Source organism: Ruditapes philippinarum, unplaced genomic scaffold, assembly GCF_026571515.1.
Source record: "Ruditapes philippinarum isolate M1 unplaced genomic scaffold, ASM2657151v2 ctg869_1_1_1_1, whole genome shotgun sequence".
Classification (NCBI taxonomy): domain Eukaryota; kingdom Metazoa; phylum Mollusca; class Bivalvia; order Venerida; family Veneridae; genus Ruditapes; species Ruditapes philippinarum.
In genome coordinates this window covers 197,840-269,928 of record NW_026853920.1, presented here as the reverse complement: position 1 = coordinate 269,928, position 72,089 = coordinate 197,840, and the positions used below count along the sequence as shown (strand labels likewise).

The 72,089-nt window shown below is 32.3% G+C and overlaps 4 protein-coding genes across 5 annotated transcripts; all 4 read left to right on the top strand.

Annotated features, from left to right (window-relative positions):
* The first annotated feature begins 4,289 nt into the window (after positions 1-4,289).
* LOC132738374 (uncharacterized) lies at positions 4,290-18,996 on the top strand. Its single transcript, XM_060725864.1, has 17 exons — positions 4,290-4,843; positions 5,592-5,662; positions 6,291-6,408; positions 7,251-7,319; positions 8,028-8,116; positions 8,547-8,709; positions 9,122-9,205; positions 9,664-9,728; positions 10,893-10,970; positions 11,558-11,618; positions 15,276-15,420; positions 15,822-15,934; positions 16,470-16,577; positions 16,852-16,945; positions 17,564-17,682; positions 18,033-18,167; positions 18,495-18,996. Exons 1-17 carry the CDS (start codon positions 4,484-4,486, stop codon positions 18,609-18,611), a joined length of 1,989 nt encoding a protein of 662 aa, XP_060581847.1. The 5' UTR covers positions 4,290-4,483; the 3' UTR covers positions 18,612-18,996.
* A 3,898-nt stretch (positions 18,997-22,894) lies between these two features.
* Positions 22,895-35,609, top strand: LOC132738363 (sodium/glucose cotransporter 4-like). The gene is made up of 12 exons (XM_060725850.1): positions 22,895-22,906; positions 23,675-23,779; positions 25,683-25,742; positions 26,389-26,530; positions 27,865-27,963; positions 28,235-28,449; positions 29,263-29,398; positions 29,648-29,755; positions 32,119-32,438; positions 33,041-33,262; positions 33,559-33,736; positions 34,269-35,609. Exons 1-12 carry the CDS (start codon positions 22,895-22,897, stop codon positions 34,472-34,474), a joined length of 1,803 nt encoding a protein of 600 aa, XP_060581833.1. The 3' UTR covers positions 34,475-35,609.
* Positions 35,610-37,730: 2,121 nt separating this feature from the next.
* On the top strand, positions 37,731-47,500 carry LOC132738373 (sodium/glucose cotransporter 4-like). Its single transcript, XM_060725863.1, has 16 exons — positions 37,731-37,994; positions 39,221-39,272; positions 40,160-40,301; positions 40,523-40,594; positions 41,015-41,119; positions 41,405-41,464; positions 42,009-42,113; positions 43,034-43,139; positions 43,505-43,585; positions 43,812-44,026; positions 44,231-44,366; positions 44,669-44,776; positions 45,205-45,524; positions 45,730-45,951; positions 46,278-46,407; positions 47,062-47,500. Exons 3-16 carry the CDS (start codon positions 40,224-40,226, stop codon positions 47,265-47,267), a joined length of 1,944 nt encoding a protein of 647 aa, XP_060581846.1. The 5' UTR covers positions 37,731-37,994; positions 39,221-39,272; positions 40,160-40,223; the 3' UTR covers positions 47,268-47,500.
* A 1,416-nt stretch (positions 47,501-48,916) lies between these two features.
* LOC132738372 (alpha-galactosidase A-like) lies at positions 48,917-60,580 on the top strand. Of its 2 annotated transcripts, none has more exons than XM_060725861.1 (8): positions 48,917-48,959; positions 51,024-51,179; positions 52,727-52,901; positions 53,345-53,519; positions 55,521-55,615; positions 57,583-57,750; positions 58,525-58,722; positions 59,848-60,580. In XM_060725861.1, the coding sequence occupies exons 2-8, from the start codon at positions 51,025-51,027 to the stop codon at positions 60,106-60,108; spliced, it is 1,227 nt and encodes a 408-aa protein (XP_060581844.1). In that variant the 5' UTR covers positions 48,917-48,959; position 51,024; the 3' UTR covers positions 60,109-60,580. The 2 variants fall into 2 exon arrangements, with proteins under 2 accessions (XP_060581844.1, XP_060581845.1); XM_060725862.1 differs by lacking the exon at positions 48,917-48,959 and adding an exon at positions 48,978-49,040.
* Positions 60,581-72,089: the final 11,509 nt, after the last annotated feature.

Here is a 72,089-nt window from a genome sequence, read left to right as displayed (position 1 = left end):
TGATATAAACATTTATGCTAAGTAAACTTTCAGTCCGCTGGTTTATGTAGTGGTACTTAAAATCGTTACAGTTCTAAACTAGTATTTATAATAAGCATTATTCTGACAAGTTTGGAGAATAAGAACACTACATTGCATAAACCAGTACAAAATATACTACTTCCGTCTTACAAAAATTCTATTTCGATAGTAAATGTTTCACAGGATCGAAAATACCAGTCCTAGTTTTTTTTACTTAAATTACTTGATTAATTGATTCCATTAGCATTTAACTTTGAAAAAGGGCAAACATTTAACTGAAGAAACATAACTGATATCTATATATAACTTCAACTACGTCTCATTATTTTATACCACGGTGCCTGTCAGTAAATTACAGTAAGGCTCATGTGGAGACGAAATTAGCGGAAACTTTATTTGACAGTTAAATCCAACACATGGACATAAAATTGGTTTTCCGGATGCAACTGTCCTTTGCACTTAATGAAGATCGATAAACATGTCATTATGTTTATATCCTTTGAATCCTAAATAGTCTCAAAGTAAGCTTATTACCCCGCGGTAAAATCATGTGGAATTGTCACAAGCAAAGCGTGCAGTGTTTTTGACTTTTACAGGAAACCAATGACTGTTTTTTCTCCGAGTTACATACATGTATATATAAATTTCTAGCTCTAAAGCAGTTTGTTTTTGTGTTTTGTTTCATAAGTGTTTATAGTTCTTTTGCACCTTTCTCGCAAATATATCCTAGTATTTAGACAAGAAAAGCATTGATGCAAAGCATCAAAGGGCGTCCAAGCAAGAAATGCAGCAAGTGAAGATGAACTAGTACACATATGATGACAAGATATTCTTATAAACTACCAGAAATGTATATCACTTATGAATGAGCGGACGAAAGACATTGTTCATTATGAACTTTGATTGGCATGCTAGAGATTAGAATATTACTTGTTATTTCTTTAAGATCGTGGTTATTATTAGCAACGGATATACATGTATGCAATCATTTATAATCCATATGTGTAACGCATGTTCAACATGTACAACACCTTTGTAATTGTCCCTTGTTATGTTTTCGCTATTAGCGAAGACCCCTCTTAAGGTATCTGTTCACACGTTAAGTTAGTAAAGATATGACACTGGTTAAGTTACCATGTTGATCATGTTGAGCATAATTGTTTATTATACAATAATTGTAATTTTTTATTAATTTTAATAAAAAAAAATACAAATTTTATGAATATTGTTTTCTTTTCTTTTTTGTGTTTTATGTGCTATTTTAATACTGAGTTTTTACTACTCTTTTTTTATTAAAATTGTAAAATAAATTTTAAGAATTCAATTGTCATATTGACCGACGATTATAAGTCAAAGCTTAACTGGAAAAAGTCAGTAAATTATGGTTTATCTTTTAATTTATAATATTGTTTATTTTTAATCCATGGCATGTACATGTACATTTGTATTTTTCTTTATCATTTTTTAAATTATCAATCAATTGAATAATTCATAAAATCTAATTTGTAACTTTGAATAATTCCTCGGCATCTTTACTAAACACGGATAGCAAATTAAATAAAATGTTTCAAAGTTGATAATGTCATTTATATACCATAAAAATGTACCTTTTTCTCAATTATTGTACATATCACGGATTTATATGTGTACATATTTATTGTTTTTATCACATATAGATAAAATGAAACATGCTATTGTTGTTGTTTTTTTTCTAATTGTAACGATATCAAACATCTACTCCAAAACCGGGAGAGACCGGACAATAAACGTGTGGTACTATTCGCCGGTCACTAGTAAATCCCGGTCAAAATGGACCGGGCGAGACCGGCAATTACCGATAGGAGTGATAAATAGATATATCTATAAATAGATTTTTGGAATATTTAGGTCATCAACTGATCTTTCTAGGATACATGTACAACAATAACATACCATGATAACCCACTGTGTACTACAAAATGATAAATAAAAAACCCCGAAGAGCGCGATTTATTGACGGAAAAGGTTATTTCATTTGAAAATGTTTGCATTGCGAAATTCTCCAGTTCGCTATTCATTGTAACACACCGCGACATTTCAATCTTAATTAATAATCAAGCACCCTCATACCGATCGGAATGATCGGCTTTTATTATGACCGACTAAAAGGCTCGAGAAGTTGCTGTCGCCCTTTCACAAAATCTGATTTCATTCCATAAGAGCGCCGCGCTTCGGCGCGGACGCCAATAAGTTCTAAATAAGAGCACAGTTTGATATTTCAACATTCTTACTGTAAGTGCCATTTGTACAAAATGATGTACGACAGATAAACAAAAAAGAACAGCATTTTCGTTTAAGGCTTTATTGTAATCATAAAAAAATTACGGAAAAAGAAATGTTTGCATTTTTTTACATTGGTAATTATCAGGTGACTACAAATCAATTTCCCGAAATCCAAAGGCTAATAATAGCTCTGTCAATAATAAGAAGTACATACAGATTACTGTCCCTTTCATGATTAACCGTTAGAAAAACGAAATAATTATCTTAAACCTCTTACACAAATCACACTTTCCTAACTCCCAAACAAATAATTACTTAATGTTAGTTGCACTGTCGGAAGAGGATAGTTTTAGCTTTTTCTGAAAAGTTGTTTTTTGCTTTTTAAGTTTATCATTTGTAAGTCAATGATCAAATCCGAAACTCAAATTTCGAGACAACACACTTTGTTTCACACTTAATGAAACTAATAAATAGAACACATATCAATTAATTTATTTTTTTCGGGGAGGGAGGGGGTTAAGAACATGAAGCTCGAAATTGCAAGGGCAGACTATATTGTCAGTCATTTTAAAAAGAGAAATTCATTGTCAACAAAAGTCAAAAACAATTTTAAATGAATGTTTTAAACTTCTTAGATAATGCATGAAAGAAACCCGTAATCGTTTCGTAAAGTCGTTTGAAAGTTTTGATATGAAAGAAAATACGACAATGATAGATGTTTATATCTTCTTAACCTAAGGGAGGTAAAACATACAAAGTAATAAAATGCACATGTAATATTTACTTCTCTTTAATCGGACATATAACCGTTTGGTTAATTTCTTATAGCACCGGCTCGCCACGACGAGACGGTATTACGTTTTGATTATACTATACTGGGGAAGCAATAGAAAATAACCTAAAACTCCAAATATATATTCTGTATGAAATATATTCCGATCATCTTACATTCAAAACAACAACAAAAATTCAAATATCCTCTATCACTCCGGTTAAATAGCGCCTCCTTATATTTTACCTAGTATGACACTCACAGGATTCTAATAGCAGTTTATGAATTAAGCTGACAATAATTAAAATTCATTTGTATGGTTTCAAACATATAATATTTAATTATGATCGACAACTTATCAATATAGTCTCGATTGCCTTCCCCAACACTTCTTTTCGACATAGTGTGTAATTTGTTAATATATAGAAAGACCAAGCCTTTGTCATTTTAACAGAATTTTTTTTTAAATTTTGCTATTAGTCATTTTTTATCATGAAAAGACATCTAGAAGTAATCCAGTATTCGCCACTCTTCCACAACCGTTGAGTGCCACACTCATTTTCAGTTACGATTTATTTTGATATTTTGTTAAATGTTTTCGTTTAAAATCAGAATTGAAATAAAAACGAAATATGATGATGTTGTCTTTTTTTCAAATGAAATATGCAATGTTATATTCCTTCTGACATTCATTAATTGGTCACCAATAAAATCAAAGCCCGAAGAAAACATTTCTATCAACATATATTTGATAATAGTATGCCAAAGCATTTGCTTTGAAGTTGTTTTTCTACCAATTGTATGTTGTAACAGTTACTCATAAATACTGCAAAAATATATACGAATATCAAACAAACAAATTCATCGTAACATTTAGGCTGTCACACTTAAATAGTTAAACAACTTGCTAAAACGGAGAAACATTTAAAAGAAACTAAGAGTATCTAGATAATTTAATGTTATACTATTGACACTAAATTTATGTAATCGCTTTAATTTCAATACACTAACCGGTAAATCCAAAAACAGTTTTATCAAAATTAAGATAAAGGCATTGATCTTAAAGAAGAAAGAGAGAAACCGCCGGTATAAATTAAATGGCTTATCGCATGGTATTCAAATACAGAATTAAATAAAAAATTATCAATACCACCCACTTATCAACATACCATTTACTTCATACGCAAATACAAATAAATCTTTATTTCAAGAGCCGAAAATTTCATTATCCATTTCACAATTTATTCATGCTTTGCAACAGCTAGATTTGCTTTTTTTGTTTATGCATCAGGTGTTACTTTTATTGAAACTCACGATTATTGGAATTGAATATAGGCTTTTCGAATACCATTAAAAGTTGTAATATATGTGCTTACGGTGAATTCTAATCTTATATCCGGATTGAATAAATTCACGTGTAAGTTCATAATGAATATGATTCGTTCGGTATCAGCGTTTGAGCAGAACTCGAACCGGCGACATGCGCTTCAAATGCCACATCTCCCGGACCCCGGCAAGATTGACAGTCAATTTGCAAATGATGACAAGCTAGATTTCTCAATACGACTTGGATCAACACTCTCTCGTGGATTTGAGATTGGAAATGACAGGTCAAGGAGGGGCATGTTGTCAACCCTAGACGAAAGGTCCATAACTCATCCTACCAGTATGTATCCATCAGAGATAGAGCCAATTAAAACACATTCGAAAAGTAATTTGAGCAGACGAAACTCAAGGCGGGGAAGCCTTGCTATTAAACCGCCAAAAGTTTTCATGGACAGGGAAACGGTTGGTACATTTCATTTGTCAAATATTTTATTTTTTAATGTACGACTCTGGCAAATGTTCACTTTTGCTATACTATAGAATATTAAGGGACAAAGATGCAACTCCAGTTTATATAGACCAGTTTAAAACAAGTCATTGAAAGTAGTACGTTTGTGGCAAGCTGTTTAAGGTAAACCTATACACACATATTTAGTAACAACGAACGTAATATTATGTAACATTATCTTATACTCACCAGCACAAGGGTTGTTAAATAGTAAGCAAATGCGTAAAACTACCTAGAAAACAAAAACATTATGTGCAAAAGAAAACAGCGTTAACAATTTTTTTAATATATTTATATACAATCAGCTTAAACTTCAGCTCAATTCAATGAAAACGTGTACAGTTCTTTTTGAAATAAAGTCTCCCCGTGCTTCACTGCAGTATTGTTATATTTTTTGGCCCTCCGGAATCATTCTAGCATATTAGTGTTGAAAATTGAATACCGCTTTTGAACACCGCTTAAGTCGGTGCTAGGGGCGTGGGAGATGTTGCACATTTACATTATCTCTCGTCTGCACGTTTCATATAATTATGTTGTTGGCGTTGCTTCCGAAGGATCTCCCCTTTTCCAGATTATTTTGGCAATATTTTAGTACCGTAGAAATATAACCATTTATACGAGACAACCATATGTTCTTTTTTTTTAATTTAAAAACAAAAACAAATGATTTAATTATTGATATATGTATAATTTTATTTAAAGGCATTGGCGAAAATGAAAAGGGTGTTTAAAATGGTACGGATTATTTCTGGAGTTTGTCTTGCACTGAAAAGGTAAGACAATCTATATATGAGCCGCGTCACGACAAAACCAACATAATGGGTTTGCGACCAGCATCCGCGCAGTCTGATCAGGATCCATGCTGTTCGCTATCAGTTTCTCTACTTGTAATAGGGTTGGTATGCGAACAGCATGGATCCTGATCAGACTGCGCAGGCTGGTCTGGATCCATGCTGGTCGCAAAGGCACTATGTTGATTTTGTCATGACGCGGCTCATATAATATATATAAAAAGGTACGATACGATAACAACACCATACAGTACATATTTTCAGTTGTACAAATTTATTTAACTTTTCATATTTTTATATTTATTCTTAGATATCTTTGATCATAGAAATTAAACATGAAATAATTATATCAATTAAAAGTGATTCTTCATCATAGTTTACAACATTTGTTGTTTAATAGAGTACTATACTCATCACTAACGAGCATTGCTCTACAATTTGATATAGGGGTAAATGATGTTGGCAAAAGAAAATAGTTTAACTGTATATTCTGAAGCCTGGTTGCCTTCTCAATAAAAAAAATCGTAAGAGTAATTCTACGATGAACTTCGAACTATGATTTTGTTAAAATGAAACATATTTGTATAAAAATTGATTGAACCTTTATTAGGTATGTGAAGCAATACGAGACAAAGACATGGTCATTTATGGAGATGTACCTACATGTGAAGGAAGACCTAAATCAACTTGTTGCTTTCAATCCACACAGTTATGCTAGAGTTGAACCGGTATAATATTACACCAAAACTGTGTGTAACATTTGCTCACGTAATGTGATCAATATTTAAATACCAGTTGACTGAATTTACATTTAGAATTAAATAACTGTATTAAGATAAAAACCATAAAACACAAACAAGAGTGTAATCGTTACAAAACACCCTTGAAATCATCAAAATTCTGTTTATATTTTCCAATTATTTGTACTATATTAACCTACCGAACTCTAAGTAATAGAAAGAGCATCGAAACACGAGGCTATCTGATTTGTACGAGGGGGCGTAGCCCCCGAGTATAAATCAGATTGCCGAGTGTTTTGATGTTCTTTCTCTTTTGTATCAAACACGTTCCCTGTTTCAACATATGAAACCCCAGAAAAAAGGAACCAATGAACGAGCATCTGAATATGATATTTCTGTCGCTTTCCCTTTCTCTGCCGTCACAATAAGTAAACCCCAGCAAAAATGAGCCAGTCAATGGGCATGCTCTGGAGTGTGGGTAACTAATACCTGCACTCCAGTTAACGCGCTGTGCATGTATATGTATACGATTTAACTCTGACACATTTTCAACAGAAAGGTCCCCAAACATGATACAACAACTGATATGCTTCAAATAAGACAAGTTGTAAAGAGACAATACTTATCCATGAGAGTTTGCTAGCTAAAAATACATAATTTCTTCTACCATATTTATTTGAAAGACCACTTGACTTCATAACAGTCATCACTATAATTGTATGTCTAAATGCCCGGTGGATTGTTTCCATATACATTTATATTTTCGAAAGAACAATATAGAAGCTTTTTCTATTTTATAATATTTACTTTTTCAAACTCTTATCTTATAGGAAAGATTAAAGCTAAAGAAATTGTTACTGATAGATCCTACACGAAGAACAGCGCATGATGTTAAAGTAGTAAGTTTGTGTTCAGTTCGAAAAGGTTATGAATTAGAAATGGAATCTTTAAATATGTAGAGGAAATCAAAGGCGAGCTAAGTTATCTTAGATAAGATCAAACATGCACTGCCAAAATGCAAATGCCAGAATGTCAATTCTTGTTGTTTTATTATTTTTCTGACAAATATGTAATCACACGGTGAAACATTCATTTTAATCCCTGCTTCATTTGAATTATAAAATGAAAGCAGACATAGTAAAAACATGTTCATAGATGGTCAAATCGTGTATGATTTCAGAGTTGCACTTATAAGTTCAAGAAAAGTTCTTTTCAACAAATACATTCAAAAACATTCGGGATATTTCTCAGACAAAATTTCGCATCAAAGTTTATGTGAAATTCTTCTCTTAAGTTTTATGCCTATTTTAATGTCTGACAGTAACAATCACATAGAATTTTATTTTTTTATTTTCGAAATAGTACGCAAAAGGCCATTATTTCTTTTTATACGTGAAATGCAGCTCATGTCTGATACTGTACACGTGAGGGCATCAAAGGCCTTCTCCACCAATAAAGCTGGTAAGTCGCTAAATGAACCTTATGGTGGATGTGTTACAAAACAAACAAGCTTGTCTGTGAAAGCTCTGAAAATCGCATGTTGCAGAAGATACATACCTTACACTGATGTGACTTGAAACTGTTTAAAATGTTTAAAATGATTTCAGATACTAGCGTTAATGCGGGACAACAAATCATTCCAGGATTATCCGTGTCATGTACAGTTTGAGCTAGCACGATGTATGACATATCAAAGGTAAGTATTAACCTTGCAATATCTAATGGTGATTGCTGCAGGATAAATACTGTTTTCTATACGATTTTATACATTGTCTTATCACTAAATATGTTAATTAACTTAAATAGATCTTATTCAATATTTTAAATTAAACCTATTTTATTTCTCAGAATTTTAAAATTTACAATACATGTATATACAAAGCGATATAAATATTCTTTCAATACAGGATTATAATTGAATGTAAAGTCTTATAAAAGCCTCCTCTTAAACATTTCAAACCATACATTATATATTATAATGATAACAAATCCTGATTTTCTATTTTCGTCAAATCTAAACCTATTTCGAGGAATGGTGTTTTATAAAAAAAACTAGTTTTTATGTATGAAAGGTATTCGCAGTTATGCACATATGTCTATGTTAAGTTTTATTTGGCCCGTTTCAGCTATGAAGCAAGACGAGTTGTCCTCAAGCTGGGTCACAGGCCTGAAGCTTTCTATATCGTTTTATCCGGGTTCGTTTTTGCAAATGTTAAGGAAGTATGCCCGTCAACCGGAAAGACATTTATGAAAACTGTGAAGGAAATGGGGCCTGGCGACACATTTGGTGTGAGTTTTATATTAGTAATTTTGTTTTTCTTATACAAATGTTCAAAACTATTCTTTCCTTGATGACTGTTTTCCATTGATATCGTCTGCCTTTCGTATTCAATAAATAGTAAGAACTTATTTCTGAAAATAGATTTATGAAAAGCATTAAGTAAATTTCAGCGTATCACCATTTGAAAAATAAAACATAAATGTATGATAATGAAAATAAATAATAATAATAATAATAAAATATTATACATGTACATCTTTTGTAGTAATATTTGTTTATGTTTTCATTTTGACATACATGTAGTATATTTCAATTATTGGATTGTCAATTTACAAACTTTTTTAATAATAATTAGTTGTAAGAAAATTGTGCTACGTTTGTTCTTGACAATTAAAACCTATATTTATTTGCATATATCAGGAACTAGCATTGATTGAAAAGAGCAGAAGAACTGCGACAATAGTTTGTAAAACTACAGTTGAACTGCTTGTTATTTTGAAAGACGTATGTATAAATTTTATTGAATGCTAATATTAAAATGATTTGTTATCAAAGCCACCCTATACTCAATTGGTGAATTATCAATTCCACATTAATTCAATGTTGATATGATGCAACTTTCACTTAAAGTTTATAAAGTTTGATTCATCGCGTGTAAATGATAGATCACTGTACATCTGTAATTAACGTGTACTTTTATATTTGCATACAATTTGAAATTTGATGTATTTCAATGTAATTACAAAAATACTTATGAAATAGGTGGAAAAGCGACGCGACTATTTTCGGCATCGTTATACATGTTTATTACATTTTGGACTTTTTCGTATAGATTTATATGCGATCGAGCCAGTCAGCTTATGATTTCAGGACTTAATTTGTATATTACATTTGTAGGTTTTTTGTGAAATGCTTTAAATTTTTAAAATGAATTTTATAATTCGCGTAATTTTATTATTCAGGACTTTGATAGCATCATTCGTAATCCATTAGTGAAACAAATCGATGAGCATGTCACCTTCTGCAAGTAAGTCTTTAATTCTTAGTCTGCTAAATCTGTGTTTAAAAAAGTACTGGAGTCTTATTTAAAGTTTAAGGCATATCAATGTCACAACACAAAAAAGAGATAACAACAGCATAGACTTCTTAACATATAATAAGGATATTTCCTTCGAAACGGAAGAAGCATTTTTGTCATAGGCATTTTGCGTAGGGCAAAAACAAACATCGGTACTTACAGAATAATTTTATCAGTAACAACAAATTAAATAAAGAATCGTTTCAGTTCAGTGGATTAAACACGTTTTAAAAGCTAGTATTTTGATGAATAACCGGAACAAAGGTGAATATAAGAAATTCATTTCAACTTTTCTGCATTTACGCTTTAAATGTCTTTCAATCTTGAAAGACTCTGGTAACTTCGATTCTGACATAGGAACCTTTGTATACAAACATTACAATAAAACCATCTCTTACAATCTTATAATTATTAATTTGTAAATGTGTACAATGACTGGCGTCATAATTAAAGCACCGAACTCTTAATTTACTGGTCGTTAGTACTATTAATTAATACTAAGTTCTAAGAGCCATATAGTCCTTCTACTCTCATACTAAATTGCTAATGTGCTCATACATGTGATTTTATTTCACCCAGGAATGCAATAATTTGGCATGCATTAAAGTGGTAATTAAGTCTTAGTACTTGATATTATAAAACTGAATTAAGAATGATTCGAATGCTCATACATAAGCCCTCATCAGTATGTTACTTTAGAACAGCAGTGTACCAGGGATTAAATTACCTGTAAATAACATAATATCAGTACACTTCCTTTGATAATGTAGATTAGTGTCAAATAGAATATAATATAAATCTCTGATATTTAACTTTATGTGAAATATTTAAAAAAGAATTTTTATTGTGATATTTCCACGTCGATTATCCCAATGTTTTTGAAAACCGAACGAGTCGCTAGGGAAAATTCTTAACATGAAAAATCCATTTCTCATAAAAATAGTGCCCCAATTGCGAAATTCTTGGGCAACGTGAGTTATTTACTGTTAATGAAAAGAACATAAAAAAATTGAAAAGAATTATTGCAAAATATAAACTTCACATGTTCACTCACTATAAGCTGTCGGATGAGCATAATGTCACAATGAAATTATTATTTGTTTTGTGTTCTAGGACGATGCCTTTGTTCAAAGACTTTCCATGTGACGAATTGGCGGATAATCCGGCGTATTTCTTTTATCATTTTTTCAAGTACGTACGTATTCAAGTGAACAAAAATGTGTACCAATATTCATAAGATTTTAAAGTTTATAGAAAGGGTGATACCTCGAAGATTTTAATATGTGAGCCGCGTCACGACAAAACCAACATAATGGGTTTGCGACCAGCATGAATCCAGACCGCGCACCCACGCTATCAGTTTCTCTACTTGTTATAGAGTATGTACATGTTGTAAGCGAACAGCATGGATCCATGCTGTTCGCTTACCAACCCTATTACAAGTAGAGAAACTGATAGCGAACGAATGGCGCATAACGCATAACGTTGGTTTTGTCGTGACGCGGCTCATATTATGTTTATATGAACTCATGAAATATGCAACATCTCTCACTCCTGTATGTGTAGGCTTAAGCAAGATTCAATCTTCAATATTAAATCTATTTAATTGAGTTATATTACAGTTCAGTTTGAATGTATTATTCGGAAAAGCTATCACGCTGATATCAAACCTCTTTTCCTTTACTACAATTCTGATTTAAATATAAAATCCATCACGTAGTTACAATTGTTCGTTCAGTTAAGATACATATATAATTAATAGTCTGGGTGTTTTGCAGAAAGGGTGATATAGTTGTGAAGGACAGCAGAGAATCCAAATATATCATAGCAGTTAAGGCTGTAAGTACTGTGGTAATATAATAAAGTACGTTTAAAAAAACTTTTTGGACCACGTAATTTAAACAGGGTTAAAAATCAAAGAATCCTTTTCTATAAAATAGGTGCCTCTTTTATTAATTAAAACAGGTAAATTTATGCTAGTTGAAAATTCTTGGACAAGTGTTTTTTAGTAATCCTATACAAACGCTATTTTAAAATAAAACCACCAGTTAGGTCGATAAGCTTATAGCAAACAGCAAGTTATATTTGTTTGTTATTTATGCGTGTTTGAAAGTGATTTATGTGCAAATTTTGTACGGATAATAGGTTTCTTTAATTGAGGGTCCGTCCGTTTCGGCAAAAAAATTGCCAACTATTTTGTTTATAGAAAGGGAACCCGGAGATGTCTATAGTTATGTGCCTAAAAATTAAATTTTCACCCACAAGTTGGGTGTAATTTACTCAAGCAATTTCCACTTAAATTAATTACTAATTGATAAGAATTCTTTGAAGTACAAAAGTATCACTGTAACGGCTTTCAATAGAAATAAAAATCCTACGTAACATTCTTGTTGACAAATTAGGTAAAGGTGTTTGTGCAAAAGGGTTTGTTGTGGGCAGCTAAGTCCTCCTTACAAGCCAGTTAACTGTAAGTAGGGTCATTAATAAGGTTACAAACCTTTCCTCATCTTTAGCTTTAGCTTTGATATGTGCCAAGTATCACTTATTAAGTCAGGGACATCGGTTATATACTGCAGAAAGTTACAATGATTCCTTATTTTAAGACGGTTGAAGGTATAATGGTCCTACCATAAACGCTTGTAAATTATCTGCCGTTGCGAGGTTCCTATTGCAAGACGTGCACGTTACTATTGTAAGTTAGGTTGATGATTATGTGGATATATTACCTGTCAAGATTTTATATCACCCGAGCCGTTAGGCGATGGTGATATTTTATCTTGGCAGGTAATATATCCGCATATATCACTCCAATACCAAAATAATAATTTTATTACCCTTCCCCTAACTCGTAAAATAAATCATAGCTACTTCAAATGAATCGTCGAAATAAGATTTCCTTTAGGGTACCCCTTCATCACTAGATGACGTCACATAAATACATGACGTATTTTCTTTCGAACCTAACGAATGTAAACAAGGGAAAAGGAGTAGTCTGTTGAACGCACTTTTTGGAATTAATATCAAGCTTTCACAAGGTCATATTTGTTTTCAATACTGATGAGAATATGTATGATTACTCTATTTTGGTAAATATTTATCATTTGACAGTTAAAAAGTGCTTGTAAATCGGAATTAACATCGCGTAAAATCAAACCGTTCGCGCATCGCCACAGCGCATGTTGTTTAGAACGTGGGGTACCCAACGGGGAAATTTAGTGTGTATATAACCCGTCTGGCTCGGTAATATCAATTTCTTTCGGGTGATCAATATCCAATCAAAAAGGCGGAAAAAATCTGGAAGGGTAATAAACGGCCATATAACCTGTCAACAATCTTCATAACGAATTTATAATACAGCAAGCATCATTTTTACAGAAAAAAGTAAGATTTCTTCATGAATCGACAGCAGCCGTTATAAACATTGTTGACAGGTTACATGGCTCTATCTAGGCGAGGGTTATATTGCAAACAGCCATTTATATTATATGTTATTTTGGTTTTGGAGTGATATATGTGGATATATTACCTGTTAAGATTTAAATCACCCGAGCCGTTAGGCGAGGGTGATATTTTATCTTGGCAGGTAATATATCCACATATATCACTCCAAAACCAAAATAATAATTTTATTACCCTTCCCCTGCCGAGTTTAGACGATTTTTTAAAAAATCATTGCTTTTTCAAATGAAACGTCGAAATAAGATTCCCTTTAGGTTACCTCTTCGTCACAACATGACGTCACATAAATACATGACGTATTTTTCCCGTACTTAACGAATGTAAACAAGACAAAAGGAGTAGTCTATTGAACGCACTTTTTTGTAATTAATATCAAGCTTTCACAAGGTCATATTTGTTTTCGATACTGATGGTAATATGTATCATTACTTTACTTTGGTAAATATTTATCATTTGACAGTTAAAAAGTGCTTTTAAATCGGAATTTACACCGCGTAAAATCGAACCGTACGCGCATCACCTCAGCGCATGTTGTTTACAACGTTGGGTACCCAACGGGGAAATTTAGTGCGTATATTACCCGTCTGGCTCGGTTATATCAATTTCTTTCGGGTGATCAATATCCAATCAAAAAGGCGGAAAAAAATCTGGAAGGGTAATAAAGGGCCATATAACATGTCAGGAATCTTTATAACGAATTTATTTTACAGCAAGCATCATTTTGTTTAGAAAAAGTAAGATATCTTCATAAATCGACAGCAGCCGTGTATATAAATCTATATACATGTCACGATTATCCAATGAAAAGCGACGATACAAACGTATTATAAAAAAAACTTTATAATACTGCACGTTCCTTCTCCAAATCCCTCCAGAGGCGTGCACGTCGCGGAGAAGGCACATGGCAGGTCAAGGTCAAGTCATCTTAAGTACCAGAGGTGATTGGTTGACCGTGTCGTGGACAACTATATCTGGAGGCTGGCGCTAATGAGAGCGTTTTTGTTTATCGTCAGTATGCGAACATGAATGGCCTGGCCAGTATTGTCGTTCCTCTCACCCCTGAACCGAAGTATGGAATATCAGGAATGCTTCAGCTTGACAAAGACAGTACCCTTTTTGATAAACCTTAACTGACGGCGGATGTGAATTCCGGACATTTTATTATTGGACGCCGAATAAATAAACTAAAACTGATGACTGACAATTAACAGATTTATAAAGGGTCTGAGTCAACCTTCATAAATCTATAATGGAAGGGTAAAAATTTTACTTTATTACCAGGACACTACATTCTAACATTAAACATCACGATAATATAGTATGAATATTATACTCTGATAATTTAAAATTTGCAATTATTGGCCATCTGATGAAAATTACAAGTAACTGATTAAATTTGTATTTGGACATTGATTAGGAAAATTCAAGATTTAAATTAGTTTAGTTTCACGATTAATTATGAATTTTGAAATTAAGAGCAAAGTGAAAATCCCATTGTTCTCGTCTATAAAGTAACTAAAAATATAATCTTTTTGTATTTTAAGAAAGGTGTAAGTGGTAAACTAACTATACCAGTTAGATAATGCTAAAATTTGGACCAAAGCGATAACTTGTAAACACGAAATAATAACCCGCTTCCCTAATATTGATGATTAGGAGGTAAATGTCCGCCCACCGAAAACCAATCATGGATTAATAACGAATCTTTTAACCATTTTGACAAATTATGTGAATTGTATGAATAAATATGTCATTACAGTTATAATGTAAAACGTACTAACATTTATAATAAATATCTTTTTATTTATTTATAACATTATAAATTATATAGCGCGCAATAACAAAGCCAACATTAATGAATTGGACCAAAAGCTCCAGTCACTTTCAAAATATTTTGGACACTGTTAAGGAAAATTCAAGATTTAAAGTGAGTTTAGTTTTCACGATTAAGATTATGAATTTTGAATTTAGGAGCAAAGTGAAAACCCAGTTGTCTCGTCTCATAAGTAACTAAATATATATCTTTTGGTGTTTTAGGGAAAGTGTAATGTTATATGCATGTATACAGAGAAGAATAAAATTAGGAAAAGCAAGCGAAACTTGAAAACACAGAAAGAAATAAACGCCGCGTTCCCACAATATGATGATAGGAGGAATATAATGTCCGCCCACCGGAGGCCAAGTCAGTGGATTAATAACGATCTTTTAACCATTTTTGACAAATTATGTGAATTGTTGAATAAATAATGTCATACAGTTATAATGATAGAAAGGTTAACATGTTATAATAACAAATATCTTTTTATTTATGTTATAACATTATAAATATATATGAGCCGCGCAATAAAAAAACCAACGTCCAGCATGGATCCAGACCAGCCTGCGCATCCGCGCAGTCTGATCAGGATCCATGCTGTTCGCTATCAGTTTCTCTACTTGTTATAGAGTATGTAAGCGAACAGCATGGATCCTGATCAGACTGCGCGGATGCGCAGGCTGGTCTGGATCCATGCTGGTCGCAAACCAATTATGTTGGTTTTGTCATGGCGCGGCTCATATATCTACATATTATATATTATTTAGAAACAGATACTGAGAGACTCAAGGAAAATATTTGTCTTGGACTCCTTACCGGTCAAATAGATCGTATACGGTTGGCTGACCACGGTCCAGACGTTCAACGACCAAAATCGTGTGTAAGTACACTAAAATGATACAATTTTGTTGTATAAAACGATTGAGTGATGTCAAAATTGTTTTGTAGTATGTTAAGATTGTACTTTTGATAGAACAGTGTTTCCTCAAAAAATCTTATATAAATTGAACTTGTTTTTGATTGTGCGCGTTTAATTACTGCAAAAAAATGTTATATTTTCTGGTCCTTTGGGATCATTGATGCCAGCACTATTAAGTGTTGAGAATTGAGTACCGCTCAAGCCGGTGCTAGGGGGCGTGAGGGATGTTGCACTTATTCATTATCTCTCATGTACAGACTCAATCAAACCGAGTCTGCAATTCTTATGTAATTTTGTTGTGATTAATGCTTCCGAGGGATCACTTTGTTTCCAGAATTTTTTTTCTTCGGTTACTCATTTACTTACCTTGTATATAAAGCATTCGTAGGAAATAAACACAATCGAATCATATATATTTTTTAGATTGTGAGCAACTTTAGTGTTATATTATCACTTTATTGTCATTTTAACAATATTATGTACAATATTATCATAGATCACTTTGTCCGACTTTGAAAAGAAGCTTAGACCACCACCTCTAGTAAAGAGCAAGACACTGAGTGCATTCTTTGACTCTGTTACAACAAAAAGAAAGTCTGAATTAGTAAGTAGACATGAAATTACAATAACTAAATAACACATTTTTTACATATCTTTCGTAATACTAGTAAACAAAACATTTACTGATATATCCTGCGATTTTAAAGACGCTTCATCATATGTTTTATTATTATTATTTCTCTTCGTTTGTTTATTGTATTTTTTCAGCGTAATTAAATTAATCTGTAAAAACATCGCAAAAGATCATTATTATTGCAAATCTATGTCAAAAACTCAAATGTCTGATCAATTTTACTTGAAAATAATTGACATTTCAGATGACAGACGAGGACTTAATGTCCGACATAACCGGAACATTTTGGGCGAAACGATTACAACACATAAGAAAAGTGAAATCTGCCTCAAAATACGGTACATAAACTGACTTATATAAATTCATTATACTTCCAGATAGAGAATTACTCATGTAAAACGAATTGACATCTTTAGATGTTAAATGTTATGATAAACACGATTCGTTAACTTAACATTTCAAATATAAGCAATGTCATATAAAAAGAAGAAATTACGTCTTTTGTCAGAGAGAAAATATTTCAAACAGTTTTTGCAACACGATATAATGACATTGTAACAGTAATGGTGTCATATTTTATGATAAACATGATACGTATTAGCCAGACATATTAGATATGTTTAATCAGATGTACACTTATTTGAATTTATAACTGCACATTGTAGTTATAAGGGATTTTAAATATTGTAAAGTAAAGTCAATTACGCTGCCCGGTCTAGATATTTCCTTTTGTGAAATCAACTCAATCTAACCAGTAGTAATTTACAAACATATTTCTTAACAGTATGATATAATCTATATAATAAGATAATTGTGGATTATGATAAAACTATGATAGTTTTTGCATCAACTATTATAATTATAATGAAATTAAAAACAAGTGATGTACAGATGTATGTACATAATGGCGATAAGCTTGATTTGATGTAAGCTGTTGTATACATATTTGTTAATAGGACACCGAAGAATGTTATCAGCCAGGTCGACATCATCCAGAGCGTCTTCAAACCCTTATTACACTTTGGAGAAAGATACGTACGCTCAACTTGCCGAACTTGGAAGTGGAGCGGTTTTTGTGAGTCTTGTGCTATATTATATTATCCATATACAAAAATCTGTGTCTAGTTTCAATTGAACGATTTATTACTTGAAAGAAAATCATTCACTTCATTTGCATTAGGATTTTGCCTTTCTTTGTTTCCATTTAATAATATGTCCTCCGTTGTTTTCTGTGACTCTAATGTTTCTATAAATAGTGCATCATTGTAATAAATTGTTTATCTTCACACCACTGCTTTATGAATAATGCAACTTATATTACAAGTACTTAACTATTTAAATTTTAACATGAACTAGATCAAATTCAGATTTTACCCCTCAAACATTGTAACAAATTTTAAAACAGTTGTTTGTATACGGTAATAGGGTTTGGAGTCATTGGTTCAGAAGCCAGCAACTTGCCTCAGTCTAGTCAGCGAGGGCGCCGAATGCATTTTCATCTCCAAAAGGCTTTTCCTGTCTCTAGCAAATATTAAAGTTCTTCGTGTTGTTACAGATATGGTAATCAATGAGTGTTTCTATTTTTTGCAATGTCGATATAAACTATTTTCCATACTCGCAGAAACAGCAAGTTTGTTGTTTTGTAGAAAAGTTATAATAATACAAAAATACTAAAAATATATAAAGCTTCTTTTCGTCCCTGTCTTTCATCATTATAGACATATCAGAAAGGTAATGACATATATTAAGAATATTACACAAATGTTTACTTAGACGTCCATAGAGTAAAATAGCAATACTACCTCAACCATTTTTAAGTTGATAGACGTAAGGTAGCAAGATGTAGAAAAGTGCTCATGTACAATATTCAGAGTTGTGTCTTTTCAGATTCAAACATACCCGTCTAAAGAATTTATAGAAGAACAAGTTCAAAACTACAGAAATTGGCAAAAATACAAGTCTGGGTTGGTTACAGATGTTTTAAACAGACGTCGTTCTCCGTAAACTCGGAACTTCTTGTGCCAAACATGACTTGAAACATACTTTAATATTACATCACAGTGCTAGAAAAAAAACTAGATCATAAATATTTGAATTACTCCATTAGTTATTATTAAAGATGTGTCTATTGAACCTAAAACATTTTCCAAAGAATGCTTGATATTGAAGAGAACTGAAAATGGACACTAACAAATTAGGTGTCGATATAAAAGCTTTTATAACACTGAATCTGATGAATGGAATATATATGAAAGCTTAAATTTATTGAATTATCTCCATACCAACTGAGCAATGTGTGGTCTTTTTTCCCAAGATTGTATATTCCTGATGGAAACGTATATTTCTCAATATCATTCGTTTACAATAAATAAAAGATGTGTCATTTTAATTTCTGTCATTTAAGCGCACCAGAGCAGAAGGTTCCGGGTAAGCTATTAGTCTGAAAGGGGGGTGCTGCGGCATCCGTCTTCTGTCGACATGCGTCAACATTCATCTTCTCTGAAAGTGCTAGGCAAATTTACTTCAAATTTTGTATGTAGCATCCATATGACAGTCACACTTCAATTTGCTCATATTATTTCAATTTGCCCCTTTTAGGGGTCATCAGAGCTAAAGAAGAAAAACCTTAAAACATTTTTCCGGTGAACTAATTGATGGATGATCACTAAACTTTGTCTGTTTACTATCACTATCTGTTATCAAATCTGTTCAAATTAATTTGATAGGCCCCTTTCTAAAAAATAGAAAAATCTTCAAACATATTTTTCTACTGAACTAATTGATAGATGATCATCAAACTTGGCATGTAGCATTCTTAGATGGTCTGTTATCAAATCTGTTCAAATTAATTTCATAGGCCCCTTTCAGACGCTGTTAAAGCTAAAAAAAATAGAAAAATCTTCAAACATATTTTTCTACTGAACTAATTGATAGATGATCATCAAACTTGGCATGTAGCGTTCTTAGATGGTCTGTAATCAAATCCGTTCAAATTAATTTCATAGGCCCCTTTTAGGGGCATCAAGAGCTAAAAGTAGAAAAAACATTAAACATCTCTTCTACAGAATAAATTAACTGAAGGATTGATGATTACCAAACATTGTCAGTAGCATTCTAAGAGGGTCTTTTTCAAGTTTAAAAGCTAAAAATAGAGAAACAAAACATTAAATAGCTTTTCTAAACAAATTGTTTGAATTACTACCTTTTTTGTCTATTTCTTACTATGTTTTGCCTTTTAAGTCACATCCTGCCAATCATTGTTAATATGAACCATTATTGCCACTTCATGTATTGTTTCCAATACAAGCAGACATATTATTATAACGGCTACTGTGGTCACCATATTAAAGTCGTTGACTTTAAACTACTTTCCCCTCACCATTGTAGGTTTGAATACGCCTGGTCATTTTGATTCTAACCATCTAGCTTACAGACAGATGTAAATGGTCCTACGCATGTGCCCTCTCTATCTTAGCATATCATTAGACCTAAAAAATTTGTGGTAAGGGTAACCCTACCCTACTTAGGATAATCATCTGTCCCTCAAATTTTGTTTGTTTGTTTGTTTGTTTATAGTCTGTATCACATTTTTAGCTCATACAAGAAAGTAGAAGACAAACTGAATAAATCTTGAAGAAGAAAATGGCACTAAACACTTAAAATGATGTCTTAATGATTCAAAAAACATTTTTATAAGGCCTTCCTATTTTTAATGAACATGATACCCTAACGACAACACATTTTTAGCCTTTATATGAAGCATGTTAGTATTGAAACCCTTAAAAAGTAAATTGTCTGCTGTCTACAGCCTTTACCAAGCAGCCACGAAAATCGCCGCTGAAATGCCGACAACAAACATCATATATAACCATTATTGTCCTTTCATGGATGTTTCCCGCCAAAAACTTCCAAAGGTGAAAATTGGCTAGGCAAGTAAGTCACTGCGTCGTATCATTTCGTGCAAATCATTATTTTCGTGGAATATAAACATCTCTTTTTAATGAAATTTTAGTAAATGATGTTAACTTATATTTTGAATTCATGGTAAACACTGAAATGAGTATATTATTGATTTGAGGGGGGAAATGGCGGATAAAGCAATATGAACTGTGTCGTATCCACAAAACTTCATGCAAATTCTGTCCCGTTTGAGTTGCATGTTCGCTATAACTTTTGTTTTACAAAATAGTTGTGCAAGCGACTTATACCAAACGAAGCGGAAAACAGTGGAGCGTGTTAATACATATATTTTTCATTCATTTCCAACAAAAAGAGTTGAAAACAAAAACATACATTTTCGTTCCAAGGCGGCGGCGTTTGTTTACATTTTTAAGAATACGACGCAGTTTTGATTCCCAGCCCTGGCCAAGCAAGTTCATTTTTCGCGAAAATAAATCATTCCTTTTTCCCTCTTTTCTGTATTTTTTTAATTGTTTAATAGCCAAACTGTTATCCTGATTTAAAACTGCTTAAACGAAACAAGGTATTAAAAGATTACATTCTGAAAAGGAAATTAGAAAGCGTGAGTTAACAGCTTTACTTGCTGTATGTACAGTAACAATGAACTTGGGTCATTTTTTAAAGGTTTATGAAGAAAGAAGAATCAGTGTTAGGAAACTATATAACTAGAGGGTGATTTCTAACACTGGAAAGCCGTTGTTTCTAGTGAGCGATTCGGGGCCATCGTGTCCCATTTGTTATAATATCTGGGTAGAAAAAATCTTAAAGTTGATTGGTCTACAATGGGCTCATTTTCCATTCAAATGTCAAAAAATGATCAAAACATTTTTCATTAAAATATTACTTAAAAATAATCTTTTCTAAAATTTGATATTTAATAGGCTTCCTAAACAGTTTGTACATTATCTAATTCAAGTTAGACATATTCATGAAGGATTTAACAGATATCAATATGTTCTAAGTTCTAGTATATAAATATTTGCGATAACAGAACATGTATCCCATACTTGCCAACAAATGGCATATATAATTTTTTCATGGTGTTTTGTTATGTCTGATACTAAATAATATTAACGTGATTGTTTATTATATTGTACAGACCTTCCATTTTCGACTAATCCACTTGTTTACCTTTTAACACAGTAATCAATCATTAAGACAATAGAATCGTATCACAACAGCAAGATAACTTGAATGTTATGACGCCATAATGAGTCTTCGTACTTTCATTTTTTCTGCACGTATAAAAACAATCACATTAACCCTTTTAAACTGTATGAGGTACCAGAAACAACCCATGCGCGAATTGCACACCATGATCAGCCGGGACATTCGCGTTGTCGGAAAATAGGTCAATTATTTAATGGAAATGCATAATATTCGCCCACCTTTCATTTCCTAGGTTTTTTTTACATAATCTTACATTAAGTTATTTGTATGCATCACCGATTTAAACACGGCGCGATAAATGATTCAATGTTTAAACGCAAAATTACTTTTATGATTATCCGTTTGGATGAGTGCATAATTTACGTAACTAAATAATGATACAAAACTTTGACAAATGGATACTTTATTTATGATTCTACAAGCATTACTTTCCTAAAAAAATTTAACTTTTTTAATATGTAGACATCCAAAAAAGCTATCCTTGGTTTTAAACAAAAAAAAAAACTTCCCCAAAATTTAAATTTGGGTCAAAAGGGTTCCCCTTGCACTTGATTGATGGTAGTTCTGAACTACTTTGTAATTTTATAAAATTTTTTCTTTTTACCTTATCATTTTAAGGGGCAAAATTTTATATGTCAAATGTGGATTTGAAAATTAAAATACTGACCACACTAAGTCATCTTATCTGTTATAAAAGGCATTAAGTAGGTCATCAAGGTGCCGACATACTATAGTAGTTTTAGGATTTCTTTTAGGTAAGTTATTAATAGTTCAGTCTTTAAACCTGAGTGGGTTTTTTATAGTGTATTTTTTCACACATTGTTTAGTTGTGCTTATCTTAGCTTTAAGTGCATTTAAATGTATAAACACATCATTTGCTGTAAAAGCAAAACATATTTTGTAAATAAAAACATTAGTAAAATCTAGAAAGTATAAAAGTTATACTTTTTAACATACATTATGATTACCTGTTTAAATTTGTAATAATCTGCAATTATTGTATTAAACGTTTAATTTTAACAGTTGTCAAGTTGCGAAAATGCCAGAGGTATTATTATGGGAAGATTACTTGACCATTGGACTTTATTTTGCAATTGTTCTTGCAGTAGGAATATGGGTGAGCATTTTTACATATCTATTTTGTAAGTGAATTTTTAATGACGGCTTATGTAAACAGTGTTGGTGCATTTTTAGTGATACTGATAAATTAAATGTAGATTGAGTATGCAAGATAATAAGATACTGTCTTTCATTTTAATCAGGGGTGTAAAACCCCATATATTATTTTCAGTCTATTTTTTAAACCCAAAAAAGGGGCAGAAACGTTTTTTCTTTCGGCCTTTTGGGTTCCCCCCTGAAGTACTTGGTCTTTAAAGATTTTTTAAAATTTGAAAACCCGTTTTTTTAATTTCTTTTTTCTTTTGGAAATTATTATGATGTTTATAAATACTGTATACATTACTTCTGTCAATTTATAAAAAAAAATATTTTTTTTTCTTTCTTTAGTTAAGGAAGTTTGTTGGATTATGAATTGTTTATAAAGATTCTTGCCGTATAGAAAAGTTTGCTTGAAACAAAAACAAACAACGTCGTTTAGCGGCTTGGGTTATATATGCAAACAACCACCACATAGTCAAAATGTGTTACTGCTCGTTAAATACAACGATCTGTATTTGGTTTGTGTTTATTTCACCGATTTACTGATGTACTTTTTAATCTTGTCATTAAACAAGTGTAAAAAATGAAACATCATTTAAAAATATTCAGGAAACAGGAACTTATGCGAATTCTTAAACACATATGTATACTGGGCCTCAGAACCCAAGTCAGCGAATCCTTCCATATCGAAAACTGTAATAACCTTGTGACATACATGCGCTACAGAAACAATACTTTAGTATCTGCTATATGAAACAATGTTATTCATTTCATTACAGCTTGGTGCGTCAATATACGCGAGCAATGTCGGGGCTCCAATGTTTGTAGGCTTATCAGGGACCGCTGCAGCCAGCGGTTTAGCAGTTGTCATTTATGAATGGCATGTAAGTTACAAAGATTTTATATATACATTAGTTGATTTTAAGTCGATTCATGTAGATTATTATATAATACGAGGGACGGTCAGAAAATATCCGGACTTTTCATGCTCCTGTCTTTCCACGTGCAGCTATATACACACATTATATATTGGTGAAAACTACATTTCATTCGCCAATAACGTGGTCAGTTTATTTTCAACGATAGTTTGTGTATACACAGTATTTTGCCCTCTGATATATGATAGGTGTTTCGTCTATCATGGACTCTTTGTTAGAGGAACAACGCTCTGTATTAAAGTTTCTTGGTTGCAGAAGGTGAAAAAGCCCTGCCGCATCTTCCAGAGGCTTAAAAAAAGATTTTCTGATAAATGTGTATCACGTTCAACCTTCTACAACTGGGTTTCTCAGTTTCGTGAAGGCAGAACAAGTGTTTGAGACAGGCCTAGGACTGGGCGGACAGCTTAGGCGGTGACCCCAGCAATGGTAGCAAATGTTTAAAGCGTTTGTCAACAAAAATCGTCGAGTAACTCTGGAGGAGGTAGCCAACAAGTTTAGCATCGGTAAGGCATCGGCACACAAGATTTTACACGAACACCTAGGCATGAGTAAGGTAAGTGCCAGATGGGTGCCAAGACAGCTGTCCGCAGATCAACAGGCAACCAGAGTAACCAATGCAAAAGAACATTTAAGTCGTTTAAATCGTGAAGGAGATAAGTTTTTTGAACCGCATTATCACTGGAGATGAGATGTGGGTTCATTATCCGAACCTGAGACAAAAGCTCAGTCAAAGCAGTGGAAACGAGCTGGTTCCCCACCTCCTAAAAAGTTTAAGCTGTCTCCTTCGGCTGGCAAACTCATGCTTGTTGCCTTTTGGGATTCACGAGGAATGATACTTACTCTTTCATGCCAAAAGGTCAAACTGTCACCGCCAAGTACTATTCTGAAGTAATTCTGAAAAATTTCATAGAAAAACTGAAGCAAATGCGTCCCAGGTTAGCACAGAAAATGTCCTCCTTCTTCACAATAACGCTCCTCCATACCGCCGCAGCTACAGCGGAGGTTATCAACTCTTACAAATGGCAATTGTTGTCACACCCTCTTTATAGCCCAGACCTCGCCCCTGTGACTTTTATTTGTTTCCAGAACTGAATAAATCGCTTGCTGGAAAGAAATATAAGACCAGGGTGGCTTTGATATCTGCTGTTACACAGTACCTAAAACATAGGTCTACGTCATTGTTCACAGCGGAAATACAAAAGCTCCCACGAAGATGGCAAAAGTGCGTAGACGTAGGTGGAGAATATTTTGAAAAAGAGTAGAAAGATTTTTTTTTAAATGTTGAATGGTTTTCGAGAACGAGTCGAAAGTCCGGATATTTTCTGACTTCCCTTCGTAGATTCCGTGCCGTCTGATCATGATCTGCTGTGTCCGCTTTTAACTCAGTGCATTTATATATTCCTGAGATTGAATTTCTAAGATTTTTCCCAGGGTTTTATTCATTGCGAAATTTGTATATCTAGGGTGTTTGGAAAAAACCTGGGTTTATGTAAAACGTACCTGGTCTTTTCAACGGATTCCGCGTTTAATAAATAACAAACTCAAAACAAACGTATAAAAGAAATTATGGTAAGCCATAACACTGGCAAATTTTTAGTTGCGATATGGTAGCAGAATAAACTAAGGAGTAGAAGTTGTGTTTATCTGTTAATAAAAGTATGCGTTTCTGAAATCAGGATTACATTATTATTTAGTGATACAATATTTGTATAGATAAAATAAAATAAAAATTAGTAACACCAGGCTGTTTACTGGCAAATTTACTGTTAATTAAAGAATACGTCTATTCAAAACAGGATAACATTGTTGTGAATTAATAGACTTTGAATATCTCGTTTGATTATTTTAGGCGGTGTATATTCTCATATCATTGGGGTGGATATTTGTCCCCGTCTACATTGCGTCAGGGGTAAGTTGTGTAATGTTTGAAATAAACGGGGTCAATTTTGCAATGGCTGTGATTATATTATTTAACATAATATTCAAATCAATTGTTATAGTCAGTCATTTATGTTTCAACCGCTGAATTTTGTTTCATTCATAAGTTGTTTTTTTTTCAATTTGTTATTTTCATTTTAGATGAATACTTTCAATATGATCAATGAGACTCAATTTTGTGATGTACAAATAATTAAATATTGTCTACATACATTATCAAAGGTTGAAACTGAGGACGAAGTTTACTGAAATGAGTTGTTTAATAAACAAAATATCCAAAATTAATAGAAAATGAATTAAATGGTCAATAATTGTATTGTGATATCATGGTAACAAAACAATTGTATTTAAACAGCAATATAATGAAATTTATTTTTCAGAAACGGCCAATAAATGTATAGTGTAATCATCGTCACAAGCAATTTTATTTAATTAACAATACATTCAAAATAATATTGACATCTATGGTCAATGAATGTATTGTGTTACCAAAAATAGTTCTATTTTATCAACAATATGTGATTAAAAAATATAAATGGCAATGGTAAAGTAATGTATTGTGTTACTATGGTAACAAGCAATTTAGAATTTCACTATCGTATCTTTATATATTTTAGGCATTTACAAGTCCTGAGTATCTGAAGAAGAGATTTGGAGGGAAGAGGATCCAAGTGTGCACATCAATTATCATGCTTGTCTCTTATATTCTCAGAAATATCAGTGTAAATATTTTCTCATACCTAAAATATATATGTACTCGTATATATTATGCATTTAAGATAATGCACTTTTAGCAAATACTAACTTCTGCTCTAGTCCAATTACAAGCTGTACCGTGCAAATATGTTTTTCAGAAGTTATAAGATTATAAAAACACTCTCAACTCCAACACTGACCAACCAGTCCTAAGAAATGAGTGAGAAGTTTCTTGCTTTATGAATCGTCGACTTTCCCACGCCGCCAGGAACCCCTAATTTACTAGTCCGACACGGCCTAAACAGTGCTTAAGAGTTTGAGAAATGTTACGCTTATTGGCAATTATTTAAACCGAGTCGTGAATTACAACTATTTGTTTTCTGCACACAAGGAATGTACAAATGATTGTGCTTGATTACAACAATTTGATGAAATATTACCTAATGATGATATTTAGTTTTCTGATGTTTACTATTTTTTTTTTTCATTTTTCTCATTTTAAAAGACTTTTAAATTGTGCTTCTAAAATTGCATATGATATTTTTCACACAAAAAACAACATCCGTAGTCACAATTTTAAAAGAAATGAGGATTTTTGTTTTTTATTTTTCTTTTTTTTAAATAATTATTTTTTTTAAACTTACCTTAAAAAAAATTTGGTGTTGAAATAAAAATCGGGGTGAGATATTTTTGGTGCTATTTTTGAAAAGCAGTTTTGGGGTTTTTGGAACTTCTAATCGTGTTCGAATACGGGCCCCGGTTGCTATTATACTTTTTGGGTTGGTAGGAAAATATGACCCGCGTCACGATAAAACCAACGTTATGCGTTTGCGACCAGCATGGATCCAGACCAGCCTGCGCATCCGTGCAGTCTGATCAGGATCCATGCTGTTCGCTATCAGTTTCTCTACTTGTAATAGGGTCTGTAAGCGAACAGCATGGGACCTGATCAGACAGCGCGGCTGCGCAGGCTGGTCTGGATCCATGCTGGTCGCAAATACATTACGTTGGTTTTGTCGTGACGCGGATCATATAGTGTGTCTTTTTTCTTGACCTGATTTATTATATTATTCGTTTGAATGGTTATCCATTTGTTTCATTTTCAGTACCTGATTCTATTGAATATGAATAAGTTTATTAATGGTATCTTCTAGTTTAAAGTTCAATTCACACAAGTTGATGCGAATTAAGGGATTTTCACATTATTTAGGCAATAAAAATGTTTTAAAAAATGCAAAAATGAAACTTGTAACACGTCTAATTTCATTCTCTTCTTTGACGATGAGAATATAATAAAGCCTGACTTGAAAATTCGGGTCAGTTTCTGCTTTTTTAATGTTTGAAAATAATATTTTAAATAGACTTTTACTCTGTAGGTTACATCATATTGTCATGAGATAATGCTCTGTTTTCAGGTGGCCTCCGGGCGGTCATTTTTACGGACACATTGCAAACGGGTATACTTGTTGTTGGAGCAATAACTGTATTTATTATATGTAAGTAATCAGTTAGATACCAAACTCAGTTCTTTCCAGACACATAATGCATAATGGAATATAAAGCAGTGCCTTATGTCATCTTAAATTGCAATATAGATTCGGACACATCATGTGATATTGTCAACCTGATAATGAAATAAAGTCCGCGTTTTTTATTACATCGAATAAATACGAATCAATACTTACAAATAGCTTAGATAAAGCTCTGTGTGATCGAAGGGAAACATTTGTTGAGTAATTTTATATTTTATTTTGTCTAATTGAATAGCTTTCATGAAGATCGGGAGCTGGCACACCATGGAGGTAAAATACATGAAGGCAGCCACAAATTACACGCTCTCTAATCAGTCATTCTATAGCTGTGGTATGCCACGTGACGATGCCTTCCATATATTTCGTGATCCAGTGAAAGGTGATATACCATGGCCCGGTGTTTTATTTGGCCTGACAATCCTAGCATTGTTCGTGTGGTGCCAAGATCAGGTAAAACGTTAATAACATCCAATCAGATAAACTTACTGAAAATATCTATTATTATTCAAAAACACTGATTGTAGTTTTGTTATTTGCAAATATTTTCATCATGAAGGAGCTCATTCACAATATTGCGCATTGACTTTTTGTTTTCTTCATATAATGCTTTACCAATTTATATATATGTTATCCTTTTTTATTTTTGTAAATTTCATTATCAACATTCATAAATTAAAGATACATGTAAAATCGATCGCAGAACTGGTTCTGAGGTTAGTGGTAGTTCGATATGAAAATGAAATTCGATTACAGAGCTGACTTGAAATTCAAAGCAAACTGGAAATTAATGACTGTACATTGAATGACGATTTCAAATCTTGGCCAAAGTTATAAGCAAGATAGAAATTTAATTTCGATGTACGGTTTCACATCTTGGAATTAACTTTTCGGTGCTTGTTTATTTATATTTGTGAAAATTTTGATTTAATAGAAACAGCTAGCATCGAGGAATTTGAAGTGTTCAATAAGACTTGCATATCAAAAATGTCGTTTATTTGAAAATTTTATCACTGAAGCATTAAATCTGTTTTACAGATAAAGGGCGTTTAATTTGCAAAGATATGGGAGCGTGTAGGGGAACGATTTAAAAGTATAAATTTAATTTAAATGAAGAAAGATAACAAAAAAGAACCAGTCCAAAATTGAGCTCATTTTGATGTTTTGTAGAATTGTAAAATGATCTTATAATGATAAGTTTGCAATATATGATTATACAAATGTACATAAATTATGTAATGCAATTTTAAACATGTTCATTTTTAGTTAATGGTTCAACGATGTCTTTCGGCTAAGAATTTGGCCCATGCTAAAGGCGGAACTCTGTTTGCCTCCTTGTTAAAATTTCTTAGCTTACCCATGTTTGTACTGCCTGGAATGATCAGTAGAATATTTTATACAGGTATGAATATACATAGATGCCTGCTGATACATTATAGTATACATGTATATCATACTGCATGATAATAAATAAACATTAAACAAGTTCATGTTGTCAAACTTTAATATTTTTGAGCGGCTTTTAAGTAATAAAACACTTTTAAATGGTCTTTTTTATTCTAAATCTCGCGTCACTTAACAATTCACTTCGTAACTTCGAAACGAAGCAATATCTGAGCCAATAGTGAGAACAATTTCTTGTCTCATGCAGATGAGGTTGCTTGCGCCGATCCTGATGATTGCACGGAAATTTGTGGAAGTCCCTCCGGATGTTCGAACATTGCATACCCGCTCCTTGTCCTACGCATTCTCCCTGTAGGTATGTTGTCTATCGTTAAATATAAATAGATTTATATCGTAATAACAGAGAACAATCAATCTAAATTTAAACACTTGTTACAAGACTTCTTCCAGTGCTGGATAGTAATATATTTAAATCAATGTAGAAAAGGGGGCATAATTCTCAAAATGCTTTTGGCAGACTTACCTACCCTTGACTACAAACTATTGCCAGTGTGATACAAAGACATGCAAAATAACAAGACAAGGCAAGTCATAATCATTGATAGAAATAAACAATACTGATAAGAACTTAAATCAAAGCACAGAAGGCGCCGAATTTCTTTGATTCTCAAAATGTCAGAAAGGTGAACGTTGTGAGATTATAAACCAATTTGTTTGTATAGTGGCAGCATTGCTGTTTTTCAGTGTTATAACTGTAGTATATTGCCTTAAGGCTACTTGCAATAATGATATTCATTTCAATGTTTATTTGGCTTAAACATTTTTTTTTAAATTAAAAAATCACATTAACACTTCAACTGAATTTGACTTCTCGCTTCCTAAACGAGCGTACAACCCCTGGATTACGGGAAATTTATAAGAAAATTGCCTGAAGCAAACCACATTATTCTAAATTAGGGTTTGTGATCCTTATTAATTTCGAGATATTTTGTTCACGGTAAACCTGTTGTTTAACACTGATGTAAAAAGTCATGGAGCTTTTAATATAAGCATGTATATCTGTGAAATAATTCAGCAAAAATCTTCTCTCATGTATATAATGTTTAACTACTCTTTGTGTAATACGCACTGAGGTGTGGTTACAAATAGCGCTTTGTTTACGTGGATTAAATTATCGGATGCTTAACTTATAAGACGCTAACTTATGGTAGAAATTATCGATTGTCGACTGCCTAAATTCGTCCCTGCCTAGAGTCAGCATCCTTACTTTCTTTTTCAAAACGTCTAAACAACAAATGTTCATTAGGCTATCACAATAATTCGAAGCTTTACACAAATAGCCGAGCAATTTTCATTGATTAAAATGATATTCATCCGCGTTACGAAATTATTTGAATATGTTACCGGTAATTTGCGAAAATGTTAAAGAATTACACAATATCTTCGACAAATTCAACTATTTTTTCTTCCCTGAGAAGGTTTGAAAATTAATGCGCCCGTCATTTGACAATCTTTACGCAGTGATCTCCTCTTAATTTTTCGGCGTTATTGTACTTATAAAGGAAGTAATTATAACCGCTTCAAGGAGTTCGTGACGGACTATTTGCGAATTTTGAAAATAAGCATATCAGGGTCTGAAATTTCGCTACGATTATTTGTTTCGTCTGACGACCCAAACAAATACAAATAAACAGTGTCTTGTAAATGGGATGAAATAACACCACATCACGTTGTAAAAAAGAACACTTAAAACTTAACAGACACGTTTAAAGTGAATATTTTCTTCATGGATGTTGACAAATTAATAAATATTAAGGTCCGAATAAGTGAACAAATATGTATAATTTGAAAACATATGATGATAAAAGTAATCTATTGAAAAATAGAAATAGCTGAGCAATACAAAAACATGTACTTTCGGAACTATCTGTGATCTTCATTATTGCATAAATCCCTTTGTAAAAACGCCCAAGCATTCCTCGTTTGGTGTTTTAGGCCTCCTTTAAGGTTTATGTTAAATTTAACGGTGAATTTCAAGTAAATGCCAAGAATAAAAATAGAATCAGTCTCTTTTTAATGATTGAAGAACAAGTCTATCACTTTGAATTCACCTACTGATTGGAACACACTTTTTGCTGAAAGGAAAATCAGAATGGGTTCACGGATGGTCTAGGATTTTAATAATACCAAGGTTTTTACAATATTTGATTGTTTATGGTTTCAAATTTCAATGGGGTGCTAATTTTAACTGATACTTTCCGTGCTACTTTGGGTGGTGGTATCTTAATTATACAGACTTCGTTTTAATTAAATGCATGATTTCATCTTATTAGGCTGTTACTGGCAAGTATTCTTAATTATTTTAGGATGTCAAAGCCCATGTCAAGATGTTTGGAAAACCCCTATAGTCCTATTGAGTTGGTATCTCGAATTAAACTTTGCATAAAACTGTTCAAAATAATGATGATATAATAACCTGAAGTATCCAGGTTACTGTGTAACTCATTTTATCATCTCTACGTACAAGACACGCTTCTTTTTATCTGAGATGGTTATTAAATGTTAATTTTAACGACTAGGAACAACTACCAAGAACCAGAACCAGAACATGTTAATACAGATACTTTAACTACTTTCTGAGATTATCTAGTATTCACTTCTATTGACAATCAGAGTAATGACGAAATATGAATCTCACAGAATTTTATCTATTATCAGGTGTACGCGGATTGATGTTGGCTGCACTTCTTTCCGCGATTATGAGCACATTAACATCTGTCTTTAACAGTGCAAGTTCTTTGGTAACGCTCGACCTTTGGGCTCATTTCCGAAAGAACGCCGGACAAAGAGAATTAATGGTAGTGGGAAGAGTTACGGTCCTTGTTTTAGTAGGAATCAGTATACTATGGTTACCAATTCTACAAGATCAACAAGGCGGAATACTTTGGTTTTATCTAGCATCAATTGTTGCGTATTTCTTTGTTCCATGGTGTGTAGCTTTTCTTCTTGGTTTGTTTTGGAAGCCAACGACAGAACCAGTAAGAATTTATATCTTAATGTTCCACTTATATTAATTTGATGACCTTCAATTGTGAAAATGATTCATGTATCAGTCTAAGCTCTTTGGAATTCCAATAGATCACTCTTTCTAGAGATGATGTCATGTTTATTACAAGTAAGCTTCTTACACGCATCTGAATATATAATTATGTATTATTTTTGATTTCGTATTAATTGTATCTTTAATTTATTTGATTAGAGTCACATCGACAAAATATAAAGGTCATGCGACGACCTTTCTGTTTTACAGGTAGAGAAAGAAATAATGTGCCCGTTCGTGCATTATTTCAGGCACAAGCGGACACCTGAGTAGAACCACTGACTTTTAGTAAAATAGCTGGATAGTTGCCTTATATCAAGAAGACAAAGTCTCTGACGGAGTTAAGGGGCAAGTGATTTGACGCCGGTGAGCTTAGCCTCCCGACTCCATGTAGATATCATGTAATTCGTATGCATCTATAATTGTTTTATTACGTAATTATTCCTATTTTTCATAAATATGCACAGTTGAAATTATGACATTGTCATAGTCATGTTTAATTTTTCCAAAATTATGTAGTTGTTTTCAATATATTACTAGGCTATATTCTACGGCATGTCGTTTGGATTATTTGTTGGTGTCATCCGGATGGGTTTGGATTTTTCCGTAGCCCCTCCTTATTGTGGGAGTGGAGAGCCTGACGAACGGCCAGTCATTTCAGCCAAGCTAGACTTTCTACATTTTTCAATCATCAACGGATTGATCTGTGTGGTTGTAATGGTGATAATTAGCTTGTTCACGAAGCCTAGAAATTCAAACCAGGTGACCAATATTAGATCCACATTAAGCATTATCAATTATATTAAATCAATTAAATAAATTATATATGTTCTTAATATGACATATTGACATCTTTTAAGGATTGTTGATTAATTACTTTCCAACCTAACTTCCATTTCTATTATCATCTATAAAAATTCAGTATGTTTAAGTAAGAAGTACTTCAGAAATTACACGGAGTAAACATTTAAATTGATTCTGTACATTAATGTATGTTTAAGTAGTAAAGAGTGTATGCAGCAATTGTATACCTGTGGACCATTTATTACATGTTTCAGCTGCACAAGTTGACATGGTGGACCAGACATGACAAAGAAGAACCTGAACTAACTGATGACGAAGATGATGAATGCAAAGAAAAGGTTGATGAGCAACAAATAAGTGAGGATGAGGCCGTTGCTGAAACTAAAACATTTCAATCAATTGAAATAGAATCAAAACCGACGGCATACATTAGTACGAATATCTTTTATATAATATTTTTTGCCTTATACGTTTGTAATACAAATGTAGTTAACATATAAAATAGACAACAAAATGTATTTGCTCTAAATGGTTTCACTTTACATTAAATGAAGTCAATGATCATTATAGGAGGAATTCAATAAGAACAAATTGGGTACTTTAATTTACAACAACAACAACATTTAAACATTTATTAAGTGTGAAACACCTGAAAAGTGCATATAGCTGATGTGAACTTGATGTGAATTTACGTTTATTTCAAGTCATGCTACAATATTTAAGTAAAAGGATAGACATTTCGCATTCTGAATGTTCTATCATGTATAGTGTTCTGTTTAATGATAGGCTGGATAGAAGCACTTTATTTAATATTTATTTACTTATAAACTAAATAAGAAGTGCAGGTTCATGAATAATATCTGTTCAAATCATGACTTATTATCAACTACTAAATCATTGGAGTGCCATTATTTTCGTTTATCATTTGTAGACATCCAATCAGTTGATATATATTTTATTTCAGACGGTGAAAGATGTAAAATGGCATTTTTGGCGTGGGTTTGTGGAAATCAGGATACCGGAAATACAAACATTTCAGCGGAAGAACGTGCGATAATTCGCAGGAAAATGACATCAATTAAACAAAATCGCAAGGCGACAGCGTTTCTAAATACGGGAGCCATAATAATTATGGTGGCAATAACTTTTTTGATTGGTTTCTATGCTTAAAATGTGCCATACGGGTATATGACAGAACCGAACATTTTATGTAAAACTATAAATACCACAACGTTTATACAAATTTTTATGTGTTTTAAAAATACATTTTAGCTCACCTGAGCACAACGTGTTTGTGATGGCAACTCGTCCGTCGTTTGTCGTTGTTCATAATTTCTTTCAAACAGAACTCCTCTCACACCACAATGATGATATTGACCAAACTGAACAGGAATGATCCTTGAGTATCCCCTATAAAGTAATGTCAATGTTTTATATGTAGTCACAAGTGCCAAAAATATACACTTGTACTTCAAAAATTAAATATTTGAAAATCTTCTTTCCAGTAACGGCAATGCACAGATCTTAGATATTTGACATGTAGCATCACATTGTTATCCTTTCTTAGCTAAAGAAAATCATATACAATAATAGGGTCTGTGGTATTTGTGGTATACATAAACATAGCACCGAGTCAAATTATTCAAGGCCAAGATCACAGGAACAGAACTCATGGATACATCACCTCTGGGGGTAAGACAGGTACAACGGAGTCTGTATTACATTTGTGGAGACAGTTCAAAGAAGTTGCAAATATGTGATGACCATTGGATAAGGTCAGCATGGTCTATTTCTTTATGACTTTTTGTGATATGTTTACATAATCAAAGACATGCACGAAGATTTTCTCATCACAGAACCTTCTTTACTCCTTCAAAAATCATGCTTCCATGATTTCTGCTCCTGGGACCTGAACTGAGCGGGTAAAAGGCCTATAGTTTACATATTTAGCGTATACATAACAGTTACATCGTGTAGTTGATTAGTATTGTCCTAATGGGTACGGCATGTCACTATTCGAGAGTATGTGTTTTCGTCAGTAAATCAGTTCTAAGAAGATTTTTCAAATGGCTATATTAAACAATATTATTTTAAGGTAGTACCTTTAGTTATATTCGAATACGTTATGACTTGTGATTTCACCTCTTACTCAATTCTAACTTACACACTCACACTATGAAAACGAATTTTCTCCTATAAGGATGGTTATGTTGTCCATGGGCGGTTGTCAGTGTTATTGTTTTTTTGGTTTTGTAAACATTGTTATAACTATTGTACAAATCTCTAACATAGGGTAAAAATGTTTGTGTGGCTTTTTCAATCATATTAAATAAGGATGTAATAAATAAAATGTTTATAAACACATTGTTTTGATGCTTGATTTGTTTATGGTTTGTTTTGAAAGAATTGTATTTGAATTCTTTAGTAAGGCCTGACAATTCTAAAGAAATTACAAACAAATGTTATTTACAGTAGAGTTACTAGTGTAGCTGCTAAGCTGAAAAGAGACAGATAAGTGAAAATTTAAGGTACAGTTATGTGTAATGAAGTTCAAAATCTTGTTTCGCTTACTACAGTATTTTTTAACCTTAAACAACATGCATTTGTCTATTTTACCTAGTAGACAAACCAATCTTACTACATATCCGTTACGGAAAGTACTTTCTGTTTTGAGGGGTAAAACATGAAAAGTTCGTATTACCAACTACCTTCTGGTTCACATAAATAACCTACTGAGTCCCCTGGACGGGGTGATACCATTGATGAAATTCATCTATCTTGTCATATATCTTTTACTTTTATTCCGGATAAATACTTTCTGCTTTGAGAGAAATACGTGTTATATTCGAATAACCAACTGCCTTGTGGTTGATAGTTAGGGATTCACGCGAATAACCAACTGAGTCTCCTGGTCGACGTATTGAGAAGGGTGTGTAATGATAATGTAGAAGACACCTATCTTGTATCTATATACCGAGTTAGAGATTCGTATGAATAACCCTGATGAGCATAGGGAGACGGGGTGTTTACTTGTTGTAGAACTCAACCGTTTTGTCATATATCAGTAACTTTTATTGAGGGAAAGAACATGTAAAGTTTCGGGGATTCACACGGATAATCAACTAGGTCAACTCCTTAATTCTGTGTTTAAAAATGTACGATGTTTTAGAACATTTTCAGCTGATGATAGTTGATTGAAATCAGCTGTTAAATATTTGGGAATCTTAAATAATTAACTACTAGCTAATAGATAATTTGTTATTCGAACATCTAAATACCAATTACCTACCAAATTGACGCTTGTGGCTTGAACCTTCAGCGGTAAGAGTCAAGTGATTAGAAGTCAAAGACATTAACCACTCGGCAACGAACGTCCCCTTTTTAGTGTAACATACTTGTACATGATCTGTAAAACTATACTAAAAAGACTAAATTGAGTACAAATATGTGTACCGCATCACTGTTCCCATCATGGCCCTAATTACATTTTTGTAATGAAAATGCATTTTTAAGGTGTGTATCAAAATGCATAACATAGTGAATGAGTAGATGATTTCTTATTTAAATAAAGGATATATTTTAGGCTAAAAGTAAGAATATGATAAATAAAAAATCCATGGGTTGTTGTTTTTCTTTGGCCGAAGTGTGTCGCTGACTTCTTTTTCCTTGTCCAATACCTGCTCTGTTCTTTTTCCAAAAAAGGGTGGAGCTTGATTCTTTCTTTCCGGTTCCTGGAAAGTCGTCATTCTATGTAATTAGTGTTATATGATGGCTACTATCAGAAAAAAATAGATTCAAATTACTGGTCCAGTTACATTTACCGCTTTTAAATCCTTAAATGCAAATCTAAATGTGTAATAAATGTGTTTAATGTGTATGCAGATTATGTTTCAGCGTATGTATGTATTTTCATTGCTATTTAAGAAACAGCATACATTATTTCTGTTAACGCTATAAATTTCTCCTCCTCATAACGACTGAGCTTATGGAAAATTAAATCATTGTACTTCTATGTTTGAGATTAAATATGATCGCCGTACCTGACTATGAAACTGAATACAGTGCTATTTTCAAATACTAATGAAGATGCTTTGTCGGAAAGGCATTGATCATGATTTAAATATTGTTTTCTCTTTTTGAAACATTTCTATTAACATTACACAACAACAATATACTAGCCTAAAAGTGTCATAACTTTAATACGTTATTGAAGACCTTAAACAGTTGTCAACGTACAATAAATATCATAAGTTATTAACATTAGAAATACATAATTGTCAGTAAATTGTCATTCATATTTAATAAGGCAATATATATATTGTTATCAATGACTCAGTTATCTTACCTTATAAACCACGTTTGAAGTATACATAGTTTGAACGACGCGCTTGTTTTTTGTTTACATTTTACCTGTTTGTGAACGCTTGGCAGTTTAAACATTTTCAACATTGAAGTATTACCTTTATAAGTGGTTTAAACCCTGGGAATGTAATGTACATCCATGGTGTCAGTGTGTTAATTAACTGTGCACATGTGTTCGTGCAAATGCATAAATATGGGATCACTATTCCATATCTGTATCTGAATTTGATTAAATCTGTAACAGGCGGTTAAAATAGTGATACATTTCAATTGAAGCGAAACCTCTCAGGCGTATTTGTGGACTTTTAAATAATAAGTAAAATGACAGGTAATACGAAATGTGTTTTATTTACGTATACTGTAACTTTCGTTTACTTTATTGTCATTTAATTTGCATATATTAGCATATATATATCAGTAAATGTTTATGGGTGTTTTTTTCAATGTTTAGTATACAATATTGATGTGTCAGCCAAATTAACAGAATGTGTAAAATGTGAAAATTAGGCTAAAATTGCAATATTTGTCCTACAATGAGAATAAGCCAAACATTTAGATCATTTTACATGCTTAACGACAAGTTTCATGTTCTGTTTCTTCATAACCTTTTTACTTTTTTCTTTTTAGTGCATATCATTAACAGTTCATTTTTGCACTTAATGTTTGCAAAGATTTAGTAATGAAATAAAATGATAGCAGATAATGCTAAGTATATATATGTGGAATATTGACGATGTAAAATTATCAATGTCATTAATGTACAGTTACAATACCGTGTGTTAGAGATAGGACAAGCCGTTGTATATAAATCAAATAAATACATTTTCTAAAGCATACAATAAACGTGCATAATGAAACAAAATGTAACAAACGCTTACTCAACATTGTTCGCTATAAGATCGATACTCATTATTCACGTTTAAGTTTTTGTTTATTCTATTATAGCAACAAGTATTTATGTTAAATAAACAAACATGCATGTATAATATGAATGGTAAATGAATCATTGTCTTTTTCAAGCTCTCTACATAACACTTATAACACTTTATTACCACTTTACACACATTGTGTTATATATGTTTTCTTTTCCTGCTATTATGTAAAGTTATAAACGTTCATTAAAATTGTCAACATTAAATTCATAATGTGTGGTCTCAGCTAAGTTTTCACTTAAATGGAAGGTAGATGAATCTGATGGGGGAAAAAACTTTATCTGAAAAATATCGGAATAAATACATAACCTATAAAACTGAAGGCATTGAAAGAAGCTGTCGCAAATAGATTAAACGGTCGTTACCTTCGGGGTCATCGACTGTTCATCGTCTATTTAACAAAAGACACAATTAAAAAGTTTATAAAATTGAAGATGTTCAAATAATGGGTCTCTTTGCATGATGGATATACTATTAATTTGAAATTTGTAAATCAACACTACAGAGTTGAAACGAAGGTCAAGATATGAGAATCATATTGTATGAACACATATCTGAATGTTGTTTCGCTCCAAAAAAACAACTTATTTAAATACAAGGTAAATTTATCTACTTTGTTCAGGTCTTGACAAGATGGGATACACGTGAGGAGATTATCTTTAAAGACAAAACAGGTAAGTTACTTGTAAAACTATATAAATATAATGTAGGTTTAAATGATAAATGTATCTGTGTGATTTATTTACTTTGTGTGTTTATAACGTCCTATTAACGACGATTAATGCATATTTACAAAACAATGATGAATTTGATATAGCTACAACATAAAATAGTACGATACCAAGGTTATGAACACTTTCATTTTCTAAGATAATGCATTTCTGTTTGAAATGATACGAACAAAGATTTCAAAATACAGGTTTTTGTTCATTCTCATGCTTAGATAGTTCAAGTACATAGTTCCTCCTTAACATGCTAAATTTGTGCAAAGTTTTTATAACCGTGGTCACTTTTGATTCTATGTTCGGTTCTAGGTTAAGGTGTTTAGTTTATACTAATTTATTTTGGTTCGATTGATTTGAAGCTATAAACCTATTAAAACACTTTCCAGTCCGTTTCTGGAACCAACCAGTACTATGCAAAGAGTAGAGTGTAAAGTGTCTTGCTCACAGAAACAACGGCGTGCCCTGGTGGGGTTTAAACCAACGCGGCCAGCAATTCTTGGAATATAAGTCCGACGCGTAACTTCTCGGCCACACCGCCACTCTTGGTATACATCTGTTGATAAACATGTATTCCGGGCACTTGATAATTGTAACTATTGAGAGATATCTTGTATATATTAATGCTCGTAGCAATGTAAAGTAAAATATTTTACGTTTGAAGTGCTTTAATATATTCAAATATCTTCAGTTGTAATCATACAGAGTGAAAACGAAGTTGATGCATGAATCTAACCGGAGTGAACATATAGGAACCACTGAATCAGTTCATTAGTATGCAAACAAATGTGCACCACTCACTCTTTCTTTTCGTGACTGTGTGTTTCATTTCTTTACAGTGTGTAAGTGTGCGTGTTTTCCCACAAGTACCCTATATAAAGCTTGGTTAGACCAATAAGAAGGATGGTAGAGAAGCTTGTATGGGAGGATTATATGACAATAGGCATCTATTTTGCCGTTGTTCTTGTTGTCGGACTTTGGGTAAATATATGGTTTATACTTATATATTATTTTACAACAATGAATTTTCGTTCATTTTTCTCTTTTGTTTCATACAAATTTCCAATTGTAATTGTTATTTAAGATGTAATTGTGCTGCAATCCGAATCGAAATCCAGATATTTTATATTATTATTTCAAAACTAATATATCTATAGATTCTAATTTTCATAAAGAACTATATTAGATCTATACAATTACAGTCGACATGCCGACCAAATCGAGGGAGTGCAACTGGGTATTTCCTGGCAGGGAAGAATATGCACTGGATTCCGGTATTGTATATATTTTTATCAAAATATATTTCAGACCAATAATATCTTTTACCTCCATGAAATCATTTGAATTAATATTATAGCATGCTTAATATATTGAATGTACACCTCATATGTACTTATCGTAATAAGGTATTCCAAATGATATAACACAATTAGACTGTGCGTAATATGGATGGTTTTTAGATGGACGCATGTTGGGTTCTACTGTTAGATTAAACAGCGATACCTTGCACGTGATGTCTGTAAACGTTTGTTGTGGCATGCATTATATCTAAGCTTTGGTCATTTATTGCCTGTCATTGATTCCGATATTTAGGTTGGAAGAGCTACCTGTATTTAACAAAAATTGCTTGATTAGAGTGGTTTATAGAAACATATTGTATAAATTACTGGTAAAGAACTTTTATTATGGTACAGATTGGAGCCTCTATATATGCGAGCAATATTGGAGCACCCATGTTTATTGGCCTTTCTGGTACGGCTGCTGCCATGGGGTTCTCGGTGACCATCTACGAGTGGCACGTAAGTTTCGTGTACAGCTATTAGAGTATTAAGAGATGTTTGATTTAGACTTTCAATAACCAATCATAAAAACACAAAGATATCGCCCAATCGAACAATGTTTATTTATAAGACGTCTAAGTTTTCGCCTGTTTGATGATCATGAACAGTGTTGGTATCAAATACTATTACATTATCTGACCACTTCGCCAATTCTTAAATTTGTTATTCAAATTACCCTGAGAGTTCTCATTCATAAGAAATAAAATGATCTGTCATCATATAAACTCCTCTTTTTTGTTTCAGTCAATCTACTTTCTTATTTTACTTGGCTGGGTGTTCGTTCCTGTATATGTAGCATGCGGTGTGAGTATATCAGTCAACTTACATCTATGTTAGCTGTCGTGATATTACCTTCAATACTGTCTCAAACGTGTGTTTTTCATGTATCGATAAGATAAAATGGAAAACATATAGTACCTTATACTTAATTCCATTTACAAACAGTTTGAAGAAAATACAGTGAAAACATCTGTCCGCCTTAATGAATACTTACTATCTCTCACCAAAGTGAGATTTTAGAAATACACAACTACTTTTGATGAAATCTTCGTACTGAAAAGTAAGTTTAGTAACAAAAAATAAGTGACTCTCATTTATAAAACCACAATTGTCCTATGTTTAGTTTTTAATATGATAAAAAGCTGAATATATATGTATTCTTATGTTCTACCTTGGCCTTCGGCGTGCCACTGCATCGTGAGTATACATATTTAATGGTATAGATTATAATCCATTTGTAAACTGCAATTTTCCATTGATTAACATTATTGAAGATATTGGATTTTATTCTATACGTGAAACATTGTATTTCATATATTAACATAGAAATGACTGAATATATATTTAGGCTTACACAATGCCGGAGTATCTTCGGAAGAGGTTTGGTGGGAGGCGGATACGACTTTATTCTTCCGTGCTGTCTCTCGTCGAGTACATCCTGCATAATATATCGGTATATCTTTATAATATGAGCCGCGTCACGACAAAACCAACATAGTGCGTTTGCGACCAGTATGGATCCAGACAAGCCTGCGCATCCGCGCAGTTTGATCAGGGTCAATGTTGTTCGCTATCAGTTTCCCTATTTGTAATAGAGTTGGTAAGCGAACAGCATTGACCCTGATTAAACTGCGCGGATGCGCAGGCTTGTCTGGATCCATACTGGTCGCAAACGCACTATGTTGGTTTTGTCGTGACGCGGTTCAATTATATAGTTATCTAGAAACCTTACAATAACAAAATATATATTTCTCCAAAATATATATTTCTCAATTATATTTTTGAAGATAATTTGTCATTGGCTGTATCTAAAATTCACTTTTTTTGTTCACATTTTCACTTCTCCTTAAAAGACACACCCACACTGTTTCGATTCAATGGATAAGTGCACGTAGATTTTGCAATAAACTAAACACTCATAGCGTTTCATGAATTTGCGACGTAAAATAGAGTATCAATAAAATAAATGCATAATGTTTAATTACAATATTTATAAATGTATTGTGCGCAAGTCAATTGTAAGTACGACTCATCAACCAGGGCAAAAAATTGACTTTGACTTTTAGATTATTGAATCCCTGTGAGAAGTTAGATTGTAAAATGTTAAGTAAAAGTAAATGCACTTTGCCCCGGCAGTACGGGATAGACAAGGGGTACATTTTTATTTCCCGCTATCTCCCTTTGAACGATGGCTGGTACACTATTATTTGAAAATAAAATGGTCCTCAATTCTGCATCAATATTTAATTAACATTTATCTATCATAAAAATTTCATTAGTATTACGTTTTTAGAAGCACACTGTTGTATCTGAAGAAAATATGAATTTGAACATGTTGCTATACACACTGAATAAACTATCAATCATTTTCAGGCGGAGATTTATTCAGGTGCTATATTTATGCAACAACTTCTCGGCTGGAATATGTACCTATGTGTGTTTGTGATTCTGGCCGTTACTGCAGTTTATACTATAGCAGGTGATAATGTATTTTGTAATATTTATAGGGACTCCACTGAGGTATTTTGACATGATAGGACTAGACATATTTTTCTTAGATTAGTGTTCTAATTGATGTAGGTCTTGACCAGTTATTTGTGTTCAAGTTTTTAGCTTATTATCTCTTTCCGTCTTTCTGCACATTCATACAGTCCTATAACGAAATATCTGAACATTTTGTTGCTAAGTTTCATATTAAATTCAAAGAGAGAAGTCTTCAAAAAAGATTCAGTGAGTGTACCTTTCCACCGTCATTCTTAGTAAATGCATACATTCAGATTATCTTTTGTTTTGAAGCGAAAAATATTAGAAAACTATCATTTATTTGCTATATTTCTGTTTCAGGTGGTCTTGCGTCTGTAATATATACAGATACTCTACAAACAGTTGTTTTGATAGCCGGAGCAACTGTAGTAACATCTATGTGTAAGACAGTTTTATTTGTAGCCTTTTAAAACATTCACTATTTTTTAAGATTAGCATTTAAATTGAAAAACCTCAGATATATTAAGCCTACCAATGTGACAGTTCTCAATAATTACTACCAATGTGTTTTATTCACTGATATATTGATATGTTGTCAACACAACGGAATGTGTTATTCCATTTGTCATTTGTTTACTTTTAAAGAATGCATTGTATATTTTCCTAGCATTGTCAGAGATAGGCGGTTGGGACGGTTTAATTACCAGGTACCCACAGGCAGCCACAAACTATACTCTAGCTAACCAGACGCTTTATCAGTGTGGGATGCCACGAGATGATGCGTTTCACATATGGCGGAGTCCTACTACTGGAGACATACCATGGCCAGGGGCGGTATTCGGTTTGACAACACTTGGTCTGTTCACATGGTGTCAGGATCAGGTTCGTCTTTGCTGGTGGCTATATTAAAATCAAGACCACACATAGATATAATTAAACTTCATATTTCGCAGTACATATTTTAAAGACTGTGTGTTAACATAAGAATTTTTATTATATAATAGACACGTTTGAGAGTTGCAACATTATATTAAAAAGTTCTAATTGAAAAATACAATGTATTTAAGAATATTCACAACCTTGCAGGTTATTGTTCAGCGATGTTTGTCTGCCAAGAATCTCGGTCATGCTAAGGCAGGATCTCTCCTTGCAGCGTTCCTCAAACTGTTCGGCTTCCTGCTGTTTGTTATACCTGGAATGATCAGTAGAATTTTATATACGGGTGAACCTATTTTCCTATGTCATTTCATTTAAAAAAATGAAAATATTAAAAATAACAATATATGAATATCTTGTATATCAAAGAGTAAAAAAGAAGTTGTTTATATGCGCGATTTACATACCATACATTTATTAAGTTAAACTCAACGTTTTTACATTGCACATTCTAACAAATGTAAGTTACTATATTTGCCATGCACTACCGCAGGAAAAGACTTGGTTTAAATATACAATTTGCAATAAATTAGTTTTAAACATTATATTGCATTATTGCTATTTGTATAACATATAAATTGTCTTCAGATGATATTGCGTGCGCTGACCCAGATGCATGTAATAAGTTTTGTAACAACAAGGCTGGGTGTAGTAATTTAGCGTATCCATTACTTGTTCTCCGGCTTCTCCCTGCAGGTAAATATCCTGATTTTACCCATCAAATCTATCGTTTATAGTAATCCATCAAGTTATAATATCTAAATATGGTAAAATAGTAAGAATATCACTGTACAGAAGCATTTTCTGAATACTTACAGAAGCCTTTCCCAACAAAAACCTGCCCATCAAAAATGTTAATAGGAACAAAAGTTTTGAAACCATATAAAAATTAATGACAAAACATGAGTCACCAGAAGTAAGGCTTGAAAGTCACCTTATTACCTTAAAAGTATCTACCTAAATCAAAATGCATCCTGGGAATTAATTTATCATTATTTGCCTTAGAGTCCATGTTGTTAATATTTTTTTATTCTAAGGTATAAATGGTATCACAAATATTATTAAAACATACTGATAAAGTGTGTACTTATTACCAATGATCCTACTTTCGCCCCGTGTTTCAGGCGTCCGAGGACTAATGTTGGCGGCTTTATTGGCGGCGTTGATGAGCTCGCTTACTTCCATCTTTAATAGCGCCAGCTCTATCGTAACTCTTGATATATGGACCCAATTCCGAAAGAAAGCCAAAGAGACAGAATTAATGATAGTTGGTCGTGTAACAATACTAGTGCTGATTGGCGTCAGTATTCTATGGTTACCAATTCTTCAACAGTCCCAAGGTGGTATCTTATGGTTCTATCTTCAAGCCGTGAAGTCGTATCTTGTGGTGCCCTGGTGTATGCTCTTCTTACTTGGTTTCTTTTGGAAAAGGATGACAGAACAGGTAAACGTGTCAATGTTATAAATACACAAAGTAAAATAACTTTTGAAAATCTTGATTAGTTTATTTAATTGGAAACGAATTTAGAGTTCCTTTTTATATATGTTTTTTTGAAAAAATGTTGGAAAATGTCTAAAAAGGCTTTATCTTAAACTTTAAAATGTTCACTAATCACGTCTCTGCTTTTGTTTTTGTTTGTATCATGCAGGGTGCATTCTGGGGGTTAATGGTTGGATTAGTTGTTGGTATGATTCGGATGGGTTTGGATTTTGCCATTTCTGCTCCAAACTGTGGAAGCGGAGAGGAAGACAAAAGGTTTCCGATTGTGGCTAAAGTGGACTTCTTACATTTTGCAATTATCTTGGCTGGCGTGAGCACAATTGCTATGGTTGTGATAAGTTTATTTACAACACCAAGACCTGAAAAGAAGGTAAAAAATTGTAACACTGTAGGACATGCAAATATTTAACCTTAATTGTGTCTTATTCATACAGAATTTCAATTATTGTGGTTCATTTATGTAAGAATGTACTTTCAAAGTAAAATCAAAGATTTACTTATTTGTAAATTTTATATAGATTTATAATAATCGTAACAATGTATGTGTTTCAAGTTAAATGCGCCTAAGTATCAAATGTGAAAGAGATAACATACATGTATACTTGTCTACAAGAAAATGTGAAATACAAAATGTACCTGTTAACCGAAATGGCAAATACATGACAAAGTGTAATAATTATTTTTCTAAAAATCCAGCTTTATCGTGTCACGTGGTGGACACGTCATGCTATACCGGAACCGGAACTTACAGATGACGAGGAAGAGGAGGAAGCGAAGCATCAAAATACCATGGAAATAGAAGAACCGGATATTTCAAAGAAATCAGGTATAATCATAGTTACTTTTTTCTCTTTTATATAGTTACCCATTAATTAAAAATTGATTATTTTGTGAAAATGAGAATCATATTTCAAAACAAACCCAGTAGTTCAGGGTGGCAAACCACAAGACTGTCAGAGAAAATGCAGCGCGAATAAAAGCTTAAAATACAAGTAGCACCGACTCTGATTAATTTTTCATGAATATCTTTTTAAGTATTGAATGAGTTTTCTTCAAATAAAGAGTATTGCTAAATTCCTACAATGGATGCACTATTATTGGCTGTCACAAAATTTGCATAACTTTGTACAATATTTTCCCTCACTGATTCAACCAATGAAAATGTTAGACGAAGAATCATGTGGGAAATTATTAAGAAACATCAGAACGTACCAAATTTACAAAGCACAAGTTGCAAGAATTTCTTTTTTAAACAAACAAGAAACAACAAAAAAAAACATTTAATAAATATTAATAAATACTTACGCAAAACAATGTTCGAATGATCTGAATTATGTTTTAAGTGACTCTGTTTGTTCATTATCATTATACATGTCCATCAATTATATAAACGTTTTTAGCTTTCTTGATAATTGGCTTTTTCATGTATTTCAGTTCTTGTTATTTTATTAGCAATTTATTACATTTAATTCATTTACAGGTATTGCAAATTGTTCTCGGTATTTCAAAAACTGGTTGTGCGGCACCACTGACCATCCGGAGAAGTATATTTCACCGGAAGAGAAAGCAGAGATTCGCCGGAAGTTGACGTCATTAGAACATAATGCTAAATGGGGAAAAGTTCTAAATGTTGGTGCAATAGCAGTAGCAACTATAACAGCGTTTTTGCTGGGATATTTTGGCTGAAACACAATTTCCTTATCATTTTTTACGTATTCATTCAAAAACATTGCTGGAAAACATTTTACATCAATTATAGGTTGTTATATAGATCTATATGTTGATATATGACTTACATGTAGTTTAGTTGTCCATATTCATGAATTTGTCATATCTTGTCATACAGTATTGCAATACAAGTTACTATAATATGATAAAAATATGTTGTAATTATAACTAGAAATGTGTCCATAAGACACGGGTGCTCCCTCCACATATATTTTACCTTCAAGTACAAGCTTGGCCTGTGTGTTGTACATGATACAACCCCGACCCTGGTGAAGACAACTACCAAATAAATTTGAAAATTATCAAGGAATAATAAGATTGACCAATTTTATGCACATAGATACATGTACATACAAACATACAGGAGGTAAGCACTGTATGACTTCATCCACTGACTGGTGAAAACATCTGTCAAATGTGAAAATCTATCAAAAGTTATATTAGTCAAAGTGAACAGCGGATAGAAATGACCTCTATTATAAGTGCAACCTTGACCTTGAAAGTGCAAACATCGGTCATGTGCATGGCAAATTGTTTGGCTGTTGTGAAGATTTCTTCCAAAGATTTCGACGATGTAAAAGTTATTTAAACCGCACGGGAGTTTGACCTTTGGTTTCCTTAACATGAGGCTTACGGAACAACGGTGGTTCTACTCATGTGTCTGTTCGTGTTTGAAATAATCGCCATGTGACCCTAACTGTGTTGGTGCGACGCAAATTCCCAACAAAAAGAAGAAAAACGATTGCATTTATGACTGTAAGCTATAAACCTTGGTCTTGCACGTGACACAGGGGCTACTTACGGTTGTCATGGCTTTTGTACCGATTTATTTTGGAATCTCATCAAATTAATCACGCAGGAGTTATATGGACTAGGCCTGAAGTATATACTTTTCCAACACAAACAAACACACACAGACAATGGTTACAATATATACCCCCTCCTCCCTCATTTTGTTGGTGAGGCATTTCCCAAATCTCCACCAATTATAGGCCCGATGACTTTAATTATATATCTGCAATACGATCGAGAAACAAAACTATTTTTTGGCATATTATAAGTGATGTTTAATCAATGTCTGTATAACACTTATTTTAATGCACTAGTAAATTGTAACACTATTACATGTAGGTTATATATGCGTGCCTCAAAAGATCTACTTTATTCTGGATAATGTTTTCGTTATTACATACCGTTTTTAAATAACCGATGTCATGAATTTGCTATCCTACTCGTCCCGTGGGCATTGTCACACACGTTTTTGTAACCAGTTTTTGTAAAAATCTTTGGATTCAATTTTCCAATTTATTACTCGAACAGCAAATAATTTTGCAGTGTACATGTAATTAGTTTGAAATTTACGATTTTATTTAAAGCAAAATTTAATTGTAAAATTTTTAATTCAAAGAATTCAGGTTACTTAGATAGGCAGGCCTCATAATCATTTTATTATCCCACCGAAAGAAAATTAACTCTTTTGAGAAATAATACATATCTCTTCCGATTTTTGATAGATTTTGCATATGAATTTATCCTGCTGTCATATAACCCAGTCACTGTAGGACTTTGATATTCCCGTAAATTACCGAAGATGTTCGGATATTTCCGGCATAAATTCACGTGACAGTCACATGATACCAATGAAGTAAGGTAAACAAACATTTTAGCTTACTTTGTTTTTCAGTTTTCCTGAATTAAATATATATTTCTTCTCTAAGCAAATATAAATAAGTAAGTGTAAAGGGGTTTATTTTTATTGCTGATATGCACGCCATTTGTCATATGGTATAAATTTTAAATTTAATTATTGTTATATGAATTCGCGACCATGATAAAAAAATAGCCTCTTGTATGTAAAGTTTTTATGTAAAGTTATTTTATGAGTATCAAACAATTAAAAGGCTACTGGTCGGAGACCATCAACCGGACACTTTTGGAACATTTTTCCGTACAGATTTCATAATTTTTAACCTAGAGACCAAAAAATTTGACACAGTTCAGGTTCTTCTCCTAACTAACAAACTAGTTTGTTTATTTCTGATTGTATTGACACTTATATCTGAGGTTCGACAAGGAGGGTATCAAAATTACCTAAATTGTCTACACTACAGTACCATGTGTCCGGACAGATATGTACATGATGTGATTTAATTCAGAATAAAAGCTTGGGTGTTTTGATTTTTTATTTGTAACATATGATATACAATATGTCAGCAACAAATGCTGAAGTTTTGGATATTCTATTATTCACTCTGCAAATGATTATAGCTGGTATATGAGGTCAGGCATTGCTTTTTTGACCCCCGAATTTCAACGTCAACATTCTTGAAATAGACATTAAAATATTACCATTTACGGAGGTTGATATAAACTTATTTACTTAATTTTAAAAGAAACATGCACTTATTGTTGATAAAAAAGTGACTGACAACCACTGAACAAAGAAAATACTAAATTAAGCATTTTCGGGGCTGTCCGGGTTTGGTGGTTGTCCGTTTTTGGTGGTCCCCAACCAGTAGCATAGTGTTAATACCTGTAAGCAATAAAACCAACATAACTTTTAGAAATATCTTTGATATGCTTTTTCAAAATTGTATGAAACAGATACATGTAGATGCCAAATTGTATGCCATAGACTAGTCCTTGACTGACATAAACTATAACAAGCCTGTAAAATCTGATATATTGAATTAGCCATTTAGACTTGATAAAACTTACTGTATGTCATACTTGCATACATTGCTAGACATTGTCTACGAATTATGGTGGTTTCGTGGAACTACCAGTTCGGCGAACTTAATTTAAGAAGAGAACAGTATCAACAATTTGGTACCACTAGAGACATGCCTTGGTTAAGAGGTCCACAAGTCAAATGATAACTGCAAATATTATGATAATAAGTACATTCTGACAATCTGTGAATAACACACAACTGCTACAAGTACTTTGAATTTAAAATGTACTTAGTACTTTAAAATGTTGATCAGTCAGCAGTTCATTTCATCATTGCTCATGTTCAGGATTTCAGGCATTCAGTTAAACAGTTGTAAATAAAGAATTAGTATTTATAGAAGGCATTAGGTTATTATCCCAAATATATAAGCTTGAGATATCATATTCACCAAGTAATGAATCCCCGAAAATACTTGATTAAAGTTTAGAATGCCCCTGTGTAATACATGTATGATAATGGTGATAATTGAAATATTCAAAACAAATGAAAAATGAGACATTGATCTATCATGTAAACAACAAATATAACATTATATATAATGTTTACTTGTTTTTAAAATTTTAAATTCATAGCTTCACACCCTGCAGTTTTTCCCAATTAGACTAGCCAGGACCCTTATCAAAAGTTAAAAAATAAATCGCTGGATTATAATTGCAGACTTACACTGTATTGATGAGATAATAAGTGTTTAAAACAGATCTTTATTCAAGAAGCTATACCCATATCAATTGTGTTGGTCTTATAATCATATCCGTTTGTTGAATTTTTATATATAGGCTCCTATATCTCCTTAGTTATAGCATATTATACCCATGTACATTTTCACTTTTACGCTTGTATAATGTAACATATTTATTCCCAGCCAGAACAAATTTAAAGTACACTCTGTAACAACATGCAAAGCTTTATGATAATAAAATAGAACCAAGTTAAATCATAAGTTTGAAAGAAATTTTCAATATTTATGTAAACATTTTCAGAATGTGGTTACAACAGATATTATTGCTGTCTGGTTTAGTTACTTTGTGTTTCTCCCTGGACAATGGTTTAGCAAGAACCCCGCCCATGGGCTGGCTTACATGGACTAGATTCAGCTGCAATACCAACTGTGAGCAGGACCCAGATTACTGTATTAGGTGGGGAATTTGTTATAATTTACTAATAATGTTATTATTTAAAGATATACTATGCTCATCCTTAAGTTAAATATTTTAATAACAGAAATTTATTGAAATCTGTGAAATTCTTACTGCATATGTCTTATTTGAGTAAATTTAGAATTTTTTTTTTTTAATTTTTAAACTTAGAATATTTTTTTTTTAAATCATATTTCAAATGATTATGAATTATATAATATAATGAAAGGCTCACCGACATGTAAGTGAAGAAGGAACACATCTATGTAATAATGTCAGGTAAAATATATTTAAATGATAATTATACTTTCTTGGTGGCATGAGTAGGTACTGTTATTTAAGGCACTTTTTGTCAGATGACTTCAAACGTTAAGTTATTCATTTTCCTTCCAACAGAACTATTTCCAAACTTGAAATTGCAGATAGATAATCAACTTGTGATTACCTTCTGATTTACTGAATTATGTCCAGTTAATAAGCATCACAAATAATGCATAAAAAAGTTTTCATCAAATGACTTTGGTTCTAATCTAGTATTTGTATGATATTACCTTAGATTATTTTATATATCCTTAAGTCTTAAGAATCTAAACAGCCAAGCATCTTTATAAAAGAAATGTAATTTAACTTGACTTTAGAGTGTTTCATCTGCCAGATCATGCTTTTAATATCTTCTTGATTTATTGAGCTGTGGTAATTGTAGCTCAATTCATGTTTGTCTGTATGATTTGTTCCTACCATATATCAAAAATATTGCAGACATCTGTCTTTAACTATAAAATATATAGCAGACAACTGTGTTTAACTTTCAAAAATATTGCAGACATCTGTGTTTAACTTTCAAATATATTGCAAACATCTACATGTGTTAAACTTTCAAAAATATTGCAGACATCTGTGTTTAACTTTCAAAAATATATAGCAGACATCTGTGTTTAACTTTCAAATATATTGCAGACATCTGTGTTTAACTTTCAAATATATTGCAGACATCTGTGTTTAACTTTCAAAAATATTGCAGACATCTGTGTTTATCTTTCAAAAATATATAGCAGACATCTGTGTTTAACTTTCAAAAATATTGCAGACATCTGTGTTTAACTTTCAAATATATTGCAAACATCTGTGTTAAACTTTCAAATATATTGCGCACATCTGTGTTTAACTTACTTTCAAATATATTGCAAACATCTGTGTTAAACTTTCAAATATATTGCACACATCTGTGTTTAACTTTCAAATATATTGCAAACATCTGTGTTAAACTTTTAAATATATTGCGCACATCTGTGTTTAATTATCAAGTATATTGCAGACAACTGTGTTTAATTATCAAGTATATTGCAGACAACTGTGTTTAATTATCAAGTATATTGCAGACAACTGTGTTCAATCAAGTACCTCTTCTCAGCTTCTTTGCAAAATATTTGCTGATTTTTTTCCCAGCATATATTTATTCCATGAACCTGAATTCTAGGGCAATTCTATAATAAATATGCTTTGGGAAATTATTATAAATTTTGTTATCAATTTATTCTGATTATTAGTGAGAAACTAGTAATGCAGATGGCTGACCATATGGCAATGGATGGCTACAAGGAGGCCGGTTATGAGTATGTTTGTCTAGATGATTGCTGGCTAGCTGCGGAGAGAGATGTGTTTCACCAACTTCAACCAGATCGTAAACGTTTCCCACACGGCATGAAATATCTAGCTGACTATGTGAGTATTTAGGAGTAAATAGACATAGGGTTAGTGTATTTAATTGTAATCTTCACATGTCTATTTAAAAATAGTTTTTATTTCCTTTCTTTTTTGTTGTTCCTTTTTAAATGGCTAAAGAAGAATATATTTTTAGATTTTTCTTCATAAATTATGACAGTAGTGCAGGTTTTAATGTATAACAAAGGGAGCACTATTAATTGTTTGTTAAATTGCTTTGTTAGCTATATGTTATAAAACAAAACTTGGATCACTTTTGATTAGTAAGCTTGAATCTGTCTTTATAGTGCTTGCTATGTAATATAATTCTAACTTTTCATATGCAAATTGTACTTGTTCTTATGTTCATCAAAACATAAACTTTTATATATAAAACTTTTTTTTATTTCCTTGATATGTTTAGCCTTTGTTTTTTTACAAAAATGAATTAATTTTCATTTAAGGTGCATTCTAAAGGTCTAAAACTAGGGATTTATGAAGATTTTGGAACCAAAACATGTGCAGGATTTCCTGGAAGTGAATTCTACATGGAATTAGATGCTAAAACATTTGCTGAATGGGGCATAGATCTTCTAAAGTTTGATACTTGTCACTCTGATGCACGTGAAAATAAATATGGTAATACTTACATTAGATAAGGTATACATATACATGCACTGTTAAAGCAGCATGCCTCCAGATGAGCCAAAATATTTGAAGAAAATCAAATTTGTGGAAAAAGTTTTTATGAAAAGAAACAGATTCAATATTCAAGTAATAAGTAACATTTTATGTGCATGACTGAAGTATTCCTCACCATATTTCTACAGCATTACTAAATGCATTAAGGGCTCACTTGCATATTTTGACCCCTTTTTAACCAGGTTTTCAATTTTGAAAATCCTGGTTATTAGATTGGGGTATGGCGGGCGGATGGGCGGATGGGCGGCTGGGCAGATGGGCGGGCGGGCGTCAAACGAAATTGTGTCCGCTCTGTAACTCTTCAACCCTTTGAAGAATTTTGATGAAACTTCAGACAAATGTTTACCACATCAAGATGACGTGCAGAACGCATGTTCCGCATGGCTGGCTCCAAGGTCAAGGTCACAGTGACATTAACATTGAAAATCCTGTCCGCTCTGTAACTCTTCAACCCTTTGAAGAATTTTGATGAAACTTCAGACAAATGTTTACCACATCAAGATGACGTGCAGAACGCATGTTCCGCATGGCTGGCTCCAAGGTCAAGGTCACAGTGACATTAACATTGAAAATCCTGTCCGCTCTGTAACTCTTCAACCCTTTGAAGAATTTTGATGAAACTTCAGACAAATGTTTACCACATCAAGATGACGTGCAGAACGCATGTTCCGCATGGCTGGCTCCAAGGTCAAGGTCACAGTGACATTAACATTGAAAATCCTGTTTACATGATTTTAACTTGATTTGGCAGTCAAAGGTCATATCATCTTTGGAGGTAATTTAAAAAAGATATGATATATTATTTCATGTCTACTTTGTAACTTGTTTTTCATTATACAGAATTATCAATATAATTATAGTGAACAAATTCTTCTGTGCTGAACTCGTCCTACATTTCTCAACGGATTTTGTTCAAACTTTCACAGAAGCTTTGTCATCAAGCACCCTGGCACATATTGTCGGGGTTTTGTGATTGGATAGTTTTTGACCTAATTATGGCCCTTTGTTTTTTTCCTTATACATAATATTATAGTGAACACTTCTTCAGTGGCAATTCCTCCTACATTATTCATGTTTTACATTGCACATAGTTACATTGTTTGTTGCTTGTATTTGTATTTCAAATACAACATATTTATCTACAATGGTGATAATTGAAAACCTGGTTTCATGGCATTGCCATGTTTCTTGTTAGTAATTTACATGGACTATAAGCACTGTTTGTGATGTGTAAATCAATATCTTTGTTCAAATCACAATGATTTTCTTTTAAATACATTTTCAAAATTTTCATGAAAATTTGCATGAATCTGCTTTAACCTTTAGCCTGCTTGTGACAACATTTTCAACCTATGTGACAAGTGCAGACAAAGATCTGCTGGCATGTACATACTGTGTGATCATTGTCTACACTATTTGATATATATCTAACCAGTAAATATTTTGAAATTTGCCCTATAAATATGATTTTGTCTAGATTGAAATGTGGACATGTTCATTTAAGATATTTACCATGATAAGGGTTTAATGAGGGATACTTGTAATATCTGTCATGCTTGCATTGCCTAGTGGTTGAAAATAGTTGTTGACTGGTGTGTTCATTTTGGTAAAGTAGTAGCTTCAAAACCAGCACTAGCCCTCTTTATTACTGATGATGCACTCATGTAGGTAATATACCATATTATCCTGGTTTGAAATAAAATGCAGTCTTTTAGTTTGGAGGATTTAGCTTACAAATTTATAGAGTAGGAGACAGAGCAAGTTCAGTATGTTTTTTGCAGAAAATAATTTAAGAATTTTATTTCAAAAATATTTTATTAACTGAAGTTTTTTCCTCATCTTAATCGGCCGTATAACATGCTTATATCACTTGTGTGCGGCAAAACCATTTTTTTTTCTTAGGATTTTGTCATTAACCTTGAATATTTTGTATTTTAGGATACCCAGCAATGTCAATGTACTTGAATCAGACCAATCGTAAAATTTTATATTCATGTGAGTGGCCATATGGAGAGTTACAGCTCAATGCTTCAGTAAGTATTAACATTGATAAAATAGCAAACATACTTCGGAGGATAAACATTACACTTGAACTGAAATAAACACAATTATGTGTGCTCATTATTCAATTTAAATCCCTATTTACTATATGTAGCTATTTCTAAAGTTAAGTAACTCATTTTATAAATGAGAGAATTCCACTAAGTAGAGCATTTCATTTTAAGCTTTATTTTAAAAAAACAACGTTGAACTATTATGGTCATTGTGCATTGATGTCATCTTTGTCACTGTCTTTGTTGTGCAAAAACCTTAAATGTAGCCAATTATACAAACATTTTAATGTTATCATCATGAAACTTGAAATTCTTGCTAATGATTACCAGGTGCAATTGTTAGACATAGGAGCATAATTCTGAAAGCTATATTTTTGTAGTTATGCCCCTTTTTAACTTAGAAATTTCTTATTGATAGTCATTGCTGATAACATTTAAGGCTTACGCCTTAACAATGCATGTGGTGCTCTTATGTTAGCTCTACTTTTGATGGAAATTGGTCCTTATTTACTCACACTGGTATTGAAGCTTGCTTTTAAGTAATACTTTCTTACTTTCTTATTGTTTTGGGGGCGTCCTTGGCCGAGTGGTTAAGGTCGTTGACTTCACACCACTTACCCCTCACAGCTGTGGGTTTGAATCCCGACAGGGACTTTGGATTCTTTCATGTGAGGAAGCTATCCAGCTAGCTTACAGAACGTCGGTGGTTCTACTCAGGTGCCTGAAATAAGGCACTGAAGGGCACCTGAGGTCTTCCTCCACCAGTAAAGCTGGATTGTCGCCATATTACCTATACTGTGTCAGTGTGACGTAAAACCCAAACAAACAAACTTATTGTTTTGCATGCATATTCTCATCTTATTAAACTATGAAGGTATTCAATTGGAACTACTGTCTTGTCTTTCATATCATAAATTGTAGGTCACTATCCAAGACTCATAGCCTAAGCCTTGATATATTTTCTGAATTATTCCCCTTAGCAAGCTTCAAAATCACATAGTTACAGTTTTGAATGCAATTGCTATCTCCACAAATAGTGTAAAAATTCAGATGTAAACTTACTAACCTCATCAGGCATCAATTTAGGCCACAATCCATGCACTATAACTTAAACAGGATTTTTCATTGATTTTCCATGGGAAACAAATTGTCCATTTGACAGCTTTTGTTTATTTGCTCAAATGTTGTAGAAGAAAATTTATAAAGACTTATTCTTGCATAAAAACTGTTCACACAAGTATTCGGAGTAGAAAAAGTGCATTAACATGTAGACTTGATAAATCTCTCGTTTTGCAGGCTAGGGCTTAAAATGCTCATCTTACCTCTGCAGATGTTAATTCATGAAAAAATGTGCATTAACCTTCTATAATTATTTGATAACTGCAAACATTGAGTCTGGCAAGTATAATTTACCCTTGCTTTGTACTGATATTTTAATGTTCTCTATATCACTATGATACTTTGCTCATTGATCACAATGCATTTGATAGATGATGAAAATTACATGAATTAGATATTCTCACTAACCAAATAGAAAAATAAAAAAATAGTGCTTGAAAATCTTTTTTTATAAAAAAATAGTGCTTGAAAATCTAATCTTTCAACATACAAAATTCATATTTGCTGACAAAAGGGAGGTAATGCCATATCAACTATTCATATAAACATTGTAGATTTACCTCCCCTGTCTGACTTTTTATTTCCTCTATTAACTATAATGTTTAATGTTAAATTTCATGAGTAGTTTAAATGTATTGGGAAGTAAGTGTTGAATGTTCATGGATTCAAAATGTTTCTTGGGGATTCAAAATTATGATAAAACATGTCTTGCCACTGTGTTGTCTTGCTACATTGTTAATAATGATTTATCTTTAGATTCATCTTCCTACCTATGAGGATTTGAATATTTTAAATGAATATATAAGTAAATGTTGTTTTATTGACAGATACAAACAGATTATAGTGCTGTAAGAACATCATGTAACACATGGAGGAATTTCTGGGATGTCAGTGATGATTTTAACAGTGTAAAGAGTATTGTGGGATTCTATGGCAAGAATAATGCACTGTTCCAGAAATACTCGGGTCCAGGGGGATTCTTTGATCCAGATCAGGTAATGATTTAATATAAGTTAATTGAAATAGAAAAATGTAAGCTTATTTAACTAAGGAAAAATTTTATATGGAATGATATGTTTCAGAGATTTTAAGTACAGAATAATGAAAAATGTGTATTTGTGTTCTTACATGTTCTGAATCTGTTTTAGAAAAAAATGAAAGCAACATAGATGTTTTTTTTATTAGACAAAGGCCACCTGTTGTCAGTTTTACTATACATGCATAGAGATTGTTTCTTGTACAAATAAAGAAAAGCTTAAACTCTAAAGTGTTATTTTAAAGTTGTTTTAACTTACAACTGGCTTCTAAACATCTGACGTATTTATGCAATTATCTCTTTCCTTTTGAAAAATATTTTGTATTTTGAAGAAATACATGTATATTATAGAATTTTACTACATTATATTTATAATACTTAGCTGATTCACATGTACTCGGCACATTTAATTAACTGTCCATGTCTCATTCAATTATGGAAGTTTTTCTGATGATAAATTTAAACTTACCGTAATTCAAAAAATTACCATGAATATATACTTAATCTACTTAAAATAAAGGTTTTAGGATATTTTACCTTAAGTCAAGAAAGTACCTTAAATACATTCTTAAACTGCTCAACATAAAAATTCCATGATAATTTGACTGTCTTGGCTGTAAAACCTAATTGTAGTAATTATTTGTAGTGATAATTTTTATGCCATATAATTATTGCCAAATTGTTGTTGTTGATTTTTTCTTCCACTTTTAATTGATATTGCCTCCCCCTGCAGGTGTTGGTTGGTGGTTTTGGAATGAGTCATTATCAACAGAGAGCACAGATGGCTATGTGGGCAATGTTCTCTGCTCCATTGATCATGTCAAATGACTTAAGAAGCATACCAGCTGAAGCCAAACAATTACTACTAAACAAATATATCATAAGTGTTGATCAGGATCCACTTGGTACTATGGCAACCAAACTTTGGGAGGTAATATCATTTTGATGGGGTTTTTTACATTACATTTATATCAATATTTGAGCATAGAGATAAATTATCATTTAGGATTTATTAAAGTTATTTGGATCACAGCAAAAGAATAAGAATCACAGAGATATAATTATGTTCAGCATTTTTTTTTCATTATGCCCTCAAAACATAATGTGGAGAGGGCTATACTGGAATCATTTTGTTTTGTCAGTCTGTCTGTCTGCATTGTGTCAGCTCAAGATATATACACATTGGAGGATTCTCTTCAAACTGGGGCTTTTTATTAGGTACAAAATTTAATATTCACATCAAAAAGTCAATGTGTAGAATCCATACTTCAGCTATGCTTGCTCAAAGTCAAGGTCAGTTTTAAAGGTCAAATATCAGATAATGTTGTGTCCATTCTATTAATCCTGTAAGTCCTGTATGCCAAGAGGGATCTTCATATGAGTTAGTTCAGATGTTCACCTTAACAAAATGATATGCAGAATCAATGCCACCCTTGTGTTGGGTTAAGGTCAATGTCATACATGAAGACAAATGTCAAATAATTCCCTGTCAGTTCTTTATACCTTCACACTTGAATTATCTTCAAACTTGGCACAAACTAGTTGGTTTGTGCAATCCATGCTGCTGCTGTGCAGGTTCAAAGTCAAGGTCATCCTTGAACATTAAATGACAGACACACTATCTTGTAGATCTAGGACTTTATTTTAATTTAGCTCAAATTTTTATCTTAAAAAAAAGATAAATGGACCTACATAAAATCAAGTGTCATATAGATGTGTGGGTATAGGTCACTTCTGTAATGTTCAGCTCTGTATTTTCTGTTGTCTACTTGCCTAGAATCATTTCATCCTAGTAGTATAACTTTACTTGTATATCTTAAAGGTGGTCTATATTGATATAAATTTGTTTGCCTGTGATTTATAGGTGAAATATACGTTGTGATACACTTTTGGTAACCATTTCAAATGAAAACAAACCTTTGGAGTATTAGATACAATAATTGTGTTGTCAATGGCATGTTTGCATAAAACTTGACTTTTACAAGATAAGATTTTTAATGTTTTTACAATAGTATATAGAATTCAATTTATTTATTCATTCTATGTACTCTTTCAGTTTAACGGACTTCAGCTGTGGGTTAAACCTATAGTACCTACAGGAAGTCTAGCTATAGCTTTCTTCAATTCAAATAACTACGGTAGCGGGACACCATTAGTTTCTGTAGCCAGTGATTTAGGCATGGCAGACGCTAGAGGCTATCAAGTGACAGAAGTATTTGAAGGAACAGATTTAGGAACTTTGAAGCCAGATTCTAAACTAAGTATACGTGTAAATCCAGATGATGTTTATATGATTATATGTAAAATTTTGAGTTAAAAAAATAAACCAAATTTGTGTTTACTTTGATCACTTGTAACACAGATTCGAATTAACTTTCTAGATATCTTTTTGTTGTTTAAATTGAATCATTTGGAAATTGTATGTGGTTAATTAGGGAAAAAATTTGACAGTAAATGAGTCAGTGGTTATCAAAATAGCGTTATATTACATATATAGCGTTATATTACATATATACTATTTTTCCTTTAGTTATTTAACTATCACAAAAGACAACATATTTGAAACTCAGGAACAACATACCTTATGGCATTTTAAGTTTACAATTATGAAGTGTAGTTGTACATTTTAATTTTGTACCACATAACCCTTACAATACTTTTCTGAACACTGAATACCTCGTTGTAATTATGAGTTTCATTTTGAAATATGACATTAACGCCTACATGACATTAACCTCCAATGTAAATTCTTTAAAAATCATGAATTTTTACCAAAACTTAGTTGTTTTTGGGGTGGGGAAGGGCATTTTTGGTATATGAGGACATTATTTAAGCTTTGATATCAAAGGACCTTTTTGATTATTGCTGATGATTGTAGTAGTATTATTATGAAAATTGTTATATCTGTGATATTGGTAATGTTAGATTACTTATAATAATTTTGATAAGACAATCATAGTTTTCTATATATTTGATAAATTGTAAAAAAATTGAAATAAAGTTGTTTACATAATATGTCTTGAAAATTGTTATAAATATATGGGACAACGGTGATGAACTGGATATGCAGCAAATGTCTTTGAAAAAAAATAATCTCTACCTTAATCTGTACTTGGTCCTACCTATGACTATAATATTACCAGTCCAGAACTGTCCTTGATTAACATTAAAAACTAAATATGTCTATTTCAAGAGCCAATGAGAAAGTTCAAAAGCAAATTGAATAGATCAATGAGTTTGTGTTATATTGTTCATGTGTCTTCAGCATGTTATTTTGGTTAAGCATTTCTACAACATCAAGTGGTGTTGTAACACTGCTCTACACATAAATGGTGCTTCCTTGACGGACTGGTTTAAGTTACTGACTTCAAATCACTTGCACAAAGCTGCAAAGTGCCTTGGCTTCTTCAATTTGGCATGCTGTCCAGCTAGATTAAATGTATGTGGGTTTTCTCATTACACAAGTGTGCCCGTGTACCTGAAATAACGTACTGAAAGTCTCCTAAGGTCTTTTCTTTACAGTAAATATGGAAAATGGTCAGATGACCTTGACAGTGTCCGTGAACACTTGCACTATAATATGTTAACACTGTTCTCATTCATTATATGATGTATTGTTTATTTATATAACTCTTTCCGTAATGTTTGTAAGTATAGTTATCATTACATTGAGTAATATAATTAAACCCTTGCAGAAAAATAATTGCACAAAATAAGTTAGATTATTATGTGATATTTCATGTGTAATTCCAGTTGCTTGCTTTCTATTCAGCTTGTCACTGTGCTTTCAATTGAAATGGTTACTTTTTATTCAATTTTTAAAACTACCATTGCTTGGAGGAAAACAACTGTTTCAAAGGAAAGATTTCTCCAAAAAATAGAGTTATGTTGTATCATTGTAGTAAGTTCAAAAATGTATATGTCAAGTCATCCCTGCAATCTCATTGCTCACTACATGTTAAAAAGACATATTTTCTAATAGCAAAGTATCCATTGATAAACAAGTATGTAGTTATCAGCTTGACATTTTAAAAGATTAAAATTGAGTTATTTGCTACAGTCAGGGTGTTATTCCCATTGCTTTTGCTGTCCACAAACTTAACATTTGTCATAATTTTTAGCACACCTGTCACAAAGTTACAAGGTGAGCTTTAGTGATCGTAATTCAATTCGTTTCATGTCCATCCGCCGGGCGTCTGGCCGTAAACTTCCCAAATGTAAACTTTTATTTTAACAACATCTCCTCTTAAACCACTAAAAATTCTTCTCAAAAAAACTAGAGCTTAGAAATTAAACATGAAATGTTTTCTAGTTGGTGTTTCGGTCAAAATTGGCCCCGCTCCAGGGGTCACTGATTTTTCTTATTTGTATATAGTAATAGCAAAAAAGAGAACCATCTTTTGTTATAATTTAAATGCTTCAGCTTAGATATTTGGTATAAAACATTATCTGGTGGACCTCTACAAAAAATGTTAAAAAAAACCTTGGGTTAAAATTTGCCCCTACCGGGGAAACAGGTTTTTCTTATTTATATAAAAAAGCTTTAAAACAACTTCTTCATTCAAACTTCAAGAGCCCTTGGGTCAAAAACAGCTATTCTTATATAGTTAATACTTCAATAATCTCCTTGACAACTGCAAGAGCTTATTTTACAATATTAAACTTAAAACGTAGATGAACCTCAACAAAAATTATTCAAATTATAGCCCTTGAGTTAAAATTTGGCAACAGTAGGAAGATGAAGTTTGCATGGTAACAGATCCATATGTGTTGATGTATATCGGTGTGTTGTGCCAGTCCAATTACGGCACAGCGCCTAGCAGAACAGTCATGAAAGCATAGCCACTGCTCATCCACCATCACAAAAATGATGGTTTCAGAACAGCTTTATATACAGTCACAAACTGCACTACACCTTGAAACCATCTCAACATTCACATATATAGAGTTTGTTCTCTGTTATCATATCTCACAAATCAACGATGACATTTTTATTGTCTTCTTCACTGATTGGGACCAGAGAACTATATATCTATTTCCGAAAGTCAACTGGATCCCGTAAGATCAAGTAGATCCGTAGGATACACTGAATTTAGACAGATAAAGTATATATAAAGGGAGATAATTAAATTCAATACAGTTATACTTCCCCTGCGTGGGATCACTTAAGATACAAGTGTGCAGATAAATTGATAGAAATGAGAGAATATATACACACATACCACCACATCGATATGCCAGTCCAATTACGGCACAGCGCCTAGCAGAACAGTCATGAAAGCATAGCCACTGCTCATCCACCATCACAAAAATTATATATATATATATATATATATATATATATATATATATATATATATATATATCTTTATTAAGTAGTAAGTCATTTATGGCCCATGTACATGCAGCAATATATACATTCAATGTTGAAAACAATATGTAATTATATAGGTGTTAACAATATTGTACTGGATATACATGTAGGTAATCATAAATCAATGACAGATTTATATCTACATTTCATTTCTATACTAACATACATGTAGGGAGAGACAAGCATCTATTTATAGAGAACATGTAAACATAGTTAGTATAATATTATAACCACATGTGTGCATTTCTTTTTTAACATTTAAACATATAACTAAATTGTTGATAGCAGCAATGTTCCTTTTTCAAATGCATAGTAAATATAAGCTGCTAACTTTTTATGTCGGCTACATTTGGGGTATCAATCAACTCTACAAATTTTATATAATTTGGATGAACCCAGTAATTTCTATTTATATACTGACGCCTGAGATCAGCGTAAAGTGTACACTCAATAATAAAATGAAATTCATCCTCTAGTACATTGCAAAATTTACATTTTCTTTGTTCAATTGGTGTGCTTATAGGTTTTCTCCATCTACCTGTTTCAATTTCTAACCTATGGGATGACATTCTCAATCTAGACATTGACTTTCTATGTTTTTCTACATTTAAAACATTTAAGTAATTCTGAAAATTAAAACTAGAAATTGTTCTGTAAAATAATGCTCTTGATGATTCCTGTAAACTTGCATTCCAGTCCTGTTGGTATATATCGTACAATCGTGTCTTTAAAATATTCAAAAATATATTGACATCACCAACTCCTTGGTTTAACCAAACATCATAAAATCCTAATCTAGATAATAACCTTTTTACATTGTATACCCAACTTATATGATTAGGATGTGATTCAAGATCACTTTTTAAAACATTGTACATTTTCTTTGCATATTTAACATCATCACTTTGACATAACTTTAACCAGTACCGTATTATATGTAAATATCTATGAGTAATATAAGAGACTCTTCCGGTTTCACCATTAACAAATGCATTTTGACAACTTATTTTAACACCTAATTATCTTTTGCAAAAACTAAGATGCGCTCTTTCTATATGAGTAGCTTTGTGAAATCCCCATACTTCAGAACAATAATTCATTACAGGCGTGACTAATTTATCATACAAATTTAACATATGTTTAGGTGTGATTGGTGTAAACTTATACAAATTCAAGTTGAAAAGTTGCTTACAAAGCTTGGCCTGCTAACATTTTGTCCATTTCATTAAAAACACCTCCTGTCGTAAATATAACACCCAGATATTTAAACTTGCTAACAATTTCTATATTTTCATCATTTTAAGTGAATACTAAATTTTCAGGAAGACGTCCAGCTTTTCTAAAAATCATAATTTTTGTTTTCTTAGTATTGACAGTAAGCTTCCATTTAGTACAATATTCTTGTAACACATTTAATGAATTCTGTAAGCCATCGGCAGAATGAGAAAATAATACAATGTCATCCGCATACAATAGTAAACATAGTTTCATGGTACCTATATCAATGCCTTCTATACCTTTATTTATAAATATATCTTCTATATCGTTTAAAAACATGCTAAAAAGGAAAGGTGATAGACATTCACCTTGACGGACCCCTAAATGACACTCAAAAACTTCACTTAAAGAGTTAAAAACTTTAACTTGTGATTTTACACACTCATACATTGACTTAATCACATTTAAAATGTTCCCTCTTATTCCTAATTTAATAAGTTTGAACCACAAAATATCTCTTACCACAAAATCAAAGGCCTTTTGAAAATCAACAAATGCACAAACAAGTTTTTCTTTATTGTTTAACGTATAAGATATAAGGCTGCTTAAAACAAAAATAGTATCTACTGTACTGATATTTTTTCGAAAACCGGCCTGTGCCTCTATATAAACATTATAATTTTCGGCCCATGCATTCAACCTGTTATTCAAAATTCTAGTGAACAGTTTACCTAACACACTTAATAGGGTAATACCTCTATAATTACTTGGCTCCCTTAAGTCATCACTTTTAAAAATTGGCACAATAAAACCGTCGCTCCATGCACTTGGAAAATAACCCATATTTAAACATTTATTAATTATTGGAATAAATACGGTAGTAATATGTCTATACCATGCTTAAAAAATTCATTGAGTAATAGATCGGGTCCTCCACTAGCACTGTTCTTAAGCTGTTTAACTGCTTTTACAATTTCTAAGTTACTTATCTCTGCATCTTATTCAGAAAACATTACTTGAAGTTCCCCATTTAAATATCTATCGTTAAAAGAATAACATATCTTCACCTACCTGGTAAAAAGTATTTTCCGGGTTATTAATGGCTTTAAAATATCTGGCGAAATGTTCAGTTGAAGGTGACATTGAATTAACGGTATTACCAGATAACCCTTTCAACATTTTCCAATACTGCTTTGCATTTGAACATATATTTAATATTAAATTAAGGAAATGGAAAATGAAATAACAGCATATGATATTACAAACCGAAACACTTTATTTTAAACAATAATACTGATATAGTAATGCATTCAAAATCACATTTAAAAATTTTGCACTGTTACACATCATGCATGACATACATACCATGTGAGTTTTTCAATAAAACAACGATCTCCATGAACATAAAATTTCCACCCTTTTAACAATTATGACGTGTTTTTGTAATATATTATATAAAAAGTACAACATACCATTGCCTTTTAACAACAGAAAGAACCAATTTAAAGTACCACAACAAATAACGTCGCCAACAGTTAACAATCACTGAAGAGACAAATGATGTAAACTTAAAGCGTTCAGACTTAGTTCTTGTATGTCACAATAGGGACTACGATGGGATACCAGGCCGACCACAATTGCTATCTAAAACAACCAACAACTCAGAACAGAAAAATATATACAAATCTATTTACAGAAATGAATATTAATAAATGAAAAATGATTGTATATGATAAACTACTATGATAAGTCACTGCACAAACAAACACTATCACCGTATCTCAGTCTATTTCTCCCGTAAAGTTTCTGTCATGATGTATCAATAAAGTGGTGGCGTTGTTAAACAAAATTCGTCACAATAGCGGGCGTCTTGTATGAAATCTTATCAAGCGTAACTGTACTTCCTACAGTGTTGGCACAGTTGATAGGATCCTAAACAAGGGCATGCGTCACCCTTTAGCCATGGACATACGTGTGGAGGGCCCGTGTCATCTTCGGGTGTGTCCTCAAATAAGAAGCTACAAAGTATAAAACATGGTAAGTTCCATGATAATCAAACATAAGGGTATAATAAAGTCCCTTGGAAAAGGCTCGACCTTTGTCGGTTTCCAATAAAATAACGTGCTTCTTTGAATAAACAAAATGTCCACTATAGTACACCATACATTCCGTGGAACAAAAATTCAATCACATCCGCATAATACTGCGTTTCAAATATATTCAAATATACGCCACATAATAACCACCAATAAATAAACGTCTTCCAAAATCATGCCACTGAAGATCCTTCTCTAGAGATACGTTAGTTTTGATACGTTGTATTTACTTATAACAAAAACTGATGATAAATGAAATGAAGTAAGATGATAACGCAAATTAAATTGATTGAAACAAATCATTACGATACTGCAGCATTTTACATAAAGTTACACAAATACGGTAGAACCATAATAAATTATTTATGAATATATATATCTATAAAATATTCATGGCTCTTATACAATTACAATATAATTAAAACTTCAATTAACATACATCAATTAACATGTCTCGGTATAAATTTGCAATAGCGAAACACTAGAATAAAAAGAGCTTTTAAAATTTAATCTGCAAAAATTTAGAAAATTAAGAAAACAATAAATTACTGCCAAATAACTAAACCTGAATCAAATAAACTATAATTCTAATAGAAAATAGTATTTTACGAAATAGCAAAAATTTATGAAACAAAATCACTAGAAAATTAAATTTACCTTGTACAAGCTGTAATTTTATGACAAATATAATTTGTCTGTCACCGTCATAGTGACCTGTATAACGTCCAGTGCATTGCAATATGTCACTTAAAATTCAGTCAATATATAGCAAACTACTTAGTACTGAGCGGGAAAACAGATCGTGCAAAACATGAAAAATCGATTTGCACGAAATAAAGCTGGGACGGCGGGAAAAATAGTAATGTAAAATAAAGGCCCGTCCTTCAAATACAGACATAATACATATAACTGGTTCATAAAACAAAAATGTAACTTTCTTATTACTGAAAGGATTTTTGTGAAATAAACGGCAAAATGTTTAAATTGAGACATGGAAATTTATGCAAACCATAAAAATACTCTAAATAATAATTTCACCCGAAAACTCTAAATTGAACAAAAGATGATGCAATCTCACATCAATGAATATAGAGTAAAAATGAGGTTCGGCGTGAAAATATAATGCAAGATTTTACAAAAGTACTTTCACTTTGTGACATTGTATAATTGTAGTACCTTTGTATTTGATGGTAGAGATAGGATGTCTTTGATCCAGAACTTTCCTTTGAAAATGTCTTTCTCTAAACAACCGCCGTTTTTTACATTCTCTATTGTATACTAGTGTACAGCATTACTTTGTATTAAAAAATTCTAGAATATACCCTTCCCGTTAATTTCTCGTTGATGGAACATGCGGGCTTTTAACTTCTGATGAAACAACAATGTCAAATACTTCAATGCGTAATTGTTCCGCCCGATTTTCAAAACCTTGGAAAAAGCGCGACAAAATGTAGAAGAATCTCATTTTGCATTCTTTGAACTTGCCAACATAAAGATATATATTTATGAACGAGTGGACTTGAAGGCATAGGTAAGAGATGCCGAGGAATATTCTCATGACGAACTCGTGACGTATGGTATCACTTGTTTCACTCAGTATTATGTGAATGTTGATTGGTGCTTGAAGTATAAGAAAGGCAACTACTACATATATTATAGCCTGGGTTGTTGCATACTGACGTTCACTTATGCTACTAGTGTCTGGCGTTGTGTTAGAAAAAGACAATTTTTTCATTGCCAGTATGTTGTTTAAATGCCGCCTCGCCACCCTGCAAATTGAAACGTAAGAAGTCACCAATATGATGTCGTAAAATATCATCACTCCAATTACCGTAAAGCGGGCTAGCCTTGTTGCATTCCAAAAATCGCAGTAGTCCAGCTGCAAATTGCAATGATTCCAAAATCCAACAGCAAGAGATGATAAGACTATTAGTGTATGCAAAGTCCAAAGCATGACAATGCTTGCCTTCACACAACCTCCATTCATTCGTTTGCTGTACCTGATCCCGGTATTCAGCGCAATCACTCTCTCTAGCATTACCGCGCCCATTGAAGCAGACGAAATATTATTCATGATTCCAATCGTAAATATTCTCGAGTAGTGGACAATAACTGTATAGTAATTGAAGCTGTATATACACAACTGGAAAAGGGAAAAGAATACCGAGTTGACGGCATCACTGACGATGAAGCTAACAGAGAAGTATAAACATCGACGCGGAATTCGCCGACTTGTCGCCAGGACTTGAACAGCGAAAACGTCAAACATCACAATTACAACGCTAACCAGTAGCAAGAAGTAGTTAACGCCAAGCATAACTGGTCCAGTACCCCTACTTATTTCAGTTAAAGCGGACGTCATCTCAGTCGTATCATCTTTGATAACCGATGAATCATTCGAAGTAGAATTTACTTGTGCCATCTTTAAAATCAATCTGAATAATTGGTATAAAAATGGCAGTTTGAAGATCAGATCTGAAATAACCAACCAAAATATATTTATCTTTTTTATGTGTCAATTTTACATCGATTGTAATAATTTCAAATAAAAATGCACAAATATTTTTTTCCTGAGTAGAACAATTCATTTCTCACGATGTTTATTTTTCAGACGATACATGGTATGGTTACTAATATTTTAATATTTACTTATGATTTAATGCAATATGCAATTTTAAATAATACAAAAAGAATTAACGAATAAATAGAATTATGTAAACATACCTTTTCGGTTCTCTTTCTAAATGTTTTCTGGGTACAAAATGGCAAATATAGTCAGGGAATAAAATGATAGGCCAATACTATTTGCTTCCAAAAAGCAACAGAAGCAAAGGATTGCTTACGTAAATGGCCAATGAGTTACTACTTGTCTTTTTTAACTATAACAGAACAACAAAGATAAAAACATTTTGAAACAATATTAATGATAGCTTTTGTACGTTACATGGACCTTAAAGAAAGCGCTAGATGCTTGACTTAAGTGTCGTGTTTATTTATGACATTTATTTGCACAAATGAAATAATTAATTTGTTTTAATTAAATCGAATCCAAGAGAGAAAATAATCAACGGTACACTAATCCGTGAAGAAGAAGAAGAAAAAAGTCACAGTGCATTATTGTTAGGATATGACTTGCCTATCTTTGATGTGCTGGTAAAAGTAATGTTGATGCAAATAAATGCGCTTTAGTTCATACAATGTTTAATCATGATTATGATAGTTTACACCGTTTCTCTAAGTAAATACGATGTTTCTAGACAATCCGGAAACAAATATTATAATTCTTATGCCCTTCCTAGAATACACATGCTCATAATTTGGTGCCACACAAATGTTCGGTAATTCACAGTACTGTAAGTGTGTAATTAATTTTCACGTATCATAATGTATTTATCAAAAAATAATCAACAATACTTGACAATTACATATCTTTTTAACTTATATTATACACACTACAAATAATCAACGCTTCTTTATAAATATGTAAAACAATTTGCAAATACTTAACGGTTCTTTTTCAAACAAAGTACATTTAATCTTCTGCAAGAATAGCATTGTACTATATAACTAAGGTCATGCATGAAAAAGTCATTGATAGCAATTTACGATTTGAATATGTCATTAAAAGATGCGTTAACTTGTTGGTAATTTTGCTTGTCATGTTCCTCGAGAAACTGATAGAGTTTTATATTGTGTTTTATAATGAATACCACATGTATTGTCAACCTCGCTTTATTAAATATTTGACCCGAAGCCTAGGAACTGATTTTTCCCCGGTGACCAGCGTAGTTTGTTGTTGTGACTGTTTTTTATTCATTTAGTACTTGCTTTGAATATTGTTTCTAAAATAATGATCGGAAAGATTGACCATGAAGTCCATTTAAAATTCTTAGCGTAGTAAGGGTAAAAAAATATGAAAAGTACGAATAAAGTACGAATGGCGAGTTAAAGACATAACCTGAATTACCAACCTTTCTTTAGCGCTCACAGTGAAATTTTGTTCTTGTAAAATGTAGTAGGTTTACAGACAATGTATTTAGTTTGTTTGTTTGTTTGTTTCATTTTACGCCTTTTCCCGACAGTGAATTTAAGAAGGTACACAAGACAAGCCAGTGTCTTAAGTAGGTTTACAAGGCAGTTTGTTTAGCAGCGTGTTTTGATAGGTTCACATGATAGTGTGCTTTAGTTGGTTCATTATACACTATGATATAACATGTTCGCATATCTGTATGTTAAGTAGGTTCAGTAGTGAGTATATTTTAATAGGTTTACAAGACAGCGTTTTAACAGGTTTACATGGCAGTGTGTTTTAATAGTTTCACATGGCAGTATGTTTTAATAGTTTCACATGACAATGTGTTTAAATCGTATCACATGACAGTGTGTTTTAATAGTCTCACAAGACAGTGTGTTTAAATAGTTCCACGTGACAGTGTGTTTTAATATTTTCACATGACAGTGTGTTTTAATAGTTTCACATGACAGTGTGTTTTAATAGTTTCATATGACTGTGTGTTTCAATTGTTTCACATGACAATGTGTTTAAATAGTTTCACAAGACAGTGTGTTTTAATAGTCTAAGAAGACAGTGTGTTTTAAAAGCTTCACATGGCAGTGTGTTTTAAAAGCTTCACATGACAGTGTGTTTTAGTTCTTTCTCATGACAGTGTGATTTAATAGTTTCACATGACAATGTGTTTAAGTAATTTCACATGACAGTGTGTTTTAATAGATTAAGTGACAGTGTATTTTAATAGCTTCACATGACAGTGTGTTTAAGTAGATTCACGTGACAGTGTGTTTTAGTAGTTTCACGTGACAGTGTGTTAAGATAGTTTCACAAGACAGTGTGTTTTAAAAGTTTTACATGACAATGTGTTTTAAAAGTTTGACATGACAGTGTGTTTTAGTAATTTCACATGACAGTGTGTTTTAGTAGTTTCACGTGACAGTGTGTTTTAATAGTTTCACATGACTGGGTTTTAAGAGTTTCAGATGAGATTGTGTTTTGACATGACAGTTGGTTTTAGTAATTTCACATGTCAGTTTCACGTGACAATGTGTTTTAAAAGTTTCACATGACAGTGTGTTTTACTAGTTTCACGTGACAATATGTTTTAGTAGTTTTACATTACTTTGTGTTTTAATAGTACACTTGACAGTGTGTTTTAATAGTTTCACAAGCCATTTTTTGATAGGCTTACAAGACAGCGTATTTTAATAGGATTACAAGATAGTGTATTTAAGAATTTTTGCTAGCAAGTGAGATTTTAAATGTTCACAAAACAAACCTCTGTTTTAGTAGGTTCCCGAGACAGTGCATTTTAGTAGGTTTTCAATATATTGTATTTTGTAGGTTCAAGGGGATAGTTCTTTGCATACAATAAAAAGTCAGAACACGAAAGCCATTATTTCCGTTTTCTTGAAATTACAGAATAAGAAAATATTTTTGTCTTAACAAGGTAAAGATTAATGATTGCTTGAAACACGTTTTAAAATAGACTGAATAATAGAAACTCACAATATGATGTGCCTCATTACTTGACATTGATACTTTAATGGCGAGTTGATGTTCAAACTTGCATGACATATATTCATAGAGATAAAAGA

Bases quoted from the DNA above. Each gene is read 5' to 3' on its own strand.
- LOC132738374 (XM_060725864.1), top strand. From the start codon at position 4,484: ATGAATATGATTCGTTCGGTATCAGCGTTTGAGCAGAACTCGAACCGG. The intron at 10,971-11,557 runs GTACGTACGTAT...GGTGTTTTGCAG, and splicing joins TTCTTTTATCATTTTTTCAA to AAAGGGTGATATAGTTGTGA. The intron at 16,578-16,851 runs GTAAGTAGACAT...TTGACATTTCAG, and splicing joins CAAAAAGAAAGTCTGAATTA to ATGACAGACGAGGACTTAAT.
- LOC132738363 (XM_060725850.1), top strand. The intron at 26,531-27,864 runs GTATATATTATG...TATTGTCATGAG, and splicing joins CCTAAAATATATATGTACTC to ATAATGCTCTGTTTTCAGGT. The intron at 33,737-34,268 runs GTACGAATATCT...ATTTTATTTCAG, and splicing joins AAAACCGACGGCATACATTA to ACGGTGAAAGATGTAAAATG.
- LOC132738373 (XM_060725863.1), top strand. From the start codon at position 40,224: ATGGTAGAGAAGCTTGTATGGGAGGATTATATGACAATAGGCATCTAT. The intron at 40,302-40,522 runs GTAAATATATGG...ATACAATTACAG, and splicing joins TTCTTGTTGTCGGACTTTGG to TCGACATGCCGACCAAATCG. The intron at 45,952-46,277 runs GTAAAAAATTGT...CTAAAAATCCAG, and splicing joins CACCAAGACCTGAAAAGAAG to CTTTATCGTGTCACGTGGTG.
- LOC132738372 (XM_060725861.1), top strand. From the start codon at position 51,025: ATGTGGTTACAACAGATATTATTGCTGTCTGGTTTAGTTACTTTGTGT. The intron at 52,902-53,344 runs GTGAGTATTTAG...TTTTCATTTAAG, and splicing joins TGAAATATCTAGCTGACTAT to GTGCATTCTAAAGGTCTAAA. The intron at 58,723-59,847 runs GTAATATCATTT...GTACTCTTTCAG, and splicing joins TGGCAACCAAACTTTGGGAG to TTTAACGGACTTCAGCTGTG.